This window comes from Apus apus, chromosome 10 (assembly GCF_020740795.1).
Source record: "Apus apus isolate bApuApu2 chromosome 10, bApuApu2.pri.cur, whole genome shotgun sequence".
Lineage (NCBI taxonomy): Eukaryota > Metazoa > Chordata > Aves > Apodiformes > Apodidae > Apus > Apus apus.
Window position 1 is genome coordinate 11087800 of NC_067291.1, and position 58910 is coordinate 11146709.

The following is a 58910-nucleotide window of genomic DNA, read 5'->3' on the forward strand; positions in this document are numbered from 1 at the left end:
TGGCAGGGGTCCAGATTTAGGTTTGGAGTTAAAGCTTGTTTCAAAACTTGCAGAACCATGTGTATTAAGGTTTTGTTTCCAGATGCACTCAGAAGTGAGAAAAGGGAAGGCATTAGACTAAAATTGGGAGGAAGGATTTATTTATGTTACAGTGCTCTCATGTAGAATAATGTTGTGCAGATCTTCTATGCAACTGGTATTAGATGTGCCAACTCTTATGCAAGCAGCGGGGGGGGGGAAGTTTCAGAGGCCTTTAAACTTTGGGCTTTGTTACTTTTAGTATGTTTACACATTTTAGTCTGGTGTAGCTGGTTCTCTGAGGCTGTGGAAAGCATCACAGAGACCTTGTACACATGTATAGAGCTACTAAATACTGAGAAGCTCATCTGAAAGAGTAGCTTGCATCCTGTAAAAAAAACATTTTGGCTAAAGCTGCTTCTTGGATCTATTTTGTGTATTTTTTGTGAGAACAGGCGCTGGCTGGGAATGATAGTGTGGGGTTTTGCATGCAGGCAAAACAAGTTGTAATCAGTGAAGTGCTATGGCTTCATCTCCAACAGCCTCTGTACCTGGCAGGGAATGTCTGTGAGAACAGGGATAAATTGTCAGGCTTGACTTTGTGATTATTGCCCTTCAGCCAGGAGCTGAGAAAAGCAACAGAAGCTGCTGTTCTACAAATAGAAGCTCTAAGTAACACAAAGTGTAAGACAAGGGGCACAAGCAAGTGAAGAACATTAGCCAGTTTGCCACTGACTGGCTGTGAGGAGTGGCAGTGATCTTGTGCTGAATGAATGGCAGCTGTGCAGGAGGGACAGAGAAACCGTTCTTGTTTGGAAGCACACAGTATGATTCCAATGTGTAGGCCTGGATGTGCCAGGGAACTGACGTGCTGCTTTTCTAATGCACACCCTACAGAATGCCTTCTTCCCTTCTGCTTCTCTGTTGCATGGAGACAGTGGAACAGCTTTGTGGTATCTTCCCATTTAACACCTTAACACCTTTTCCCTATTCTTTATAGCCTTTCAAAGTTGTCTGTGTATCAGCTGTGCAGTTTTACCTGTGTGGAAACTTTGTGCCAAGGGGGGGTGAGTTGATCCTGAGAAGGAAATTATCTGACAGATGGTTTGGATCTGTTGGCTGCTTGATGCATATGAGTTGGCATCAGTGATTTTGTCTGTGTATGTTTGTAGCAGGGCACTGACCACTAATCTTCACATGACTTTTTTTGGCTTGACCAGCATGAGTCGGTGGATTAACGGCTGTTACTACTTCATGCTCTCACCATGTCATAAATCAAAAGCCCTACAAAGTTTTAGGGGAAAACATTTTAAAGCTTTGCTAGGTCGGGGGCTGCAGTTAGCTGGTCAGAAACAAGGGGCTGGCAGCCCTGCTCTGCTTGTCCTTCAGCTGAAAGGATCCTCTGTCTCCCTGTATCTCTGTTACACCCTGATTTCAATCTAGGACTTTGATAGTTTGACTTATTTTTGTTTCTTAATATATGTATTTTTTAACGTGGAATTCCATGCTTAGGTCTGATTGAGGGCAAGCTGGAGGAGCAATGGCTTTGAAGACAGCAGGACATGTAGGGAAAAAAGATGAACAGAGCCCTGCAGGCAAAGCTGCCGTTCCGCTTTCCTTGGAGTGCCAGCAGCTACCGGGACGGGTTTTGCACCCGGTCAGATACGTGACCGGGTGAGCAGCACGGGCTGCCCCCCGGCTGCAGCGCCCGGCCCGCCTGTGCCCCCGCCCGGCCTTTGCCCCGGCCGGGCAGCCCCTGGGAGCCGAGCTCCGCCCCGCGGCCGCGCCTGCCCCCGCGCTGCTCCGCGCTCGGCTGCCGGCGCGACGGGCAGGCAAGTGTGCGCAGCGCCGCGGAGCCGGCCCGGCGGGGGGAGCGGGGAGGAGACCCGCCCTGGCGAGCGGCCCTGCCGGGAGAGAGCGGGGGTCCCGGGCCGGCGGGGCCGCGGCTCCCGAGGCGGGCGGGTCGGAGAGGGAGGCGGCCCCGGGGGAGGCCCCGGTTCCGGCGGGGCCCCGGGCTCGGTGCCGGCAGCAGCGGCCTCTTTGGGCTGCCGGGGAAGCGCCTTTGCCTTGGGGCTTTCTGCAGGACCGGGCGCCCGGTCTCGGGGGTTTCCGAGGAGAAGCGGGTGCGGGAGGGAGGGCCCCGCCCGCCCTTGGCCGCGGCTGTTGGCGGCTCCTCGCCGGGGTGCGGGCTTTCCCGAACGGCAGCACCTGCCCGGGCTGCGTCTGCCTCGGTCCTCGGGACCCGGGCGGCAGGGCCAGGAGAGCTGTGAGCCCCTTGGCCGTTCCCCTGCGGGGTGTGAGGCGCCAGGGCCCTGCAGCGGGGCGGGGAGCTGCCGGCTGCACCTCTTGTTTGAACTGCTGATCTGCCGCCGCAGGGCAGTTGCAATGGTCTTTGCTCTTGCTAGTTAGACATTTCTAACTTCGTTTGTTCTGACTCCCTGCAGCAGATTGTTGTTAAGATGGCTCAGTTAAGTCAGTCTTGGGAGCAAAGCTTACGATAGATACTTCGGAGAGGAAAAAAATGTAGTTTTCCAAAATGTCTCTGCATGAAGTGCCATGCTTCGGTTAAGTGTTTGTTCTAGGCTCTAGTTGTGTGTCTCAAGGCTTATTTACTGGATAGGAACCTGTAGACCTGGCAAGAGGATGTTTGTAACACAGTATCCTGTGTGTGTCCCTTGGGTCTGAGGATGTACCTGTTCTGTGGACTTACACAGGTAATACTGCAAAATTAATTGTGACAAAGTGCCTTCCATATCAGACCAGCTAGTGACCTAATAAGTGCATTGGAGAAGAAACTTAATTTTGGTGTATTGCAATTAATCACTTTGCTTGTGTCAGAGAGGATAATTATTCCTTAGCATTAAAAAAATGAAGCCTTGTTAAATTGGTCCAGACATTCTGTAAACCAGCAGGCCACAGTGCCTGTTCTGTGTGTTTAATGAAACTCAAAGCAAAACCCTGTGTTTGTGAACTTCCAGAAACAGATGTTCCGCCTTGAATAGTGTCACAAAGTTGTAAAACTTACTCTTTGCAATTCATCTCTCTCTGACTTGGAGAAAGCAGGACACATCTCCACCAGGCAACTTCTGTTTTTAGGGCTAGAGCAACTTCCTCCCCTTGCTTGAGCAGTCTGTCCACATTTGCACAAGACAGCTGATAAACAGCCTTCTAAAGTGGAACTAACTTATTCTATAATTGTTTTATTTTGAATGGGGAGGAGGGGATGGAAAGATCATTTCTGCATTTTGAAGACTTCCTGTAAAACAAAATTGTTAACATTGTTTTTACAATGGAAAGCTCTGAGGTTTTCCCTGTCTGTCCCAAATTCATTGTACTGCAGGAGTTAATAAAGAATTTGGGGTACACAGAGATGAAGAATGTTAAGATGGAGAAGGTGCATGAAGGTGCAAAAGGAATTGCTCAACTACATCTAGCTTAGTGGAGAATTTTTGAAGCTGATCTTGCAAGGTTTTCTTTATGATATCTGAGGCTGGTAGTTTAGTTTTCAGACTCTTCTCTGTACCTTAAATGAGTTCTACCCTTTTTAAGTGAAAAAGCTGGAATTCTTGCCTGATGACTCAAGGAATTAAACAAAGGGGACCAGGTATAGAACAAAGGAAAGTCTTGTCATAAGTTGCTTTTCAGGTTATAATGCTTACTCATTCTTTATTGGCAGCATGGCAATAAGGAACTGAATTATGTACTTTTTTTATCAGTGAAAAGCCGAAAACATTCAGTGTGTGCAAACAATGGATTTAGAACAGGAAAAGCTCCTGTTCACTCTAACAGAGGGAGGGAAACATGAATTAACCTTGACTGTCTTCTGGATAACACAATTGCATCTCCAGTGCTGTGGTGCTGACCTTCATGTCCAGCTACTTTGCTGATGTGAAAGCTAAGAGGTGACCATGGATAGAGAACTAAGTATCTTGGGTATAGCCAGAGATGCCAGGTCTAGGAATATGTAAACTCTTGTCTCATTGAACTTTGTTTTTTCTGTCAAGCTTAGGGCTCATGACTTCTCCTGCAAGGACAGACTGATACACATGCCCTTGTTCAAAGCACCATAGAACTTGGCATGCTTACCCTAATGGCTTGCAGCAGTGAGGAGGGATGTCTGATGTGTGCAAATGCTGGTGCTCTTAAGACATTAAAATACACATGGCACTCAGCATGTTCACACAACTACCTTGTTCAATATTTCATTGATCTACAACACCTAGCAAATTCTCATTCCTTCTTGCTGCACCCATCTCTTCAGGTTGGTAATACTAGAACTGGAGTTACAGCATATGCACCACCTGTGCTATAGGATAAGATGCACTTTCCTGCCACAATAACCAGAAAATGATCTTACTTTGTTAGAATTCATTTGTTTGTATGAAATTTCAATTTCCTGGCAGAAGTTGTGTTGTTTTTTTTTCCCCCAAATTGATTACCATCCATTTCCAAGTTAGTGGTTAGCTGCAAGAAAGTTTTAGTATTATGATTCTTGCCTTGAAGACTCATCAAGGCATATCAATAAGGAAAAATTCTACCTTCTGTTACAGTTACTGGTGCCTTTCCTTATCTTGTAGCCTCCTACTTACTGAAAGATGTCAGCAATTGGAGTAGTGTCCTCCTGTTCCTGTCTCTGTCCTGGTGTATGGCTGCTGAAAGGAGGGATGCAGAAGATGAGCTCCTTCAGCTTCCATACGGCAGCCAGGTGTGCTGCCAAGGATTATTATGAAGTACTTGTGTTGGGTGGAGGCACTGGTGGAATCACGATGAGTGCTCGGATGAAGAGGAAGGTGGGGGCAGGAAATGTGGCTGTTGTTGAGCCAAGTAAGGTAAGTCTTCCTTGACTGTAAAGCAGTGAAAATAAAAAGCATTTTACACTTGTGACCAGATGGGTCTGATTCTCATGCCTTCCTGACCCCACATGTTTTTAACTGTGGAGAGGAAGCCAACTAACTATCTTGTAGAAGGCTTTCCATGAAATTTGTTGCTCCATTATGGAGACACTTGCATCCCTCCAGCTTTGTCATGCAAAACTCCTGGCTATTTATACAGCTTCTTTTGTTAAGAATAATACAATATTAAGAACACATTTTTTCCTACTTGGAGTGATGTGTCTTCATCTTAAAGTCCCTTTAAACAGTTCTTAAACATCCACTTAACATTTATTTCAGACTCATTACTATCAGCCCCTGTGGACCCTGGTGGGTGGTGGTGCAAAGCAGCTGGCAGCATCTGCGCGTCCAACGGGAAGTGTGATGCCTAAAGGTGTTGAGTGGATCCAATCTCGAGTCACAGCATTGGATCCAGATAGGAACTGTGTCTGCCTGGAGAATGATACCAAGGTATTCTTAGTCTCTTATTCTATGTTATAAGTTGTCTGTTCATCTCCTGCAGATCCCCTTGGAAGTGCCTGTTGAGCAAGACCTTCCTGCAGTATCTAGGAGGCCAGGAAATTCCAGTTAGTCTTACGAGAAGTACTTGATTCTAAAACCTGTTTCTAATAAAATTTGTTGTAGATAACTAGGTTAGAATACTATCAACTTAAAATACCGTGTTTTTCCCTTTCTATAGGGAACTGAACACAAAAGATAGAATAATTTGCTCCAAACTCTTGGGTTTGTGTACAGCAAAGGCTGTGTGTCTAACCCATAGTGTAGTTAGCATTTTAACTATAAATTATTCTTAGTTTAACATTCATATTACTAATGCTTCCTACACCTTCCTCCATTATGACTCTGTTGCTGTCAGATAACTTGCATTTGCTTTGAGGTAATGTTTTTTTGTCTAAAATACTGTTGTTTTTTTTCCCTTACATAACAGGTATCTTACAAGTATCTGATAATTGCCCTTGGGATTAGTCTGCATTATGAAAAGGTACTTGTTTTACAGTAATAATATTTTTGCTAGTTTTAATGGCATCATGTACCCTTATGATTCCCTAAAGAAAATGGCTTTTTCAATACACATTTTTTTACTGCAAGATATTGAACACTAATATGAAGAAAAGAGCCAGAAGACAGCCTAGTGACTTTAGTCCTTCTACAGATCTCTATGTAATAACCTAAATTACCCTTGGAGAGGTTTTTTTAAAACACCTTTGTTGCACCTCTATGGGAATATCAGCAGATAGGGCAGCAAGTTAAATCTAGAACTTAAAGGCAACCTGTAATAATGAGATAATAAGGTATTCTGACTATAGTCCAAAATTTCTTCAGTGTAAACAGAAGTGAAGAAAACAAAGCAGTCAGTAAAATCTGTCCTACAGAATTAATTTCACCCACCTTCACCTTTCTTACAGGATACATTTCTAAAAGTACCAGCTGAGCCACCACACTTGTGTTTAAATGGGCTCTGTGTCTTTCCCATCTCTTAGGCTTCCTGTCCACTTTTTACAGTGGCACTCAGAGGAAAATGTTAGTACCATTGCATGGCACAAGAATGACCATATATAGGAGGGGGAGAATACAAAGGAAAGATGTTTGAGTGACTTGACTGTTGTGGTTTTAACCTGACCTGAATATGATGTAGTACCTGGTAACATGTTTAAGTCTCTCCTTGAAAAGCTCCCAAGGCATGCAGAAAGCAAGAGCAAGTTCTGGTAAACTACAAACTACAACTACTGGTAAACTACAGTCACACCAAAGACATTCTGGTGATTAGGTCAATGGAATGAGGAGTTGCACTGTGTTCAGTGACCCCCCTCAGGCTTCATGTGTATCTCTTCGCTACAACCAGTGAAAACTAAATGCAGTATTCAGCAGCAGAAGCCATGTAATACAGTTAATATTACTCTGTTGTGAATAAAATTCATAGCAGCAGATTTATATGGCTTTAAACCAAAAGTGGCCATTTTAAAAAGAGGGATGTTTTCTCTTATTTGTCTTCACCAACAGCATACTTCCTGATGGAGACTGTAGCATTCCAAAATCACTGCAGTGCATGTGACATGGCTCTGGCTACTTACAGAATTTCTGTAATCCATTATTTTGAAACGGGGACAACTCCCTTCCTTACAAGCAGGCGCTCAGGAGTAGGGAAATATTGGAGGCAGTTGAGTTAAAACAAAATAACACTGTGAAATACAGAAATCTGCAACTGACTACTGAAAAGTTGCATTTAGCTTATACATTTTCAGATGCCTTTTATTTTTTTCCCCTCCCCACATGATTTTTACTTACAATGACGTGGCAGTGACTTCATATATACTTACAGTGAATGTCATGCACCAGTCTACAAAAAGCTGGGTCTGGGTTTGCGCTGAATAGTCATGCTTACAGATGTTGCAGACCAGAGTCATTTCAGTAAATGTTACATCTACTAAATCATCTACTAAATTCTAGTGGAAATATCTGTTTGATTGCTAGGCTTATTTTCAAAAATGCCAACTAGCAAGTATATATGGGCTTTTCTCAAGTCTGCATTTCATACTTGATGATGAAGACAAAATTTTTGCCATCTGTACTTTAAATCTTGATTTTATTTTCTTAGATCAAAGGCTTGCCTGAAGGTTTTCATCACCCTAAAATAGGTTCCAATTATTCAGTTCATACGGTAGAGAAAACATGGAAAGCTTTGCAAGATTTCAAGGAAGGAAATGCTATCTTCACTTTTCCAAATACTCCAGTGAAGTGTGCAGGGGCTCCTCAGAAGATCATGTATTTATCAGAGGCCTACTGGAGGAAAGTAAGTATTTTACTCTTTCTGCCAGTGCTTGTTCCCTCAATTGGAAGGAAGGCTTGTTCTAAGGGGTTCATAATATCTTTCAAACAAGTTAAAAACATGAGAGAATGTGACTCAGAATTATTAAAGTGACTGAGTTGCTTTTTCTATTATTAATGTATAATAAATGAAGCTAACTCAAATCATACATAAATATTTAGCATATATTTAATACTGGAGAAACTTACAGAATTTAGAATCCATGAGGAAAGAACTGCTTACCCTGCTTCTGGTGAGCTAGAGGTAGAACTGTTCTCAGCTTACTTTGTAACTTCAGGTGGTGCACTGAAGTCACACTGGCTGGAATTAAGTAATTCTTCTACTTTAAGTACTTAAAACCTGTTGCCATTTGTCTTTCTGCTAGTCTGAAAAGTGGCTGTCCTTGCTCCTTGTGGTGCACCATCTCGACATCAGGAGGAGTCTTAGCCAGGCTGTTAGAGCAAGTGGAAACAAAAGACATCTTCAAGTGGAAGTGTCAGGCTTCATACGTCTTTGTTTCATGAGCTGTCTACTGGGCAAGTAACTGAGTAATATATAGAACTGAAGGTTTCAGAAAGGTTTATAATGCCAAGCTGCTTCAGGTGCTTAACCTCTACACAGCAGTTCCTCAGTGAATAGCAGCCACCTCTTCTCACTAGCAATTTGTTTGGGGTGTCTTTAGTACCTTGCTCAGAAAGGGTGAATATTATCTTGTCTAGCTTCAAGCACGGTGTGAAATAGCTGTATCTCGAGGGTTCTAATGTTAATAGTTGTTAATAAATTGAACTGCATTAATAGTTCTGTCAGCTCTTCAGTAGTGCAGCATAGTTCTTTTGTCTCTGCTAGCTTGTCAGTTTCTTAACAGAAAAGGCTAATTTGATCTCTTTGTGCAGACAGGAAAACGTTCCAAAGCAAACATAATGTTCAACACTTCACTTGGTGCCATTTTTGGTGTTAAGAAGTATGCTGATGCATTGCTTGAAATAATAAAGGAGAGGAATATTGCTGTTAACTATAAGAGCAACCTCGTAGAAGTTCGAGCGGACAAGCAGGAAGCTGTGTTTGAAAACTTGGACAAACCTGGAGTGACTGAAGTTCATCAGGTTAGGAGCTTTCAGACCTCTAGTTTGGTCCTATTTCTTTTCCCTGTATACTGTAATTGAACTGCCACACTATAATAACATAATGTCTACTTCATTGCATGCTTCTCTTTTCTCCTGAGAGTACCACCTTTAACTGTAGCAGATTAAAAAGTTTGAAGCCACGGTGGGGAGAAGAAAAAAACATTTCATAAACTGTGCCTGGAGTCCTGTGTGCCTTGTTAGTGCAACTTGGGAATGTCTGGGATGCGTACAGAGGAAGGCAAATTGCTATTATGCCAGTTTCCTATTTTTCCTAATAAGGCTGATGTCAGTAAAAGGAAGCACTTCAAATCTGAGAGCAAATTTTCATTCTATATACTTGTGGGTTTTTTTAATAAAAAGAAACAACAAACCAAGAAAATTCCTCTCTACCTGGCACTTATTGCCTTTTATAAGCACAGGGATTATTTGCTGTGGTAAACTAGCCATTGAGTACCTTTTCTGTCTCTCTAGTATGAAATGCTTCATGTCACACCTCCAATGGGGCCACCTGATGTACTCATCAACAGTCCTGTCGCAGATGAAATTGGCTGGGTGGATGTCGATAAGGAAACTCTGCAACATAAAAAGTATCCTAATGTATTTGGTATTGGAGACTGCACCAACCTTCCAACATCAAAAACGGCTGCAGCTGTAGGTAAAGTTGCATGTTTGTGTGTGTAATGAAAAGTGTAGGAGTTTCTTATTCCTGAGGTCTTGACTTCAATTATTTCCAGCTCTCAAGAAGACCTAAGTCTCCTGGGCCAGCTAATTAGCTACAGACCATGCTGATGCCATTAACTCGCAGTTCTCTTGTAGAGGATGCCTCACAGATGCACTAATTCTATTTTCAGTGATTGTGGGACAGCATAAAATGAGTGTACTACTCTTGCATTCTGTCATCATTCAGTAACAAAACTTTGTGCTCTATCTTAGCAGCTCATGCACACGTGTCAGCTAACTGATAAGTCACTATTGAAGAGTCACATGTTCTGTGCTTGTAGCCACAGGGTCCACTGTAAAACCAGTACACATATGGTCTCACAACTAAAGAACGCCAAGAAGGTTGGGAAAAATAAAGGCTATACATTATGTTCTTGGTGTAACTTAAATAATTATATAGTCAAGAATTCCAGCAAATGAGTCTAGAATACTTCCCTTACAGCACTGAAAATGAAACAAAAAGGAAAAAATGAAACAAAAGAGTATGCCAGAATCTTGGTGTTTGGGAAGGCTGAGGAAGTGTGACTTAGCATAGGAGAATGGGCATAGGCTAAAAACATATAGCCCAAGTTGTATTAAGCTGTAACATGTTGGAAACAGTGAGGCCAAAGCCTTATTCAAATAATTTTTTTTCATATCCAGGACAGTAAATTTCCCAAACTGATTTGACATGTAAAGTCCATTACAGCTGACTTGTCCAACAAAATGCCTGGTTACTAGTGTTTGCTTTAGTAGTGACAATTGCTGCCTGAAACCAAGCCTTAATACACTATTTTTTTCTTTCTTACATAGCTGCCCAGTCTGGAGTGCTTGATACAACTATTTCCCTGGTAATGAAGAACCAGTTGCCAACTAAAAAGGTACTTACAGTTTTTGTCTTAGGGATAAGTTACATTGTTTACTCAGTTGTTATGCAGGAAGTCCTGCAAGCCGCTGAACCCTGTGAACCGGAAGGCAGGAAGGGCTTTGCAGCAGCAGCTGGGGTGCTAAATGGCTAAATACTGCATGTCATCATTGTAGTTGCACAATTTGTATTCTTGGTGCTGCTGTTAAAAATATTATCTATTTAATTCCCTGACTTCTGAGCTCAAAGAAGTGTAAAGGCTGATTAGTCTGGGTTCTTCACTGATGCAGGTGACTTACTTGACTGTTGACTGGTATAATCCCTACTCCAAGAAAAACCTTGCACACTTGACACATTTGTACAATGTTAAACTTGCCTCCCCCGTACAGAACATGATCTTTTAAGGAGTTAAATGGAAATTTTTGTACTGCAGATGTTAAGCCTGTAGCTATGTTCAGATTTCTCTTTGAGACTTGGCTTTCATTTTACCTATGGCTTCTGAATTAATATTCCTTAGGGTACTAACCTGATTATCATCATCCATACTCCTGCAAAGCTCTGGAAATTCTTGCATCTAGACTCAAGATCCTGTTTATATATTGTCTGTAAAAGCCAGCACCAGCTCTCATCCTGATGTACTGGTCAGCTATTTTGCTGGTTACAATAATAACCAACAATTAATGACACAAAGCCCTATTGTTCTAGGTTAGGCCTAATTTAAGCAAAGTTGTTAAGCAAAGCATGGCTTTGTATCATGGTTATAATTGGCTCAGCAGCCTTGCACACTTACTGGTATTAACACTGTGAATGCAGAAACCCCCGAGTACCTTATTTTGAAAGATGTTAACTATATGGCTCAGCATTTAGACTTTGCTCAGGTTTTTGAAAAGAGGTGTTCTTCATTGCAGTATGATGGATATACTTCCTGCCCGCTTGTCACAGGCTACAACAAGGTGATTCTAGCAGAATTTGACTATGATGCTCAGCCTTTGGAGACCTTTCCCATTGACCAGAGCAAGGAGAGGGTAACCATGTACCACATGAAAGCTGATATGATGCCTGTTCTCTATTGGAATGCACTGCTTAAGTAAGTATTTAAATTCTGAGCAGGCACAGCTGCTGCATTCATTCAGGAGAAAGCAAAGTACAGATATTTGTTCTGACTTAGGTCCTTGCTAGAATAGAAGCAATCACAGTGCATGACCAAAACCTCAGTGGAGAATTCTGGGCACTTTGCTACTAATATGGGTTTGTTCAAATAGAACAGGGTTGAATTGCACAAAGGGCACCCTCTGCCCAATTGGAAACCTTGCTGAAACAAAGATGATTTTTCAAAACAAACCCCTAATTAACAAGTATGAGATCTTGTGGGAGTAAAAGAAAACATTTCCTCCCCCCAAACCCTACTTTGATGTATGTACTATGTATGTACTATGATAGTACATACATGTAACTTGATGAAACCACTTTCTGCATTTCTAGGGGATACTGGGGAGGACCAGCTCCTATCAGGAAGCTAATGCACCTGGGCTTGAAGTAAGTGCTGGTTTTGTGTTGATCAAACCTTTTTGAAGAAAAGGGACTGGTGTCATAAAGGATCATTACAGATTTTCCCTTTTGGACTACCTAATAGACTGTTTTTTGTTTTGTTTTTTTTTTTACTTTTTAAAAATCAAGCTTTTGTCCTAAATTCACTTTCCCCATACTAAGGATTAAGCCCTGGTATGCTCTTTCATGGCTCTTCTATGTACACCAAGGCCTTATATTTATTTCTGTATATGCACAGGAGACTGAACTTGCCTTAAGCTGCAGAACAGTACTGAAATCTAGAACAACTGGGTTTTTTTAAGCTGTTGTATGTAGAGGGTTTTCTCCCTGACTCTAAACTGAATTGTTTGTATCTGAGATCAATGTGTGCACTGCATTTAACAAAATAATTCAATGCTCGTGAAATGGCCTGAAAACCTCCTCTTGTTCTCTTGAAGAGCAAAATAAATCTTAAATTTATTGATCAAGAAGCATACTTGCTGCCTGGATAGATGGATTATAGCAATTAATGCAGGTTATTGAAATGAAGTAACTCCAAGCAGTATGTGTGTGTATATGTGCATACATTCCCCAAGGATAGCTGTGCTACTTCCACATCAGTTCCATTAGAATGTTTTACTCTCCCAAGTTCAGAACACAGTGAAAAGAATTCCCAGTACACTAGAGACTGGGAGAAGACTGGCAACATCTGAGACTACATACTAGGCTGAAGCACAAATTAAGATGACAGACACAGGGGAAGTGCTTTTTAATTATGACCATATATGACTCAGTTTCAAGGGAAGATGGAACAGAGTTAAATTTAAGAGTTTGAAAGTCTTCACAGAAGCTGGAACTTTAGTGGCAGTCAGGTAGACAGTGGAGCAAACAGGAATCATCTTCACTCACAAGAATCAGCAGCAGCAGCTTATTTCTAAACAGAAAGATACACATGAACATGTGTTAAGTTAGAGCTTCATGCTTTTTCAATACAGCACTTGAAAGGGTTGCCTTTGCGTTGCAATTAGAAGCATGAAACATGTACCTGCATGTTAAGTAATTCTTCAATCTTATTCTGGATCTGTCCATACACATCATTAAACAGCTCTTCCTTTGATTTTGTTCCATTCAAGTGCACTTAAAATAAAATAAGAGAGCTATAGCTGAACGTTTCTGTAAGCCTGCCAGATCACAATTTAAAGAGCATGTACTTGACTGGCATCAGAGAAATATACTCCATCCACCTGCTTCAGCTCCTCTCATGTATCTGACCAGGATGTATATCCCAGGTTTGAAAAGCACTCTCATAAAGCAATCTTTCAAAAGTGCTTTTGTCATTAAAGACTTACCCACATCAACTCCAAGATCTTCCATTATCTTCCTGTGCTTTACATACATAGGCCAAACATGGCCATCAAACAATCCAGGTGGATCCGGTACAGTGTAATTCCTTGAACTGTAAATTAAGACACTGTTATTCAAGACTAGTCTTTATTACAGTTCATTCAGCTTCTCCACACACTAACCTGAGCCTTTTTCCTCCAATGTAGTTCCTGAGCTTACCAAAAGTCAGTATTTAGCATAAGTTGCAAGCATAAAGATACCCAAGAGTTGGAATTTCATGTGTGGGTCCAGAGATGCAAAAAAGATATCTTAGACAAGGTTTACAATGTTCTCTTAAAGCTTTAGCAGAAGTTTGGGTAAAAAACTGTCTGCTGATTGCTCTGAAACGTAACATCAAGTTTAAGACATCTAATTTTCCTTAGGAACAGTACGTGTATAACAGTACAGCTAAATATGGAACCCCTGGGTAGTTTGAGACCTGGGAACCGTATCACGGAAAAAACAGGAAGGGGGAAAACCTACAGGAAGATCTGTGCAGAAACTGAGCACTAGTCTTGCATACACAGCAGCTTGGTAGGAATTTGGGCTCCTCTGGTGAAGGAAGCTACAGTCTCCTAACATAGCAGCTATGTTAGTGTTTATCTTTTTGTATCTAAGAGCTTCAGAGAAACACTGTCTTAAACAGAGTAAGATGTTATTGGAAAAGCAAGGGAGGTTGGAAAGATAAACTTACCTTCTTCTTCTTTTACACTCTTCATATGGAATGGAAAGAAAGTACCGATGGTGGAATACATCAATCAGTGGCCTGAAAGAGATACATGTTTGGTTACAGCCAGACTTGTTTGATTAGTAGCAAGAAAAGGAAAGGTAAAAATACATCCATCTCCTATGCCTTGAGCTATCCTCAGACTTGTGACACCTAAGCTCAGCATCCCCAGTCAATACCAGCTGCTACCTCTTGGTTTGTGACAGGTCTTTTTATTCCCGTGGAGGCAAGCCTGGCACGTAAACTCAGATAAAAATTAAAATATATGGAAGCACATTTGATTACCTGTAGGTGTAAAGCAGGAAGCCTTCAACAATAAGAATGTGGATTGTTTCATCTTCTCCCTCCTTATCTTGTAAGATCTGGGCATCCAGTGTGTTGTTGATCCCATGAGAGCGTTCAAACTTGACTGGGTTTTTTATCCAGGCATTTATGGTACTCATCATAGCTTCCATATCTAATGCAGTAATCACTAAGACAAAACAGGCAGCTATCATTAAGCAGTAATGAAGTATCATCTAGTAATAGAAGCAGCAGAGAAACTGCACAAAGGATCAAAATACTCAAAGGTTTTGAGTTACACTTTGAGAACACTGTAGTAGAGCCTTACCATCGTACTGTTTGAACCCATCTTCAACTTCTATTTCATCTTGGGGCTGAAACAGTAGTAAAAAAACAAACTGTTTGGTCAGAATAGCTACTGGGAAACTTGAAAGCTACAAAGAAGAATCTTAACCCTCCCACCAGGTTTCTCTGCATGCAGATAAAAAGCAGTAGTAGCGAGGCTAAGATAAAGGAGCCTGCTCCTCTATCATCCCCGCAACACAACCGCGCCATACGGCGAGCCAAGAGAACGGAAAGCCATCGGAAGGTATTACACCGCACAGCCCCTCCGGGAAGCGCTGCCGCGGAGCCGAGGCAGACGGAGCCGGGAGCCGGGAGGGGCGGGCAGGGCGGAAGCAGGGGGGGGTCACCCCTCGCCTCCCCCGGCCTGCAGGGGGCGGCCGGGCCGGCCTCACCTTGAAGAAGTCATCCTGGTGCACCACGCTGCAGTTGGGCAGGGCCTGCATCAGCCTGCGGGTGAGGGTGGTCTTGCCTCCGTTGGTGACCCTGCGGCGACACCGCGCGCCCGTCGGGACCAGCGCGGGGCACGCGCGCCGCCCCCCCCTCCCCGCGCCGCTGCGGCACGAGGGGCCGGGGGGGGCAGCGTGTCCCGGCCCCGCATCCCGCCCGGGACCCCGCCCCGCAGCTCTCACCCGCCGATGCCGATGATGATGTTCATGGTGTCTCCCGCAGCCGCCCGGCCCGGCTCCTACAGCCTGTTCCTGGGGGGGGGGGGGGGTCGGGGACCCGGTGTCGCCGGTACCGGCCGCCTACGTGCCTGAGCCGGGACCCGGGGGAAAGGGGAAGACAGGGGCTGGAGAAAGAGGAGAAGGTAGAGAGGGGAGAGGCCCAACGTCAACTGCTGGGTAACGCCATGGTCGGAGAGGAGGGAGCAGCAGCAGAGCTGGTCCGCGCTGCACCAGAGCGCTCCGCAAAGGGAGGCGGGCCCGCGCTGCAGAGCGCTTCCCCTGGCGCCCCTGCGCGCCCATTGGGCAGCGCCGCCTCCAACGCAGCCAATGGGGAGCGGGCGCCGCGGGCGCCGGGCGGCTATTGGTCAGAGCGCGCTCGCTCGCGCCCGATAGGGTGGCAGCGCGGCCGCTCATTGGTCGCTGCGCGGGGGGCGGGCGGTGCGCCAAGGGCCCTGGCGGCCGCGCTGCGCCCGCGCGTTCCCCTCAGGCCTGGCGGGCTCAGACCCGCGGGCGGCACCAGCACCGCACCCGCACAGCACCGCACCCGCACCCGCGAGGGGCGCCCAGGGGGGCGTGAGGCCGAGCCCCGCGCCCTGAGGACGCAGCAGGTGTCGGTTCTGCTGCCTCGTTCGTGCCCGGGAACCGTTACCCCGGCGCTGGCGGCAGAAACCGCCCCCCGGGACGTGCTCTTAGCGCGCTGAGACACTTGTTGGCCGCGGATTCCCCACCCGCGAGGCCTCAGGGGGCTCTTGGCGCCCCGCTCCGGATCCAGGCCCGGTGCTGGGTAGCGAGGAGCTGCGGCTGCCCGGGGGGCACGGCGGGGCGGTGGCGCGAGCGGCGCGGCCGAGCTGCGGGGCTGCGAGGAGCTGCGGGAGGCGGGTCGCTCTGCCGCGGTGACCCCCGCGCTGCCCGCGGGAACGCGCCGGGCTCAGCCAGCGGCTGCCGGCAAGGTCACGGTCTAGGTCTGTCCTTGGGCCGTGGAATTGGAAGGTTTTGACAGGAATATAGACATTCGACTGGGAAACTTAGTGCGGAGGGTTTGTCTCCTTAACCCGCAGGTCTCCGCAGAAGGGCGGTTCCCTGCTCCGGTCGCCCGAGGAGCTCCCGTTTCTTCGGCAGTTGCATTTGTCCCTTGTCTGCCCGTGCTGGGGCTCTGCAGGAAACGGCGGGACTGGAGACTGCAGCGCCTGAGGGACTGCACCTCTTCTTGTCAAGGTGTTTCCCTTTTATGAAGACATACATTTAGAGTCACAACCTTTTTCCTTTTTTTTTTTTTTTTTTCCCCTGCATTAATACGAATTTATTCTTAGTAACATTAAATTCCATAATTTGCAAGCTAGTGTGGTGTGTTACCAACCATTCAGCTGCTCATCTTGAGAGCTTTACTGATTTTTCTTCTGATAAGACTCCAGGCAAATCTCAGTAGATTTCTTGTGCGATTATTTTTACCTTCCAAACAACACATCGTTTGGTCTCTCTTCTTTGAAAGGGATGAGCAGTTAGTTAAAAATGCATTTTTTTTCATTTTATGTTTAATCTTGGTTCTGTTTTGCAATAGAGGATCTGGGTTTTTTGTTATTTCTTTTAAAATCTGTGTGCCTACTTACTTTTTCAACAGGGAATTTTCGAATCTCCTCAGACTACACTGAAATTCCTTAGATTAATAATGCCAGCACAACCATTCTCTGCTTTCTGTGAAGCTTCAGGATGAGAGAAGGCCACTGTATAATCCAACTGTTTTTATGTAGTTTGAGGGGTACATCTCACACAGGATGCTTTCCCCAGGCAGTTTAGATCACTCTGCAGCAGGATTTCAGCTATTTGGCTCCAAGGTTCTTCCAAAGTCTTAGTCTTTGTTGGTTGTTTTGTGGTTTTTTTTTACTTTTCATCTTTCACCAAGCAAGATGCACTCTTCAAGTTTGGGGCTCCACACTAGTTTTTGATCTAGAAATACAAGGTCCACTGTTTTCCACCACACCTTGCCATTCATACATGTAAACGTTGAACTGTTTCAGGGTTTTAATGTGATGTAAATAGCAAATGAGCAAAGTAAGGTCATGAACAAATTAGAAGCAAAGCGATTTTTAGAAAGGCAATTAGGCTGAAATATGCTTCTCCCACCTCAGTTCAGCACGACAGGGCTGGAATGAAAATTACAATAACTGGACTCAGAAGTTGACACAATGGAATACCTTGGTCAGGGCAGGGTGATGGTCGCCTGTGTCAGATGTGTGACAATATGTGGTAGCTTTATGCTGATTTCACTGAGGGCTCAGAGTCCAGGATTTGTCATGGTCAGCCCTTGAGTCTCAATGTCAATTGTGAAGAAACAGAATGGTGGATATAATTGATCCAAGATTACAGTGCACCTCACATGTCTATGGAAAGGGAGAATTCTTGTGGATTGATTCAGGTGAGCATTTTGCACCCCCTGTAGAACTGATACCTTGTAAATAAAATAATACTTTTAATACCTTTAAAAACGTGGCAGTGATAGAAAAAAATCAGATGTTACGTTATGTAAATATATCTAAGCATTCAATAAAGCTCTCGGGCACTTTAAGGCTGCAACTGCAGGAGGGCTGTGCATCCTGCCCATCACAGGGGACAGCTGTGATAGCCATTGCCCTGGCCCTTTGTCTCCCTCTGCTCCATGAGGCTGCTGCTATGGTGAAAAATAGAGAGAAAGAACAACAGGATATTGTCCAATTCTGGTCTTTGTGCCAACAGTGACAAAATGTTGTTTTCTGCTCGGTTTTGGGGATTCTTATTGGCTTTTACTCGTCTTGGGTGAGCCTGAACACATCTAAGATGTTTTTAAAATTCTTCCAGTTAGTGTGGAAACCTTGAGTCTCTGGGAGGAAGGAGGTGTCCCATGCCCCGCTGCAGACATCCCTGTCCTGGAGGATGATACTCTGACTCATGCAAAGGAAAAGAAGAGGTCTGCTGTAAAACACAACAGGAAGATGTCCAGCGCTGCTGTGTGCCAGAGGACACCTGCAGAGCTGCCGCAGGGGTGGAAGTGAGCCACAGGCTGTATGGAGAGCTGGGAACGCCGCGCGGCTGCACAGATCTGACGCCAAACTAGGGCGCTATTTTTGGTTTCCGTTCTGCTTTTCAGACACCTGTAGGTAAGTGTGAGAAGCACCACAACCTTCTGCAGCACTTCCCAGGGTGAAGGATCCATCGCAGGGACTGGGATTGCTGGGAAGCATTCTTGCTTTGCCATCAGGATCAATTACAACCCAGGAATATGAGCTGTAAATGTGCTGGAGTTGCCAAGACAGGAGCTGGCTGCGTGCCAGTGCTTGAATGAGGACGTACCATCCTGTCAGGGCCCCGTGGGAGCAGCAGGAAACACCCAGGAATGCACGAAGCCCCACGGAGGTAGATGGCCAGATGCTGGGGGGTATGGTGGGAAGAGAGTGGGTGTTCAACCGTTATTCTGGAATGGGGATGTTCCTCTAATTTGATGCTTCTCTCAGTCCGCCTCCTTTCAAAATATTCAGTGACGTATTTTCAAAATACATACAGTGACACACTTCATGATTTTTAAGAAAATCTTAGCTTTGATACGGTCTCTTTAATATTAAATAAAGCCCAAAGATATGCAACTAACATGAAGTGTAGGCGAAAGCTGCAGCTTCTGTGTGTTCTTATGGTTGTGTCCCTTCTTTGCTGCACCCGAACAAGGCATCAGTGGTGATAAAGACTGTTGTGCAAGGGTGAGGTGAAAAATTATTGAGCCAGATGGTGAGTTGTATTAAAACCACCCAGGATTAAATGGAATAATACATGACACGTTCTGTAATCATACCTAAAGCTGAGGCTAACATAGTGAATGCTTTGAAAGATAAATGGCAGAAACTAAAACTGCTAAAAGTGTAAGAAATGATGAAATATAAGAAAACCACAAATGTGAAAGAAATACGTGTTAAATATGTGATTATGGGACTACATTAAAAAAAACGTTTGTGAAGGGGGAAGCTTGTGCTGTTTGGTTGTGAAGACTCCAGTGGGGGTTGAGAAAGACTGAATTGATGAAGCTGTAATTTCTCTTAGGCTGTAAGCTTCAAAAAAACACCTTCTTCATAAATAATCATGTTATAATCTTGTTTAAATGATCTGGGGTATGGAAAAGTAGATATGAAAGGCTACTCTGTAGCCCTGGGTGTGGTTTGAAGGAAGATACTTAATTTTAAAAAGTCAGTAACCACTAAAAAGTTGTTTCTTTGTCACAGCTTCAGAGCATTTCAAGTCAGTGAGTTACCTAGTGGTGTCTCCAGTTCAGGGGTGCTGCGTTTATAATAGTTTTATACATTCTGGGAAGCTCTGGGTTCTGTCTGAATGGTTTCTGTTTCTGATATACAAGCTCTTTTTCTCTTTTATGGGCTTTTTGGAGTTGCAGAATACTCTCTACTGGGAGCTTTTCTGTGTCTAGGAAGGGAACTGTATCAGATGGAAGAAGGAAACTTTCTTTTGAACCTGGTTGTAGATGTTAAGCATTCAATCTGTTCTGCTTCAAAGCTTTTTTTCTTTTCTTTCCTTTTTTTTTTTCCCCAAAATACTGAGTAGTTGATGAGCACTGGCCAGCTCTGCCAATGCACCCAGACTTAATTCTAGCATTGCTTTTATGACATTTCTGGAAAGAAACCAGAACTTACCCTACGGTCTGTCTGGGAGTAAATGTGCAGAGTTTTTAACCCTGATTTCTGACATCAAGATCCTGACCTTAAATTGATGCTATTCGTCTGTCCAGGTATGTTTAAGAGTCTTGGTTTAGTCCTCTGGAATGTCTGTTGCTCAATAACTGTTACAAGACTTTGGTATGTTTTAGTATAACCTTAAAAAACAATCCCTTTGCAGGTGTGCTTCTCACATGCTTTCTGTACTCTTTACCAGTGAATCTGCACAAGCGATTCCTTCCTAAACTGACTTCAGGAACTGCATCTTGGTCCTCGTGCTCCTTTAACTCCCAGAGAAATAATTACACTTAACAAGACCTTATTACCTACTGGAAAAGATAATGACTGAATTCCTGGTTTGTTTTAATTGGTGCAATGGTGAACAGCCCCAGACGGTAGGTGGATGCACAACTGCCATCCCGTATCAGACTTGAAATTTTGTCTTTCAGTTATGTGGAGAACACTTTTTCATGTTGTTCTAATTGTTTTGGGTTAAGTAATGCAGAAACTAAAAATGGACCTGTTGAATTATGTTTAAACTATGTGTGCTTTGCCAGAAGCATTGGCCAAATGACTGTTGGCATTTCTCAGGCCCTGACTTTGCAACAGTTTTTTCTTAAATTCAGTTAACAGTAATACAAGTGACTCAGTGCAAACAGTCTGAAACTTCAGCCCAGCTTTAATGGATTGTCCTTAAGGGAGACTACTAGCTTTTTTTTGTTTTTTTTTTTAAACTCAGCTGCTTATTTCCCTCTGAAAGCTGCTCATGTTTTCTGAAGAGAGACCCTAAGATACCTTCTTTCTTACAGAAGAGGCGTCGGAGACTGGACCGGGATATGATTGGAGAACCAATGAACTTTGTACACACTGCACATGTTGGGGCAGGGGAGATGAGCAGTGACTTTTCATCAGTAAGTTTCTACCTCTTGGATAAGCAGAAATCTCCACTCAGTAGCCTGTAGAGCAGGTAGCTAAGTACTAGATAATTGTAAGAGCGAAAAAAATCTGACTTTTTTTATTTTTCATCAATAGAATAGCATAGGAACACAACTGTCCTTTAGTTTGTAAACATAAGATCCTGTGGATGTGAAAGTATCTTTACATTTAATAAGAACCTTTTAGATAAGGATTCACTTCATACTAGGTCCAGATAACACATCACACTTAAGTAAAAGCTGTGCCAGGGCAAGGGATGTAAAAATAAGTGGATTTTGGACAGCAAGACACATCTCGTGCACTGAGTTAAAAGAGTATTTAACAGTCTAGGATTCAGTTGTTATTTCTCCCTATAACACTGTAAACATATGGCTCGCCTGCCTCTTCAAATTGATGCTTTGAATAATTGTTCTTTCAACCTCACTTTACAGGATGTATGTTGTAATAAACCTTTTTTCTAGGCTGTATCGATTCAGGACCACATGAAATCTAAAGGTGGCTACACAAATGGCACTTCTGCAACTGTGGAGATCTAGAAAACTGAGAGAAGGCTGAAATCTGCTCTGTCTTATGAGGACCCCCTGGACTGTGTGTTCATTTTCTCTAAAACTTCTTTATCATGGAAAATAGTACTTGAATTATAAATAGGTCAGTGCAAGCTTTAGTGTTCTTAGCACAGTAGCTTCTGAAGCAGGTTTTGTAAATTATTCCTAAAGTGGTTTGTCCTGATAGTGTTGTAGTAGCAACTGTAATTTGTCACTCTGCATGACTTCCTAGCTGTGTCCCAAAAATCTCACAAAGCAGGGTGTGGATGTAGCATGATATAGGAAGTCATTATGAATTGCCTGGGGATTTGGTCTCTTTTTCTTCTCAGGAAATGCCGAGGTTGATTTCATTGGAAGATACCACATGTTTGCACTTCTTACATGGGCTAAACTGAATTACTAAGTAGGATCTTGTAGCCTATTGTAGAACTTTGAACCTATTTTTTAGTTGGCTTACAACCTAATGCATAATTCTGCTGAGCTGTACTTTAGTATTTTTTTAATGTCTCTTATTGGTGAACAAAATCTCATGTACATAGTTAGCTGAGTCTGCAAAATCCAGCAAAACTTCTGCCTTGCTCTGATAATGCTTTCGTAGCTAAACCTGGAGGATCTGCAAATGAGGCTTTGAAAAGCAGACACTTCTCTCAGTAACTGGGCTGCCTCCCTTCCACACGTGCATTAGTGTGACTGACTACAGCAGATCTAACAATATATACCAGTTCACTTCAAGTGTGCTACAATATGCTCACAATAGTGTGTTAATTTTGCATGACTGCTATTGAATTTCAAACTAAACATATTTAGGTCACTCTGTTACCTATCTGTAACAGTAACTACATAAGACTTCAAGGCTTATCTCACTCGTCTTTCTGGCTCCTTAATTTTAAGACTAGTTTTCTTAGATCAACTGAATTTTTTCTTGCATATGGTTTAAAGAAAATGTATTACTTGAGTGATACAGCCATATGAAGGACAGAAATGTGAAGAATCTTATGAAAACTTGCAGGACACTGTTTCCATTTAATATTCTCCTGTAGAGTTCCAGCACTTCATAAACATTTAAATAAATAGCCATAAATATTTAGCTATACCCAAACTACAGTTTATTACTTAGTTCTTACTCATCTTTTTATTAAGTGATAGGACAGAGCTGCTGAAGTAGAGCTAGGTTTTTCTTTCACCCAGTCACTGACAGCTGTTCCCCAGCTCAAAATTCTGAATGACTACCAGTGCAGAAACAGGAATCTGTTTGCTGTCATGGGGTTAACTAGATACAAGCATTTAAATCCCTGCCATATCAGCACCAGTTATGTTGGAAGTCAATGGAACTCTCTCCTTGCTCGCAGCATAAGATCAGTTACGATTTTTTTTTGCATTTAAAAAATATCTAGCTGGCAAATATTTTAATTTGAATGATTCTGTTTGTGGCTTGTGATACTTCTTAAATCTAGACTGTTCACTTTGCTGAGTTGTTAAGCTGCCTTTTCAGAGGATACTTAAAGCATGAAAGGTAGCTCTGTGTTTCTGTGTGCATTTAAAAAAAAAACCTCCCCCCAACCCTTATTTCATCTTTAGGGGCCAAAGAGGAAGACAGAATGTTATTTTCTCTACCAGTTAACAGCTGATCATAACATTCTGCAACCACATAAGAGAAATCTAATATCCATTTCTTGGTAGATTCTTATTCTTGAATTAGAATGCTCGCCAAATTTTAATATATTTTAAAATTAGCATGAGTTAGCTGTGCATCTATCTTTTTTAAGTATTCAATTTTTTTGGTCTTCTAACTTCAGATTTATTCCAACAGCCTGGTTAAGATCCAGCATTCAAAGAAGCTAAGTCCTGTATACTATTGAGGAAGTACAAGTGGCCAATTTGTTTAAAGAACAGATTCTATTAAATTGATTATTAAATTTATTTCATGCATTCATTGGTCCATATCTGCCCAGAAAAAAATGTTAGGGAAGCTGTCAAGAAGAAAATTAGTTGCATTTTGTTAACAGTGTAAGAAAACAAATTGAACAGGGAGTTACTATTTCCTGAAGACCCATTCAGTATGTTTAAGATTAGTGGTGTATGGTTAACTAGAGAGAAAGGAATTGGTGATCATGTCAGTTATTGTCTCTAAAAATAAATCAGCAGACCCTTATGTATAGAAAAATCCTATTTTTTCATTATCTAAACCAAATAGCACTACCTGGTGTAAAACTAACCTATTCTCATCAGACTATATTGTGTTATATAGGACCATATTAGAGTCTCACATGATTAAAAGGAAATTTTTTTTATATTGCTTTAAGAGTGCCATTACTTTTAAAATCTAAAGAAATAAAAGCATATATGAGGACTTAGGTATTTTTTGTTGTATATTTAGACACCTTATCTAGCTGTAATCTGTGATGTATCAGTGTAAGCTTATCTCAATTATAATAAATCTGCTGAACTATTCACTTACACTCTTTTCATATTGTGGAAAATCCTGATATTTTTTTCTGCACTGAAAACTTACTGGTTGAGTGGGTGGATCAGCATGGCTTCAACTTCTATTGCACAAAACAAATTTCTCCACTAGAGAGCACAATTTTACATCAAGCCTTTTCTGTCTGCTCTGTGCAAGCTAGTACTCCATTGTGGGTTTTTTTGGCTTGTTGGTTGATTTTTGAGCTTGACTGGAATAAAATACAGCAAATAAGACCAAAGGATCAAACTTTTTCACCTGCATTGTGGGCTGTGAAGACTTAACAACACCACAGTGTGGCAATGAAACATTGCTGCTCTGACTTGATGGCACTGGATGGTTTCTTTCTGTAGTTGGAAGTGAAATAACTTGCAAGTGGAGCAGGGTGAAGTATGTAGTTGAGCAGAGTCTCAATACTGTGCCTGTTTGCTTACTTTAAAAAAGAAAAGTCAGGGTGGAGTAACTGTTATTTTAAATACTGTTTTATCCCTTGGTGTTCCTGTTGGGCTTTACTGACTATCCCATAATGTTGCATAAACCTGCAGACAATCTATAGAAAAGGTATTTGGCTTTTTCACAACCTAGTATGCCTTTTTACCTGCTGCAGAGCAGCTTTACAACAACTATGGGATGTCATGCTGTGTTCTGAGTTAGCCCATAGGTGATAATTTGCAACCCAGGCAGGCAGTGCTATTGCTTTGTATGGCCTTGCTGTATTGGGCTATCTGGAGCTTCTGTAGCTTTCACTCTGGATAGACAAAAAATGTTTAAGAGATTAATAAATACTCTTACTGTGCAAGGAAGAAGCAGCACAATTTGTCGATGCTAAATTCCATGGATATAAGTTTCTGAAATTCTCTATATGCTACTAAATATAGTAACAGGAAAAAAACACCCACAAATCTATCAGGGAAGATGATCATGTGGCTGCTCTTGATTGTGTTTGGACTTACTATGCTATCAGTACTGTGATGATGTCATAAAAACTCAACAGCTGAAGATAAGAATGATTTTGTCTGTCTTTCATAATCACTGTGGAGCTAGATAAGATGAACTACAGAAGAAAGCTGTGCTGTGTTACAGTGGTGTCAAAAAGATTGGTTCCTTTCAATTCTAGGATCTGTAAAATGAGTGAATCATACAGTAAGGGTTAATGTCAAAGGTGGGGAGTCCTGAAATTAAAAAAAAAATATCTGATTCATTAGATTGCAGATTGGCTTCAGGGCAGAAAAAAAAGACTAATGATAAATAAAATGATTTAAAAACAAAACAAAAGTCTGCTTTGAATTAATCTTTCTTCTTTCTTTAAAAAAAGTGGATAATTGCATTTTTATCTGCTTGCAATTGTAGTAGCACTCTTACTGTGTACCTTTCTGTCTTAATGCAGGGGCTGGATCAACAGAGTTCAGACCCAAAGTAGCAGTTAATTCTTGAAATTCAAAATTGTAGATGCTGACCTCTACAGCTGAAGTACTGTGTGCCTAAGGAGATGTTTTAAGTGGTTGGTGCTTGTGCTTCTGCAGACAAACTGCCCTTTCTTCACACACAGGGATGGCACACAGGCCCAGGTTACTTACTGCAGAAGTTTTCCTGTTGATATTCATGTGGTTACAGTGCATACGTAAAAGGTTTCTCATCCTCTACAGAATAGGTCCTGTCTAGGAACTGGCCTGTTGGACAGTTTTTTCCTCAACAAAGCTTGAGCTGTAGAGCAGCTCTGAGCCAGTTTTGTGCTTTGCTACATGAAAACATGAGGTCTTGTTATTGCTTAATTCTTCATACTCCAGGGAAGGTGGTCTGAGAGGCTAAGGGGTTGATTGGGAGCTACAGAAAAATGAGATATACAGGCCAGGCAGGTCATGAAGCCATGGAGAGGCAATGTGGTATGTGTTTATGAGGAAAGAGCAGGGAGCAGAACATGTGCATGTTAATATTTATCATCTGCAATGCACAGCTTTGTTGATATCAATTGGAAAGTACTTGTAATGTGTGTATAATTGGTATATTGAGGAAACTGGGCACTTAAATGTATGACTAAGCTGGGACTTTGAGACACAGATTGCCAGTGTAACTCTAATGAATGGTAGTATCCTCTTCCTGCAGTGGCTTACAAAGCTGTTTTCAGAAAGTATGGAGCCACTCAGAAAGCTAGCTTGGGTTTCAGCAGTTGCAGGCTGATGCCACGTACATGTTTTGAAAATGAGAGGGATTTTTTTTTGTCTGTGATGAATGGGAGGTTATAGATGTTCTAAATGCTGAGGCCTCCTGCACCCATGGAACAGAGAACAAGAAAAACTGAGAGTTAATACAAAATAGCAGTGTTAAAAGAGTCTGCCTTTGCTCCACCATGCTGCCAAAACTAAAGGGAAATTAACTAGTTCCATCTGATCCAGGTGTTGGGAGAGTATGGATGGGTTGGAGCTGAAAGGTCATGAAGACTTCCTTGTGCCTGAGGAGGTTTGAGTGATGTTCTCTTGGACTCTGCAGGCTGAGATACCAGGAGGTCACCATGGCTATATCAGATTTCCATATTACCTTTTCTCCCCATACGATTTAGTGAAAGGAAACAGGAAGATGTGGCACTTCAGGACATGCTCTCCTGGGCATGGTTGGACTCTTTGATCTTGGAGGTATTTTCCAACCACGAGGATTCTGTGATTCTATGAAAGAAAACAGTGGCAGGGAAATTACTAGTATGTGTTCTTGTGCCAGAAAAGCTCACAACTTGAGGTGCCTGATACTGAGCTGCTGTCTTTACCTGGGAATTTATAGGTAATAAAAAACTGTGCCCTTTCAGGGAGAGTGTGGTGTTGCAAGGCACCCCTGGCATGGTGTGTGTTGGCCTGGGCATCGCCACAGCCCAGCCCCGCCGGCTCGGCGGGCGGTGCAGCAGGGCAGCTGAACACCTCCAGGATGTCATTGCTCCTGCATCCTGATTCCATGCATCCAGAATCCTCAACTGTTACCTAAAAATGTAGTTCAAATAGGAGGAAGTTTCTCTTAACCTAGTTTTAATCTGTTTTAGAAGAGAGTAGTAACAGATGGACTAGAACAACAACTTTGAGGTGTCTGTTGAGAACTCTACAGTAAATTACTCATTAAATCAAAGCCATAAAGCTGTACTGAAACTACTTTATAAAGTGAACCTCTCTATTTTTTTTTTTTTTTGTTATTGTAACAATGCAAATAGGAAGGATATTCTCTTTATAACAAATTTTAAGTTTCCTCCCATATTTGAATCCAAAGAGAATAAAATCAAGTTTATTATTATTAAGGGCCCACCCTAATTTAGGGGCGGAAAAAATGTTGAATTATGTCTTTTACTGTTTTAATATATATTCTTAATATATATGTATATATTTAGACCTTCATCTTAAGTAACATGGAAGGAAATAATCCATTCTTTTAGAATGTTTAAACTAGAAAAAGTGTTTGGTTACAAGATTATTATTATTTTTTAATAATAGTGTATTTACATGCATCTGATCTTGCTGGTACATAAGAAAGACACGTACATTTAACATAATTTTCCTGAGCTGAGTCTAAAGGTTTATGAAGACACTACTGATAACCAGTCATTAGTCTTTTCACAGTGAGCTGTCTGAAATTAAGGGGTCCTAGATCAGACAAAACAATGGCACTTACTTTGGACAGAAATTGATATTTTTTTAAGAATTAATCTAATACATGCAAGTTTGCAAGTCCAGTCTCAGCATGTGCTGAAGCAGCATATTAATGGTGAAAGTAATACACCTTTTAAAGCAGTTACCCATGTTTACCTTGTGGTCTCTACCACCAGGAAATACTAACACCCAACTCAATACCTTTGAGGGTGTGATACAAGCTTGAAAATATAATTCAAAAGTAAAGTTTACAGTCCTTCATTAAGGCATGCAAATGTGGCCTTGCTGCACAAGTGTGTATAAGGAAGGCTTTCACTAGTTTATTTCAACCACTTTAACCATCACCTTTGAAAATGCATTTGAATTGGTTATTCTCTCTGCTGCATTATACCCAGTGAACTAGGGTATCTCTTGCTTGCACAGGTTGACATTTACTGGTATTCAGATAAGGCTCTTAGTACATGGGGAAAAGTTGCTAGACATCTTCCTATTAATAAATAATCCTAAAATACCAGTCTTTCTATGTTCTGGATCATTTTCTTGCCAGGAGATAGAGGTCCCATCAGGCTGTTGTAAATGTTCTTATCTTTGCCCTGTGTGTGTATCTCGCAGAGATGGCAGGTTTCACAAACCATGTTTCCTGTGTCACTTTCATCATGAGGTTTCATTGTGTTATCTTGCCAATTTGTTCCAGGCTCCAGCTAAAAAGCTGTGAAAATATGAAGTACTGAAAGAGACAGTTTAAAGGATGGGTTAACATTTTATTTAGTTAAGTCACTTATTTTTCTTGTCACCTGCTTTATTTCCCCCTCTTACTCTACCACCCACTAAATTTTTCAGAAATATATGTACATTCAGTATTTGGGTCAGTGTTCTCTCTTCATTCTTAGAAGATAGTACAACATAGTCAAAATTCCTTCATCTCTTTCAAGTTTGTGTATTGATGAAGGAACCCAAGATCCTCTCTTTACTAATTTCTGTATGACATAATTGTTTAGCAAGCAGAGTCTTGTCCTTTTTACAGTCTTAGTCCTTAAAAATTACGCAATGTTTTCTCTTAAATACCTAATGATCATAGTGACCCTTCCAAATCTGCCTATCTAAAAAGGCAACCATTTTCTGTTTATGGTATTTTATGCACAATTAACAGAATTAGACAGTAATTCAAAGATAAGATAATGGAAATTTAATTGTATAAGGAGATACATGGAAAGGAACAGAGAAAGGCAAATTGGTTGGAATAAGTTTACTCAAAGTAGAGAGGCTGAAAAATACAAAAAAAAAAAACAAAAAAAAACAGAAGTAGCATAATGCAATGGGAGAGTTAAAACAGCCTTGGAATGGAAAGTGTTTTGGGTGTCTTTCCTGGTGAGTCAAAGATCTTTCAGGCTTTGAAGTAATTCTTCAGCCTCTGAACATCCCTATAACCTAGTTTTCTTCTGCCTGAGATTGGAAATATATATGAATAAAAATATTTTTTTTCTCATAGTGCTGAAATTTGAGACTAGATAAGCTGTTTTTAACTTTAGTTACACACTAAAGCTAATGGTAAAAATTAGGGACTACTTAAATTGCCAATATATATTACCTGAAAAGTTTTTATTGATGTCTTCCATGTGAGCTGCCCATGTCTGAGCTAACATTAGGGGAGATCAAACCAAATTTACACTTTTGGGGACAGCGTTTTATTTAAAGGAAACTATACTAGTATTTCTCTTTGACTTTTTTTTTTTTTTTTTTTTTTTTCCCTTCCCAGCTGCAGACAGAATAAAAGCTGCTGTTCTTTCCTGGGGAATGCAAGGGGAGAGGGGAAGTGTTCGATAGAGCAGGACACCCCATGGAATCTGATCCTGGGAGCAGCTATGCACTTGCAATTAAAATTAAACACCTCTCCCATGCTCGAAATACACTAATGTACATGCCCTTAGCTCTTTACAGACCACAGAATTGATAGATTTATTGAAGTAATCTGTATTAATCTGTCATCCAGATCTTGTTAGATTAAGAGGAGATAGTAGTTGGCATTAAGTGTTGTGGTTACTCTGACAACAGCACCAAAATAGAAACACACAGATGGACTAGCTTTTTTTTTTTTTTAATACCAATTCTGCACGGAATATGAATTATTACCTGGTCATGATGTGCCGTTATCTTTCACTGTTTAAGCACATTAAATATTTAGACACACTTGCAAAACTGCAAGATGCATAAGCCTGTTCAGTTGCTGAGTCAAAGATCAATTGCAGGTTGCCAGGGGGAGGGGGGAACCTTTCCTGTTATCATGAGAATATTTGTATAGATCAAAACCCTACTTATTTTCAGGTATGTAAAAGTTACTCAGATTTTTACACCAGTGCTTTAAAACCTCTGGTGAAAGGGGTTGCACAACTTCCTGAGCTGTTAAATCTCAGAGCTATTACAGTCTATTGCCTTCCTGCAAATCATTGCTGGCTGGCAATCTGGAGCATCACAGACCTTTTAACGCTTCCAAAGCCAGGGAGACGCCTCTGGAATGTTTGTTTGTTTTCCAGTTGAGAACAATACCATTCCCTCAGCCTTCTGTTACAAGTCACGTTTCACCGCTGCTCTCAAGACTCGCTGCCCCGGCCGTGGCTCCGTGGGTGCGTCTGAGCCCCGAGAGAGACGGAGCGAGCTGCAACCCTCGGATTTCTTTGTCCCGGGAAACGCGGGGCAAACGCCAGCCTTCCCATCGGCAATGGCCGTGAAAAGTTTCAAATAGCAATCGAGTGCCTACAACCCGCACAGCCTGGAGCCGAGAAGCGGCAAACCCGACCCGCCCACAGCTGCGGGCCGCCCCGCACAGCCCGGCTGAGGAACGAGGCGAAGCGGGGCGCGCATGAAGCAGCCCCCCCCGCAGCCCCCGGGCCGCCGCCGAGCGCCCGGTACCGCCCCCCGGGAGCACCGCCCCGCTCCGCTCCCGGGCGTCCCCGCGGCGGCCGAGGGGAACGCGGGGCCCGGGGGTTGCGGAGGCCCCGGGGGTGCGGAGCGGCCGCCGCCCCCACCGGCCGCGGCGGACGGAAGAGGAAGTGGCGCCGCTCCGGGAGCCGGCGGGGAAAGGCTCCGTGGCGGGCGTGCGGAGCCCGAGCCCAGCCGAGGCGCTTCCCCGAGCGGCTGAGGAAGATGAGGGCCGCCGCGCTGCTGTGGGCCGCGCTGTGGGGCCTGCTGCTCCCGCCGGTAAGGGGCCGCGGTGTCCTGGCCGCAGGAGGTAGCGGGGCCCAGCTCCCGGGCCGCCCTGGGCCTCCCCCGGGCGGGTGGCGGGGGGACCTGCCGGGCCGCTCGTGCTCCCTCTCCCCTGCCGGCCGCGGGGCTCCCGCTGCCCGGTTATCCCCCGGGATCCGTTCCCTGGAGGAGCCCGACCGGAGCCTGACCGCCCCAGCACGGCCCGCGGAGCTCTTGGCTTCTCCGAGCGGGCTGTTGCGTGTCCCGGCCTCCGAGCACCGCAGGGGCAGCGGCCTGGCTCCGGGCTGTGTCCCGGGGCAGCTCCAGGCCTGCCTGGGGCAAGGGCCCCCGCCTTGGAGGGTTTCGGTAACAAATCTCCCGAGTGCCTGCCTGGGTAAACACCCATGTTGTTTCCAGAGGTATTTAAATGAGGCAGCTGGGGAAGCTCGAGGTGTGTGTCCCCGCCCCGGCTTTTGGCTGGCTCGATTCAAGTGCCATTTTGGTTCCCGTGTGGGAAATCTTTGCAGCTTCTCTGCGCACAGGTGTCTGTTGCTGTGGGAATCCCGCAGGTTGTCTTCTGCCTCATGGAGTAGTGAAACGGGGGAGTCAGAAACCTAATCTGCTTAAGCAGTATGAAGGGCATATCTGCATTAAATGCTGCTCCACTGAGCATGTTTTGTTGTTGAGTTACTTTTGTTTGGTTGTTTTTAACGAATTTTTTGCCTTGTTGTTTTGGTAAGGTGGGATGCAGGGTAGGAAATAGTCACTGGATGTGCTCGGTGGTGCACAGCACAGGTTGTTAGTGCTGTGAGAATGCCTTTGGGTAAAGTAGCTTTTGTGTCTCTACAAAGTGCCTGTTTGTGAGGCCCATGTCGCTGTTGTCAGTTGTGTGAGGGTTTTCTGAAGGGTGGCTTTGCCCCTCGGCCCAGTGGTTTGCTGTGTTGAGGTTGGAGCACTTGCCAGAGAAGACTGAAGCACAGAAGTCGTTGAGGACCTCAGCCTTCTCAATATCTTGTGTTGCTACCTCGCCTGTTTCCTTCAGGACCTTCTCCTTGGTTTGGTCTCTATGTCCCCTGGCTCATATAACTTCCAGTATTTTATGTGGTGGGGTGACCAGTGCACTCCAAAGCTCGACAGTAAATTGCAAAGCTTATATTCGTGCAGTGACAGGGGTGTTTTAGGAGCACTGAGTATTAGGAGACGGTATGAGACGTGTTCTCCCTATCAAAGATAAGGAATTATACAATAAAAGTTTAAAGGTGGTAAAGAAAGGAAATGTGATGAGGGAACCACCTGTCAAAAACAGGAGGACATTTGTTTGAAGGTGAGGGGCCACTGGCGATTGTCTGAACCTGAAAGATGATGGTGCCTCTTTAGTTAAGGACAGCTGCTACTCATCTACGCCACATGGGAGCATTTTTATTTGGAGCAAGTCAGCCTATGGAAACAGGTTCATATTTTCAGGAGCATTTTTGTGGACACATGCTTAGTCTTCTACTTAAGTAACAAGACTGAAAAACGTGCTCTGTAAGAAATTCTAACTTGGCATGTATTCTGAGAGTAAGATTTGTTTTGTATCGCTCAATGGCACAGCTGCCTGCAAGGTCTCGTACCCAAACTAGTAGCCTTTGCTATGAAAGGAGGATACTGAAACAATTAAAAAATAATAAAAGTGCAACAGGATTTCAGTGGGGATGTTCCAAGTGAGGTGTAGCATGTAGCATTTTTCTTCATTTTTAGCTTTTAAATGCTGTCTTTAGAGCTCAGCAACTGATATGTGAGAGTAATCGTCATGTTCTGATCCTCCCTTCCCCCACCTCGTGAGCAAGAGTTGTTTCCTGATTCATCCCCAAAGAAGGAAGGCTTGCCAAACAAAAGACACATGTAAAATAAGCAAGTAATCACTCCTTCTAGGTAGACTTACACATGTTTAGCATTAACACTTGATTTCTGGGACCTAGAAAACAGGTATTATTCCATTTCTTGAAGCAGAAAGAGCTTTTAATGAATGGAAATGTCATGGGTTTGCACCTCTTGGAAGTCTTTAAGCTAATGGCAAATTAAAAGCAATATACTTGTAGGTGAGTGTGCTTAAGAGGGAAGCTTGATAACTTCTGTGCTGATAAATTGTGGAACAATTTATTTTAGCTGGTAGCTGAGGAACGGTTGTATGTTAAACAGTTAATGTGCTCAGGCCCTTTGACACAGTTCTCCCAGCAGATGTTCGTGCACTATGGGCAATAGAATGGATTCCTCTGAAGAAGGTTTTTTGCTATTCAAACCAGGCAGACATAAACCTCTGAAACAATATAATCACATGTTCTTTTCTCTCTAGATCTCTCTTGCTGTAGAATACTGATACGTTAGCCTGAGGAGAAATGCTGCTGAAGCACTGTTAATGATTAGCATTGTACATCTGACAGATATTTGGGCTACCCTCTCTTATCAATGCCCTTTTCTGGCTCAGTGTTCTTTGAGACAAACTTGGCATTTGCAAAATACATGTTTTTTTAATCTATTGGTACTTCCCCAGCATTGAGGCCAGTTTTTCTCCCAGGAAAAAAATTGAAATAAGATAATCTGCCAGTCGTCTTAAGGTGACACTTCTTTGAGATACAAATGATGTGTATTTGTTTTCACTAGTTTGCGGCTGTAGCTACATCTAATTCTTAGTCTGTTCATTTATCCACTTAAATACCTGACCTTTAGTAGTGTACTCATGCTTGGCGGGAAGGTATATATTGCTAAAATTGTCAGAAGTTGTAAAATTCGTATGTATTAATAAATAACAGAAATCATACTAAGTGAGAGACTCTGAAAATAATCTTAAGAGACACCAGTATTCCTTAACTATACAGATTCTTCCTAGTTGTGTACTAGTCTCTGTGCTTACTATTATTTGGTAAAAAAAAAAATACAGGAATTGCCATATAATACCTTTATTAGTAGAGGAAATTCTAGAGTCTGCAAGGAGGGAAAGATTTCAGTCCACTTTTCCATGTACTGTTTTAGCTGCTTCCTGTCTAAACTTTTAGACACGGGTTTTTTAAGTATAAGGTACAGAATCTGAAATAATTTGCTTGGATTTCTCGATGTTTTTTGCTACAGTGACGTGAACTATAAACATAACAAATACATTGTGTTTGAACTGAGAAGTAGCAGTATACAGTGACTAGATTTCTGTCCTCTCAAGCTACACGTTCCTGATGGAATGCGTCATACAAAATAAATTTATTTAATTCCTTTTCTCCTAACAGTTTTTAGAAGAATATTTGTGTACTGGTATTCTGAACTTTGTTTAATGCAGAACACCCTGATTTGTTGCAGGTAACTGCAGATGAGGGGATCCTGCATGCTTCTGGAAGTGGTGAACCTCCAGTAACAAAGGATTACTGCATGATTTACAATTCTAGTTGGGTATCTCTTCCAAAGAGCCTGGACAATGCTGTAAGTAGTTTATAATGGTATTCCTTAAGCAAACTAGAATGTGGAATGAGTAACTGCTCTTCAAAATTCTGAGTTCAATAGGTGCTATATTGAATATTTACTTTTTTGGGTCATGTTCCCATCCTGTGTCATTACTGTGTGTAGTTGTGACCCCCCCTATCCCCTAGATCTCTGTGGGGAGTATTTCTGTACTTCAAAACACTTCTGAAGCTTACAAAGGCTTGGAACCAATTTTAAATATATTTACAAATTAATCTGATCTTGTTAATTTTTTATTCAGATGTTGTTATTATGTCCAAGATTTAGATTTGGGAGTAAAATTTCTATTTCTTTGTTTACAAAAATGTTGTAAACTTGTGAAAGAGATTTCTGATATTGGTTCCTCAGTTATATCTTCTGTTCAGTTGTCTTGAAAACATGGTGGAATAGGAGATTATCTGGAAGGTATCACAATCCATATTATCTGAGAGTGTTCCTTGGAGCCAAACTAGAGTGTCAGGCAGAAACAAATTTTCTTTAGGTGCTCTTCATATAAAGAGGAAATACTTGGTATTTGGAAGTGATCAGGACACTCCTCTCTCTTCCCTCCTGTCATTCATTAGCAGGTTAACTCAATGTAAAACAGAGTAAAAATAATTTGTATGTCCCGAACATCTTTGCTGTGCTACTTTGGCCACTGAGATGTCTTGACTAAAGAAAACTGACAATAATTTTAAAATAATTGGAAATATGAATTGAACTTTGAAATACGGATAGAAATATTTGTTCAAAATTATTTTGCAATAACTGGTATGTTATCAGGCTCACTGTTTTTGACCAAGTGTTGTACTTCAGAATTCTGGTTATGTTGCATCTATTGGAGCTCCTGTGGCTTGGGATGCCGGGGAATACCACAGAGGGTACACTGGCTTCCCCAGAACCACAGGCTGTGATTTTTCCTATATAACCAGTTTCTTATGTTTAAATTATAGCAACATTCCTAAGAGGTTGTATTTAGAGACACGTATATCAGCTATAAGCTGCTATAAATGTCCCTCACTGTTGCAGGCTGCAGAAACTGCTCTGATTTTATATTCCTGAATTAATGATTCCTTTCCGTTATGCCTCTTTCTGGCAAACCTCAAATTAGGGAGCATAGTAACGTAGCCTTCTAGATTAGTCTACAGTATTAAATTTCCTGCTTTCATCACATTCCTCTTCTCCCTCTTCACTTTGCAGACTTTTAGCACTCTGGAAAACCTGACTTCTACAGTACTCTGCAATTATTCTGAAGTTCCTTCTGGCTTAATGAAGGACAAAGCCGTTGTAGTGATGATAGGAAACTGCACTTTTTTGGAGAAAGCAAGAATTGCACAAAGTTCGGGTGCTAAAATGCTGTTGATTGCCAGTAAATCTAGGCTGGTAAGTTCCAACATACAGTTTTCTTGTGTAGTGAAATAGTGTCTTATCTGTTTGGTCTGATGCTGTTGTGCAGGGTTAGCTGAGAGGAGCCTCAGCAGTGGAGGACCCTGGCAATGCATGGGACTCCAGCATGGGTCACTCACTGTCCCCACAGGGTGCTGTGCTGGCACCAGTGCTCTCCCTGAGGCCAAGCTAGCTCTGTGTTTATCATCTAAAAGTATTTACAGCTGAATTGTATTTTTAGTCTGTTCCTGGTATCTCTAATCATGTTTCTGAATGCAAATGCTTGTCTTTATCATTCCCTAATTTTAGTGTAGTCTGAATTCCCTGTAATCTTAGGCAACATTTTTACACGCATGTGACAAAAATAACCTAGAAAAATGTAATCCAAAATTGGAGATAAAAAAAGGCATTTTGAGATATGCTTACAAATACTTCTGTTGCTTTTTTTGTTCTCTATTACAGCTGCAACATGTATATATAAATATCTGAGATTTAGGAATTAGCATGATTATCATTAAAAGTTAATCCTGTTTTAAACGCATAGAGAGTAAAAATGGTTTTGATTATAACTTGTCATACTAAAAACCCATGACATTAATGAATGCAAGTAGTATCACCTGTTTTGATTTAAGTACATCTGTCTTCATTAATCTCTTGGAAACAGTGATGATGAGGTCTCTCTTTATTTTTTATTTATTTTTTTTTTCTTCCTACAAATACACTGACATTTATAGATGTGCAGGATCCCTGAATTGTTCTGGTTGGAAAAGACCTTTAAGGTCATAGAGCCCAACCGTTAACCTAACTACAGAGTCCAGTGCTGAACATATTCCTAAGGACTGTATCTACACATCTTTTTTTTAAATTTAATTTAAAGGATAATCTGCTTTTAGGGATCTAACCTGTTTTGCAAATAGACTCGGCATGCTTACCAGTGACACTTCTCTTTTAGTCTCCTCTTTCAGATAACAAGACTGATTTTGAAGATGTGACGCTTCCAGTTGCTCTTATAAGATACAATGACATAGTAGATATGCAGCTGGTAAGTAATATAACTTCAGCATGTTATGGTTTGTATAAACCTAGTTTTTTTAACAAATAAAGAAGATGAATTTGAGGTCAGATGTGGATGTCTGCCTGATCTGAATACACATAGATACTGCTTTCAGTTTCATAGATGAGGGTATTAAGTTGTGAAAGTGCTAGTCTTCCTAATTCAGGTTAATTTGAGAGAATGATTAATAAGAAGACTAAGACTGGGTAATATAATAGCTGGAGGGAGGGTAATCTTGGAAGTCTCCTGCTAAACAAGATAAGCAGCCTTCCAGTAGACTTGTATACAATTGCAGATGCCTGACATCCTTCAAGAGCTATAGCCTGAAAGGGCTGTTCCTTTAGCATGGAATAGTCAAGCCAGTGTGTAGTGGCATCTTTCAGACAAGCAGTACCTTTTCAGGCTGGATCTTGAGGAAGGTGAGAGGGTTTTTTTTTCTCTTTGCCAGATTATGAGCTCTTTGTACAGCATGACAGCATCTGTTACAGAGTGGTTAGGTGGCAGAGTTTGAGTTTCTGCTGTTGAGTTCATGGTGAGATGCCAAGTGTGTGTCGTTAATATGTGGCAGCTGTGATATCTCTTCATAAGCAGGGGAGTTTGTTTTGTGGGTATTTGGATGTTTTTTTCCTTGACATTTAGTATTAGGATACAGAATATTGCAGAGGGTTTTAAAGAAAATAGTATCTTTTCTTGGTGTCGCTTTTCCTGTTGTCGTTTTGCTGTTCTGTTTCTGTTTAGTGTTAAATAGCTTTGCTAGGCAGGAGTTGCACTGCACATGTTTTTCTGTGACTAGCAGAGGCTAGTGCTAATCTGTGTAGTCTTAGCTTCTGGTTTTGAATGTGTGAGTTTACTTCACCATTTCTGCTCTTAATCTTCAGAGCTGCCATGGGAGGTTGTCCTAGGTAAGTATGCAAACTGACACTGTGCCTAGATGTTTAGGACTTTGGTTGTTTACTGTCTTTTCCTACTGAAGATTGGTTCTTGCGAAGCATTGACATGACTGAAGCTTTGTGATGACTGTCCTCAGTCTGCCATAGTCTTGGTGAATATTGTGTTTTGGTTTGGGTTGTCCACTGTCTTGAAATTTGTTCCTTCAAGTAAGATAATTGCTTAGTTGAGTGGTTTTAAGATAAGCCCTACTAACATGGAAGGGAAACAGGGCAAGGTTAGATCCCTAATTTGTTCTGAATCTTCTCTGCACCACTATATTGCATAATGCTGCTTGGGGTAGTGTCATGTAGAATCACTTCTACATAGCTACAATAGTTCACCAGAGTAACTTCACCAGTATATTAGTGTGCCAGATGATGTCTTATACTGCTGTTGAATCAAATAATTCAGTTTTGTCTTATAATGAGGTTGCCTTCATAAAACTAGTGAGGAACACAGCCTAGACTACGAGTGATGATGTAGTTTTGCCCAAGTCTTCTGTTGTGTCACTGGCAGCTGTTGTTTTGAATGGTATGTGCTGCTTAGAAGCTGGCAGCCATTGTACTCTTCCTACTACAGTTTTATTTCTATTTAAACTCTTTGAGGCTTCTAACTTTCTTCTTTTGTGTAGAAGAGAGAGACAGCACCAGTCTGAGGATAGCTAGTTTGTCTAAGCATTCTTTCTGCTTTTTTCTTAGAAAGCTTAGTCTCTCTTAGCTTTCACCATTTGAGTCAGGTTTTTTATGAGTCTTGAATAGCAGAGTGCAACAAACCTGGTAAGTGAACTCTTGCAGAGTTATCTGACGATCCTAGAGCTCCCTGTGGTGGGGAGTGTAGGTGAAAAGCAGGAAATCGTGATGTGCATCTTGTTGGAAAATAAGCAATATAATTTCTTTGGTGTTCTTATGAACCAACTTGTATGTTATTTTTCAGACACTTGGAAAAGAAGTTAATGTCACTCTGTACTCGCCACCTTTGCCGGAGTTTGATTACAGCATGGTTGTCATCTTCCTAATTGCTGTGTTCACAGTGGCACTGGGAGGCTACTGGAGTGGAGTAGCAGAACTGTAAGTTTGTTAAACAGAACTTATGTTTTGTGAACTACAAATTTGGTGAAAGCTGTCACTGTGATTAGTGAGAAATTATGTTCTTTTAGGTTGGTAGTTAAAAAATTAGAAGTAGGTGAATTAGCTGCTTTGCCATGAAATACTTGAGCATAGCAACCTTTGAAAAATCACCATAGGTCTTTCAGGAACCTTGAGTAGTAGATTGTAAAAGTCCCTGAGAGATTGTGCAGCTTTTGGGAGGAGGAATGTGTTAACATTTTGACAAATGACCAAATACTTTATAACTAGCATCATAATACTCCAATATCCATGGTAGAAAGTAGGTATTTTAATGACAATTTAAAAGTCTGGCGATCCAAGAGGTACATACATAGTTGTATACAATGTCTGCATTGGCAGGGACCTGTACAGCTGCTTCATCCCAGTGGCTGGGCAGCACCCTCTGGCATGTCTCTGCACCAGGCTTCTGTCACAAGGAGCACTGAGAATTGTGATTTGGTTGTGTCTGGGTGGCTCCAGATAGTTAAAGTCCAACCAGGCTAATCTGCTTCGGCTTTGTGTGTTATCTGGTAGAGCAACAGAGCCAGGGGCAAGAGCAGCTCTAGGACTAGGCAGGGGCAAGGAGGCAGCAGCAGCTCCTGTGCAGGGAAGGGAGGGAGTGGAAGTGTAGAATGTGGCAAATGCAGGGAAATAAGGGGTAGTAGGGGCTTTTGCACTGTGCTTGAGGGGTGTGCAGCTTTTTTTAGTCAAGTGAAGCACACTGGATGCACAGAGCTGTTTTTAGTCTGGGGTTAAATTGGATATAGTTGGCCTTTCAGAGCTTGGTGTTATTCTGCAGTGTTTCTTGGATGTCTGTACACTGAATGGGCTTCCCGTTCTAGTGCTGTGCTCCCTAGAACAACAGGGAGTGGATTGTGTGTGGTAACAGCATCTTCCTCTCTCCCACTACTTATGCAAATCTAGTGATTTTAAAGAGATGAAAGACATAGAAGGAGAGGGATGTCTGTGTTTCTTCTTTTAAAGGTTGGCTCTGATTATGCTTCTTTTTTACCCTGCAGTGCTACGGGGTGTGGCTGCACTGAATGCTAAAATAACAAAATGTGATGCTGTCTCCCATATTGAAAAATACCTAGATGTAATTACATTAAACTTCTTAAAGTGCACTTTCATAAATCTAGGGTGAGCTTTTTTTTTTTTTTAAAAAAAGCTGCTTATTCAAAGCATGTCCTCTGAGGAGGTGATTCATCTAACAAAGTGCCTTACTCCTGTGGGTTTTCCTCTTTTGAAGGTAGCTGTTTCAGTGCTGAATTCAGCATTTTGTAGGTGGGTCGTGGGATTGGTCAGGAACATGCTATCTGATGGGCAGGTTGCACCAGTGTCTGTAATAAGGAGTAGTAGGGCTATCTGCTCAAAGAACAAACACAACAATTTGAGTCTCCTTATTTTGCATGGTGAGGTATAAATATGGAGTATGTGTGGACACAAATCTTGCTCTCAGTGAAAATCCCCAATTACACCCCCTCTCTTAAACTTAGTCTGTAATTATGAGGTGTAAGGGTAAAAGAGCTAGTATTAACTAGTTTGATTCTGCTAACATGAATGGGTTTTGCAGACACTTAACGTCTACAGTTGAGGTTTTTTATAACAGTGTGTGAAATCCATTATTTTTATTTATCAGATATTTAGCCCAAGAAATTCTGTAGTCAGAGGTGAGACACTAACAGAGTTGAGTGTATGCATCCTGAAAAGGAGTTTTAAGAGTTTTGATATGGATTACTGCTTTTCCTCACATGGATTATTGCTTTGGTTCGGGCTACTTGTTAAAGTTGGCAATCACCACACAACTGGAAAGCCTGGCATTTAAAATCTTTTCTTCGTGATCTATGTTAGGTCAGAAGTGTGTATCTCCATTAAAAAATGGAGAAAAAGTTAAACAATAAGCATACCATTTCTGTGTGTTTGTAAGTCAAATAATGGTATGAAGGATTAGACAGAATATCTTTATAACCAATAATTTTGGTCATAGTAAACCGTTTTAATAATCTTGTCATCTGAAGTAAATGTGTTTCTCGTTTTCTTAAAACAGTGAGAATTTGAAAGCAGTAGCAAGTCCTGGGGAGAGAGAAGCAAGACAGAAGAAGGAAGAAAATGTTACTTTCACCCCTGTAACAGTTATCTTGTTTGTTGTCATCTGTTGTGTCATGCTGGTCTTACTGTATTTCTTCTACAGATGGTTAGGTAAGAAACAGTGGATCATCTCATTTGACTTAATTTTCTGCATGATTTTATTAGGTGTCCAAGGCTGAAAAGCTAGACTTCTGAACTAAAATTAATGCATTTTTTAAATTGTTTTCTCCATGTAGGAGTTGATGGTTGAAAAGATGTAGTTGCTACTTAAAAAAGGAGAGAAGCTTTCTTCTGCACTTTTACAGAGTCTGCCTTGACAGTACTTATCCTGAGTAGTGTGCAGAAGAGGTGGCTGGCTAGTAAAAAAAGTGTACCGTGTACATCAACATTCTTGGGAGGCTGGCAGTGATAACATAGTAGTGTTTAGAGTGAAAGCTTTTGTTAGGTATTGCTACACTGCCATTGAGTTTGTGGTTGCAGTGCCCTAATTAAAGAACTGGCTTAAATGACATGACCATACTGGAATGAACTCAAGCATACTAGCAACAAGCTAAGTTCTTGCATTATGCAATTCCATTAAAATACAGTTTCTGAAGTGTTGGTCGATATTTTTTCTTGCTCTCAAGTCATGCAACCAAAAAATGTACGCTGCTTTAAATCACACTTTTTAGTAGAAACAATGTAACTTTAATTCTGAAAGCTTCTAAATTCACTTTTTTTTTTTTAGAATTTGTTATGAATTAACCTTCTGCTTCTGAAAAAGAAACTTCGCCATCCTGACTTTTGATTTTGGGTAGCTTTTGTTATCTTGACTAATGGCAATGCTACCTTTACTAAACTTGTCCCACTAAAAGACTGATGAACCTCTTAATGTGATCAAAAGGTTTAAGTTTAAAATGTCCCCTGTTTACTGTGAGATGTTTCAGGTGAGATTTAGGAAGAGGTGAAGAAAGAGGCCTCTTAAAGGAGGAAGGGGAATGAGTAACAAATTAGGGGGAGGAAGAAATGTGAATAGTTCAAAGAAAATACCTAATAGCTTTTTTCCTCAGAAGCCATAGTTCTGTGTGCTTTGGAGCAGACATATATGAAACTGCTTGAGGTAAAGAAGCTGTTACCATGGTATGACATGCTCTCCCATGGAAAAATCTCTAATTAAAACCAAACAACCAAAAAAACATCACTTTGATGTGTCACTACTATAGTGTGTGAATGTAAGTCCTAATGTCAGTACTTGGAGTTAAGATCAATTCAGTAACTGAAATACAGGGGAGGGAGTGTTTCCAGCAAAGCCAGTTGCAAGGCTGAGCTCTGTGGTAGTGTTCTCTGCATCTCTTGTTGTAAGTCTTCAGGCATTAATGCTGCATTGTTTCCTCAAAATCTGAGGTTCCCTAAACAGCTGGCTTCTTGCTGTTTTCAGAGGAACCTGTTATGCAAAGTTTCTTGTTTTGCTTGTTGTGGGTTTGACAGATCATAATGGTGCCCTGTCTTGGTGACAGCTATAAAATCCACCTTTCTTGCCTGTTTGTTTGTGGGGATTTTTGTTTTTGTTGTTTTCTAAGTAATCTCCTTATATATATATATCAGAGTTGTTTTCTAGCCAGACCTTCACTACCAAAAAACCCCCAACCTTAAGTAGCGAACAGCTGGTTTTATTGTCCATATTTCAGGGTGCTTAACATAGGTCAGAATACACAGTATACTATGAATTTGAACATGTAATTTAGATTTTTTTCCTTACCAGGTGTTTCCTAACTACATAGAAATTTTTGGAAGGGATAGTGTTTAGTATCTTACAGTGCCACCTAAATCATTAGTCAGATCTTTTATGCATAAGCAGGCAAAGGGATGAAAGGGAGAATTTGAAGTGAGGAGTATTACCAGAAGCTGAGAAAGCTGGTGGTTGTAAAATAGCACTTTGGTTTTAGCCATAACCAAATAAAAGTTTTTGAAAGCAGTAACGGTTTACATACTTCTTCTTAAAGAAAACAAATGAAAAGTAATTACAAATAGTTTTAATTTTTTTTAATTAAAAAACTTAAGTCTTTGCTTGATGAGAACTCTTACCATGGCAGAGACACTCAGAATTCAGCACTTCCTGTAACCAGCTGACTGTAGCCTCCAATGAGTGTATTGAGCTGTGCTATAACTATTAGCAGTTTATATCAAATACATGTTATTGTGTTTGATTCCTGCTTGTTATTCTTTTTATTGTATTTTGTCACTGATTCCCATCTTCCACTCTTTTTATTTAGTGTATGTTATAATATCAGTCTTCTGCTTGGCATCTGCAACGAGTCTGTACAACTGTCTTGCAGCATTAATAGGACAAATACCATTTGGGCGGTGCAGGTATTGTACAGTTTTCAATATTAGAAATGTAAGGTTTCTTTTGGGTGTTTTCTGGTTGCTACTCAAGGTAGTGTGAAGACAGTAGAACAGTTTGACAAGTTTTAACTCCTTGTGAAGGCAACACAGTGCTGGAGTCATTCATGTTACAAGTTAGTAGTTACAGTCTTAAGTAGTGTGTTACCAGTGTCCAGAAAACCTCTTCTTACTGCTCTGAGTTAAATACCCTGCAGCTGTGAGTGAATATGGGAATGTCCCCATTTTCCTCCACACAGAATCACAAAATAATTCTGCTTGGAAAAGACCTTGAAGATCATTAAGTTCGCTTTAAAAAGCCCTAATGTTTAATGCAACAAATGGTTCTTTTCCCCAAAAGAATATTGCTTATAAGCTTAGAAGCCTAAGATTATGTTTGCTTGTTACTTGGTAGAGGGTATTAGTGCCAGGTGATCCAGTCATCACTGGCCATCACAGCCCAGCTTGGCTAACCATCTGTGGGCATGTTTTTGATGCAGCCCAGAGGAGGACTGGTACTGCAGTTGCAAGAATGCCACCTGCGTCCAGATGGAACAAACTGGCAGAGGAGAAGCTCTTGGGATGAGAACACTTTGTCAGCTTAAGGACCTGTGATAGCACAGGCATGTGTGTTAGCTGTTGCAGGTGTTCCTTTTTAACTCAATTATTTTATTTTAGGATTACGTGTGGCAACAAAAACATTGAAGTCAGGCTTATTTTTCTTGCTGCGTTCTGCACAGCAGCAGCTGTTGTCTGGGCAGTGTTTCGAAATGAAGATAGGTAAGTGATGCATCCTGACTTAAAAGAATAATATGAAAAACCATCATTAATGAACTTCCCTCATATAACATCCTGGAGTACAGCATCCTTCTGAACTCCAGTGCAGATTGAAAGAAAGTCATGAAAGTATTTATGAAGTTTAACAAGCATGGGAATAATAGAGAACAAAGCAATACAAATGAACTCTGTGGTAATTTGAAGTTACAAAAAATTATGAAAATGAGGAGGAACTGGCTTGATTGCTAATGATTGCCACAGAAGAAAAAAAAGGACAAAAATGGCACATTGGAACTATTCTTCCTATGGCCCGGTGGAAGCACAGGACCACAAATGCACAAAACTTGCAGTGCAGTCCTAAGCAGCATCTTGAGCTATATGTTAAGTAGTGAGCAACAATACAAGTGAACACCAAGGCCTTGTTATGGCCTCTGTTTAACTGCTTTTCTCTATAGTACACTGATGAAGAACAGTAACCTGTTTATGATCAGGGACTAGTGGAAACTGACCACCTTGAAAGTAGCATTTTTGTGGGTTTGGTAGCAGTACTTCCTAAGAACTAATTTCTTGCTTTCCAATCCATTTTGCCATCTTGCTATTTCCAGCAAAATCTTAAATGACTATTGCACTTACATTCTGCTGGTAGCTTGAATAATATGTAAAATGTGTTCTTATTTTTAGGTGGGCTTGGATATTGCAAGACATTTTGGGAGTTGCTTTCTGCCTAAACTTTATTAAAACACTGAAAATGCCCAACTTTAAGGTACTGTAACTTGCTTAACTTAAGAAAGAGTTCTAATGCCATTAAGCTAAGTTTAGCTTCAGGAAGTAGGTTTTCAGCACTCAATAAATACATATATTTTTAAAAATCCTTACCATTTAAAAATACTTATTAAAATAAAGTAATCCTCTTTCTAAATGTTACTTCAGAATAAAAACATGGGGCTTACATGGGGGAAGTTTGTCTTCCTTCTGCTTTTGTATTAGTTTTTTAATTTTTTTAGCATGATGGTACAGCACTGACACCAGAATCTAGCTATGCAGTCCTTGAAAACTTGTGATACTATCTTCTTTTTTTGCCAGTCCTGCGTGATACTTCTTGGCCTTCTCCTTCTGTATGATGTGTTTTTTGTCTTCATAACACCATTTATCACAAAGGTATGTCTGTGACTTTATCTTTAAAACAAAGATGTTATCTGGTAATTGGGGCAGTATTTTTGTCAAACAGATCAGTGTTTTCAGTACTCTTGATGCAGGAATGCTGACTTCCTTTTCTTTTTCCTCATTTAAGACAGCTGGGGCCTAGATAGTCATCTTGTGTGGGCTGTAGAGCATAATGCCTGTTTAGGTGCCACAATTTTGTTAAATTACTAAGTTTTCATCAGTCACATGGCCAAAAGTAAGCTGGCCTGAATTGTGTGGCAGTGTGATGATGAGAGGTTCAGTGTCTTCCAGTTTTCTTCCTTCTTTTTTTGCTTTTAACACCCATATGTTGCTACTTGCAATGATACTTTCTGCAGTGCTCATTTGCAGTGTAGTATGAACTGAATGCAAACATACCTTCTTTTATTTTGAAGGAGAAAGCTCATGGAAGAAAAAGCTGACACATTTTTATCTAAAATTCTAGCTACATCTAGTGGATTTGTTGTCTGTGGTTTTTTTAAGTTATTTTAGGCTGGACTACATGTTTTTAATGCAACACAGTACTTGATAATACTGTAGAATACTAGTGCATTCCTTTTAATATTCAGAATCTGTCCAATCCTGGATTGTACAATGAGGTACAAACAGGTTTTGTAAATGTCGTAGGAATGTTTTGTTATATTAAACCACTAACTTTTGAAAAATAACCTCAATTTCAGAATGGGGCAAGTATAATGGTTGAAGTTGCAGCTGGTCCTTTTGGAAACAGTGAAAAGGTATGAACAGTTGTTTCAATATGTGCAACATAAAAATACTGACACTGCGTAGCTAATTCATAGTGTGCTTTTTGGCATAACTTTCTTACAAAATATAGCCGGCTTCTGCTGTTTTCTTTTAAGTATTAAATACCTGTTGACTTGGGTTTGATCCTAGAATGATGGAAACTTGGTGGAAGTCCCTACTGAACGCTCAGCTCCCCATGAGAAAGTAAGGATTGTATTTCAGATACTGGATTTTTAAATGATTCCCTCTGAAAGACTATTCTTTTGGGGAAAACCTGACTATCCAAATTTCTCTTCAGGGCCTGGATATCATTGATCAATACACTATAGTTAGGTTAATAATCCAGACTTGTCGTTCCCATTATATGGTTAAATGTGTTAACTTTTTTTTTTGGTGTGTGCGTATTTTTTGTAAATCTGAAATTCCAGCTCACCTGTTGCCTTAAACTTTATCAAATCTCTTTGTTGGTTTCTCACTTTTACTTTAGGTTCTAACTATTTTGAAGTTCTGCATTGACAAAAAATTAATTATATTTAAAATGTTTATTAATTTAAGCAAACAAGAAAAAAAAAATCCAAACCACCTAAAGCATCCTGATTAGATTTATGTGGGCTTCTGAAATACTGTTTTACAGTTACCTGTGGTTATTAGAGTGCCTAGACTTGAATACTCTGCATCGACACTGTGTGACATGCCATTTTCACTGTTGGGTTTTGGAGACATTATTGTCCCAGGTGAGTAAAATTCCAATATTTTTGGCAGTTATAACATTATTAAATATATTTGGTTTGATTCGCAACTGACTTCTATTAGAATTTATTCTACAAAGTAATTTGCCTTGATTTGTCAGTGCAGAATACAACAAAAGCCACAATATAAGAAAGCTTAGTATGTTAGAGAACACTTAAATAGTGAAGGGTTTTTGCTTTTCTGTTGCACTGTATTGTGTTAGTGAAAGTTACACAGCAAAATCCAGTTGCCAGTATTAATTAAATCCCATTGAAATAGCACAGAAAGCAAGTAATTCTGTGACTTCACAGTATTTTTGTATCCTATACTGTCTCATTAGAGGTGAGGTAACAGAAAATATATTACCAAGTTTTTTCATCATTCTTAGAAAAGCTGAATTTTGCCTTAGTTGGAGTTTTGAGCAAATTTAAGTCAAGCACGCAGCACCTTCTCGTGACCAGCACACAGGCAAAATCACTGATTGTTAAAAGCCAGCATTAAAATCCTATTGAAGAAAAGTATTAAAACTGGGTTTTTACTCTTCTATATTAGAAAACTGAAAATAGTGCAATATATTTACCTCGTGTTAGAAACCAAAACCTTTTAATACAAAGAGGACTTGGCACATAGTTCCATTATGGTTTTGATTTTCAAGACTGACTGCAGGATTTCTTAAACTGGTTCTTGGCTTTCCAGAAATAAATAGGGAGAAGATAACACACAGCAATGGGAAGTCCTTCTATAAATTCTTTTAATGCTGCTTTGATTCGGAGGATTGGGGAGAAAAAAAATAATGGCAAAATATTTCATTAATCCTTTTATTTTTCCCTTTAAGGACTTCTGGTTGCCTATTGTCGAAGATTTGATGTTCAAACACGTTCACCTTCTGTATACTACATTTCCTGTACAATAGGTAAATAATGGAATATTTCAGCAGTGTTAATCTTCATCTTAGCTTTTTTTAAATGGCAGAACTAGATAGTTTTCTTCAGGTTCAATGTTGTCAAGAATCTCTTTACAATCTCATTTTAATGTGTCCGTCCATATTTAAGGTGGGTATTCGTTATGGCAGTCAGAGCCACCTACTGTCCTCTATATGTCAATTATACTCAAAAGGAAGATATTACTTAAAAAAAAATATTTCTGGCTTACTAAATGAGTAACTTAATTTTAAAATTCACCTGTTCTTGATTGTTTGTGTATGAATATCTTTTTATAGCTTATGCTGTTGGTATGGTGCTGACCTTCGTTGTTTTGGCATTAATGAAGATGGGACAACCTGCCCTTCTCTATCTTGTGCCATGTACACTCATTACTAGCTCACTGGTTGCTTGGAGGCGTAAGGAGATGAAGAAGTTTTGGAAAGGAAGCAGTTACCAGGTAGGCTGGATGTCTTGAGTGTTTTGTTGTTAATACCTTGGAGTATATGCTTCTCTAAGGACTTGGTAACATCACCTGCAATCCAGTTTTTTCTAATCTGTTATCTTCTGGAACTAATAAGGAAAAATAGTCCTTGTTCTTAGAAAATCCTAGTCTGGTAGTTGAAATGGCAGAACAAAGCTTAAGGGAGATGAAATAGCTGGTTCAGCACTCATGGGAAAAAGTAATTTGTTGTCTATTTTCTTTGAAACATTTTTTTTATGCTTTAACATTCCTCAGTGAGGTATGACATGAGTCACTGAATTGAGCATTCAGATTCCAATCTGCGCTAGTCCTGTATTAAGAGACAGTTCAGAAAGGTTGGTGATCAACTAGAATTTTACAAAGTTTCCACATATCACTGGTGTCCTGCATATTCAGGATAATACAGAGCATTCAGCAACAGGGTAGCGGGGTGGCTACTTAACTGTTTCTGTCGCACTGCCCTGGGCACACTGCCTTGGCTGTCTGCATTTCCCCTTTGGTTATGTCTAACAACACCCAGGAATTGCTGTCCTTTAAAATTCCATCACCTCTGCCTGTTGACATGCTCACATTTCCCCTGGTCTGACTTGCTGTAGTAGCCGAGTGTGCCAGTAGCCCTTGTGAGCTGGCGTTTCTCATAAGACAGACCAGTCTTGAGATTACTGTAAATCTTGTTTGAGCCCTGAAGTCCAATATTGTTTGAATTCAGAAACTATGGCCTGTATCTAGGCTGTGTTGAACTCGGCTCAGAAAATGGATAGTCTGTTGCAGTGGCAGGAGGGTGATGTGAAGTCAATGGTGGAAGGGAGCAACTCCTGCTTTTTCAACTTCTAGATTGCAGGTTTAAGTGGGTCAATGGAAATCAAGGTGGTAGTAATCCTTGTAAAACTGCAGGCATGCAGCTCCTATCATATTATCAGCTAACTGCTACCTTTTGTAGATATCACTAACATGCTATACCTGCTTCAGGAATGTTGGCGAGGTATGAAATTTCTTGAGAGACCTACAGCTTTAAGTAGATACCCTGCCTTTTTGTCTACAGAAAAAACACTTTTTTTCCTATGTCCAGTGAACAGAAATGTTCCTCTAGGTCAGAATAAGGTTCTTAACATGCGTTTGTATATAAATGGTGACTGTTTGCTATCCTAAAATGAACAGTATTGCATATATGAAGCCCAGGAACTCTGGGTTGAGTTTTGAGTAAGATTGGCCTAAGTAAATCTGGCAGCTCTCTTTAGTGACAAAAAATTCTTGCACTTCTCATAGCAGAGCTCATACTTGAAAGAATTATGTTGCCATAGTAGTTATTTCATGTCCTTTCAACTGGTTTCTTGAAGGATTAAAACTGCTCTGAACTTCAGCTTGTTTTGAGGTCACATGACTTCATTTCTGGCACAATTGAAAATGTTGATTTCCACCATCCCTGAGTTAAACTTGTCTAGGATTTGAACACCTCTGTAACTTTACTAACTCCTGTTTTTCTGTAACTTCCTGAAGAACTTTTTCTATATTTGTTGTGGGTTTTGTTTGTTTGTTTGTTTTTGTTTTGTTTTTTTCCAGAGGATGTTATTCAGGTTGCACTCTCAGAATGCTGCAGTGTTGATCTTTCTTTAATATTGTCCTCCTCACATAAAGCTGTATTTTGAACTGTCCTTACTGAACTTACAAACATGCTAAAAGAAAATACACACGCCTCCCCCCCCCTCAAGAATCCCCTCTGCACCTCCAAGCCCAGGATTGAAATCTCCAGCTTGCAGTTGACATTCTGAGTTGGAAAGATACAAAAAGGTGACAGAAGACTCTTTTTTGCTACAACAATGGTAATTTGGACTGGAGCAGAGCTGACCCATTGACAAGGGTGACCAGACTTCTGTAGAGGTTTGGTTTGTCCTCATGGGAACAGAGAAACCTTGCAGACTTGTTAGAGCACAGTGTCCTGAGAATAGTGGTAGAAGACTATGTCAGGTGACTAAGCTTCATGAATGCTACTATTTGTTTATACTCTATTAGTTAGCTTTTTTGAGTTTTGGAGTTTTCTGGGTTTTGTTGCATATGACTTTAATAATGGAATGAATTTTGTTTAGGTATCGGACTCCTCCAGGACGCCTTTGCTACAAGGTGTGATTATGGCCTTCTTTTAATGCAAATTTATTAATTATCTTATTATTTCTTTTTTCTCTTTTTTCCCCTCTGCATCCTCTTTCCATTCTTTTTTGCATCTATCTTTTTAATTGTTCTGAGTAGTTCAGCAGAAGAGGGTAGAAATGAAGACAAGCTATAAATTTGTTTTTATGCTTGAGTGTGGGGTTTTTTATTTCCTTAAAGGAAAACAGGAAAACTTTCTATAAGGTACCAATGGGCCCATGGTTCTTAAGCCTGAAGGCAGGTTTTGTATGCCTCTCTATAAGTTCCCAGATCCCTAAGAATGTCTTCAGATATTTAGAACTGATGTTAGTTCCTCTGCTTTTACCTATATGGAAGTCCTTCATGTGATGCAAGCTTTCAAATGTCAACTTCTTCCAGAATTTAAGCATTTAAATATAATGTTGAATTACAGTCATCAGTCTAGAGTTACATATCCATTTACAAAGTGTAGTTTGTCTGCCCTATACACTGAAGATAATTTAAGGTGGTAAACTCTGCCTGTGTCTTAAATTCTGAATTAAAAAGTGCTTTTCTCATTAGCTTCTTCTGATAAAGAGTGTCTTAACAATTTAAGTCTCATTAAAAAGCCTTAGTAATAAAGAAATTAGATACAAACCCAAGAAGAGGTTGGGAAGTGGGAAGGGTTGAGTGCAAATTAAAATCAGATGGCCAGACTGTATTTTTGTAGCTTGAAAATTCTTCTGTCCTGCTGTGTGCACTCAAGTTCTTGGATAAGGTTGAAGAAAAAAAAAATATCAGTTTTTCAGTTTCTACTTTATGCATATGCAGTCTTAAATTCTAGTTATGCTGCATGTGGCTTTTTATGGGGTAGCCTTGAGCTGTAATGATTTGCTGCACAGAATCCATTTTAACTATTCACTGAAGCACAGGGATTTCTAAAGAGAGTGATGTAAGATCATTATGCAGCAGGAAAACTATGACATAGTGGCTATCACAGAAACGTGGTGGGGTACCTCACACAACTGGAGAGCCACAGTTGATGGCTACCAGCTCTTCAGGAGAGACAGACAAGGAAGGAGAGGTGATGGGGGTGGCCCTGTATATTAGGAATTGTTACTAATGTGTAGAACTGGACTTTTCCTGTGTGATGTACTCTAGGTGACCCTGCTCCGGCAGGGGGGTTGGACTAGATGATCTTTCGAGGTCCCTTCCAACCCCTAGGATTCTATGATTCTATGATTCTATGAAATGATAACAAGGTAGAGTGTATTTGGATCAGGATTAGGGGCAAGGCCAGTAAGGCTGATATTGCTGTGGAAGTCTGCTACAGGCCTCCCAACCAGGGCAGTGAGGAGGATGAATTGTTCTATAAATACCTGGGTGAAATCTTGTGGTTGTTTGCCCTTGTTCTTGTGGGGGACTTCAGCTTCCCTGATGTCTGTTAGAACTACAACATGGCAGAGAGGGAACAGTCCCAGAGGTTCTGGGAATGTGTCAAAAGTAATTTCCTGACACAGCTGGCAAGGTGCCCTGCTAGACCTGCTCTTTGTGATCAGGGAGGGGCTGGTAGGAGATGTACGGTTGGAGGCTGCCTTGGGCACAGCAACCACAGATTGATACGAGTTCTGTATTCTTAAGAGATGCCAGGAGGGGGGGGGGCAGCAAAACTGCTGTAGATGTGGTGTTTCAGGAGATAGTTTAGTGGTTAGGGGTTGTAGGGGGGATGGTTGGACTTGATGATCTTGAAGATCATTTCCAACCGTGATGATTCTGTCTTGTCAATTTAATAGGGAAACATTTTGCAAAATGCTTACTGAAGCTATCTTCTGTGTGCCAGCTGTTAGCTGAGCTTCCCTAGGATGGAGGAAGGTAGATGGCATTACTTGATGTAACATGGTACTGTGTGGGAGTGTTTTGTTGTTGTGTTTTCCCGGAAATTGGCTTCAATCCTCATTTGAAATGATGGTTTTACTTCTGTAATTGTAGGGAGTGTTTTGTTTTGGGTGACTTTTGATGTGGTTTTTTGGTCGCAGTGCAGGAGGAAAGTTCTAGATTTACTGAAATAACTGTAATACTGTCATTAGCACAAGAGCTTGGTATTCACTGCTGGACTGTGGGTGCTATTGCTGTAACTAGTGCTATTGCTGTAACTCAGTTCTTAAGGCAGGCACTAGTCTTGCTAATACACTTAATTCTTACTATCTGAATTCTGACACATGAAGGGAGGGACGTGAAAGACCTTTTCTGGTTTTAGTCAGATTGATACTGTGGCCATGAGGCTCTCCTAAGTGTTACCTAAGTCCCAGTAACTTGTTTTTGCCTTGGAACTGTCATCTCAAATTACTGCGCAGCATGTTGGTGTGTCTGGATTGGGAAACAGCTTGTTTAAGCAAGCCTGCTTTTAGTGAGGTATTTTTGTATACCTTGCAATAAGAAGGTACAGCACAGAGGTGGGTCGTGGCTACAACAGAAGAGAGCATTTAATGGAGCCACTCTTTGCCCTATACATAGATTTGTACCACGCTAAAATGCGTATGACACAAGTGTTGGACCCTGACTTTGTTTTGCTAAGAGTTCTGCAGTAGGTGCTAGTAAGACAAAAAAGCAAACATGTCCTCATTGTATGGACATCTGCCCAGCTGAGAACCCACGTGGTGAGCAGCTGTTGTACAGAAAGACAGGGAGTCTTTTTACTACTAGGCAGGATGTGCCCCTATGGAAGAATGTACGTAGGCTTTTCTACATTTTGATGCTGAAAGCATTTTGCCCATGTCCTCATAATCTTGCCATGCTGGACATAGGAGCTCCTTGATGGGTTCTGGTTTTCAGCATTAATTTTACTACTTCCTTATCTTCTGTGTCTGGTTGTCAGCTATCAAAACTGTCCAGTCCCTGGCTTCTTGTTAATTATGCTTAATTCTGAAGCTTTCAAACTGATGGGTCTCAGTTTGTCATGCTAACAAAGGTATTACCTCTGTAATTTATTCAATGGCTTGTTCCAGGGAAGAGACTGGAGCCTTCATTGCCCTCTAGCACTACAGCAGTGGATAGGAAAACTGGCTGTTGCTTAGCCAGGAAAAATCCAGTGTTGTCTTGGGCTATTCAGGTGGCCTAATCACTTACATTAATAGTTAAGTGTAATCAGTCTATATAATAATAATCTCATTTTGATTCTCCTGTATTGCAGGCTGAGTTGGGGTTAATCAGGCTGGAGAAGAGAAGGCTCCAGGGAGACCTTATAGTGGCTTTCCAAGTACCTGAAGGGGCTACAGGAAAGCTGGGGAGGAACTTCTCACAAGGGCATGGAGTGATAGGACAAGTTTCAAACAGGAAGATGGTAGATTTAGATGAGATATTAAGTAAAAATTCCTTACTGTGAGGGTGGTGAGACACTGGAACAGGTTGCCCAGGAAAGCTGTGGATGCAACATCCACAGGCCAGGCTGGATGGGCCTTGGAACAACCTGGTTTGGTGGAAAGTTTCCGTGTCTACGGCAGTGGGTTAAGGTCCCTTCCAACCTAAACCATTCCATGATTATCTGACTTTACAATTCTATTTCCTTTATCCTTTTTAAATAAAAGGAAAACTTAATAAGACATTTTGCCAATACAGTTAGTTTTTACTAACTGTAGATGTAGCCATAGTCTTTACAGTCACAAAAAGAGAAGGCTAGTCTTTTCTATTCAAGCTATTGGTTGCTACCTGTAAATGTTAGGTATGAGCCTAGGTTCTATTTCCAGTTCTGCAAAGCTTGTCTTTGACATATTTGCATAATACCAATAGGGGTTTTTGTTTTCTGTATTTAATAACTGAGACACTTTTGACTTGTAAGTTTAATTTCTTGTAGAGGACTTGGATCCTTGGTTGGAGAATGCTTTTGTAGTGGGAAGCATTAGCTAAGAGCTACGATTATTTGCCCTGAATGCTTTTCTTATCTATAGAGGACTTCCTATCTGTATGCTGCTAAAATACACTCTAACACGTTTAATTATATTTCCTAGCTAACAAATACTTTGGACCAATGGGGAAAAGCAGTATTTCTTCACAAAGTACCTCTATCTTTTTTCTTTCTTTTCACATTAAGATGATGGAACACCTGGATTACACAGGAAATGAAGAAAGCTCAGCATCAGCCAGCGAACAGCATGGAGGACAATAACATGTAGGATCCTGATTTAAAATAGTATTAGAATTTTCTACAAATTAATTGCAGTAAAATTGGTGAAGCTTTACAATAGAGTATTTCCTACTCTGTGTAAAAGGGTTTTTTACTCCCGCACCTATATTTTTATGGAAAATATTGTTTAACATAAAAGTAATCAAAATACAAGACTTGCATTTTTACAGCCAAACCACAGCTAGTAAAACAGTGCCTTATGTCAATTTAAATAAAAGGATATTTTCTATGCAATTTTCCAAATGTGTTTCTATACAGTATATTTTTATAGAAGTTGCTTGCCCATATCAGTTTGATGTGTTAAATGTTTTCTTAATTTTTATTAAGACTAGTCAAGTTTCAGTAAAAAAAAACCCAAACAAAACAGTACCCTTCATAGGATTTTTTCCAGATTTTAAATGCAGATTGATAGTAAGGTAACTATAGCAACTAAAGAATGAAACTATAGTTCCATTTCTATGAGTAACTGAATAAACAGTGTGTATGTTAGTCTATGTACATTGTAAGCCATACAATGGATAACAAGGCAAATGTAGCTTGAGGTTGTGAGCTGCTTTCCTCTCCAACCCCCCATAGTATCACTGGTTTATGCCTTAATTGTGAAAATTGTTAAGATTAGATGCAAGTCTTTGGACTGTATACCTCACCAATCATTTCCAGAAAAATAAAAGGGGGGAGGTATTTACACAGTGGTCCTGGAAATGTAAGTGCAGTTCCTGGAATAGTTGGCAAAAATGATGGTGTGCAAGGTAAGGGGGTTTAAGAAGTGCTATTTGAGGGGGGTGTGGGTTGAAATGTTAATTCTGCTTGGTTCTTTGATTCTTCTCCTACCCATTGAGACAAGGTCTATATTTGTTGTCTTCATTTAGCCATGGATCAGTTCAAAGGGATGGGGAGGACTTGACTTTTTCAGCTTTTGCATCTACACCATACTTTTTTTGAGAACTACTTTCAAAATTATTTTAAAGTTGATAGGCAAAACAACAGGTTTGAATAGTGCTAGTAGTGCCTGTATTAGTTAAGGCCAGTGTATGTGTTTAACTTGTTTAATCTTAATTTGTTTTAGCTTTTAAAGACTTGCAGAAGGAGAATTCATTAGTTTGCATCCAGTAGAGTTTGACACTTTTTCTTTTTTCAGGAGACTGCAAATTGAGGGGGATTAGACATAGAAAATTTATATAGCTGTGATGCCAACACTTTACACCAAAGAAAATTGGAGAAGGCAGCAGCAGGAAACCACTGAGTTCACTTAGTGCTAATATCAGGTAGTTGCTAAAACATTTTTCCTATTCTTTAAATGGATATAATTTCTATAGTCAGTACAAGTTCAGGAACCCTGGAGAAAACAACCAAATAGGTATAAGCTGGGCAATGGCAATGCAGGCTTCTCTGCTTCAGTGTTTGTCTGAAGGTCACCTCTAGACATTTATAGTTAGTTGGGGGCATGTGGGCTCAGGAAAATTTACCCAGATTAAATCTAGTTTAGCTAGATTTACTTTAGAAGGATGCTAATTAAGACAATTTTAAATCTATATTGGCAGTTAACAAAGGCTTACTGCCAATTTGCTACTTTACATAACGTATACTGAGTTTGTTCACAAGAGTCAGGAGCAGACAAACTTACAGCCTGAGGATCAGTTGTTGCCATTCACAGACTGAACGTGGTGCCAATTGATATGGGTAAGATAACTACCTTGTTTGCAGCTTCCCTAAGAAAACAGAAATTGCAGTTTTCATAAGTGAGTAGTTACCGCTCTTGACCTTCTTGACCTAAGCTTGAACTGACAGCCTCAGAATACAATGAACTTGTGCACTATCTTCAATTTTTGATTGGCACTTAGTAATAAATCACAGTGTACCTCAGTGTTGCAATAGCAGCCTGAAAGCTTGTCTTCTGATGTGTTATCATGCTCCTTGGCAAGCCCAGTATCTGCCAAAGCTGAATGGTTATGAAGAAGTTCTGAAAATTCCTGAAAGAGATAAAGAAATCTTCAGTCAAAGTCATGCACTACTCAGAGCCCTCAGAGGCTTCACAAATCTATGTAATATGACCCCTTTTCCTTCTGCATGGAGGATTTATTACATTTTCAGCTATAAACAATAATGGAATTAATATAAATAAAGAAGACCTTTGGCAACATAAGTGTACTCAGCAGCTGGCTGTAGAAACTGTCTTATTCTGTGCCTAATTACGCTCCGTGTCTGATCCTGCCTGAGGTTTTATACACATGTGCTGCAGTTTAATGGGATGTAAACTAACTTTTTTCTTTCAAACACTTAGGTGCTTTGTTTACAAAAAATTGAGAATGGAGTTTAAATTTTTACGTAAATAATAGGTTAGCATTGACTACTGAAATAAGGTTTTTCATAAATTGAATATTGAGTAAGTTCAGTAGAACTGATTGCAAGACTTTTAGCAATTTTTAATGTTTTTAGTATTAAATTTGATTGGGCTAAACACTATGTTAAAAGCCTGTCTAGTAATACTTTAATATAAAAATCTTACTACCTTTTCATTGTATGTTTACTGACAACAGCCCCCTGCCTTATGACTCTTAAGTTATCATTTTGAGAATGTTATTAATAAATGTTACTTTGGAAAAAAATAATAGTTGAGTAATTGCTTTGTTCTGATTCTTTTCTTACTGTGAACACTCACGGCAAAACAGTTCACACTTCATCATATCAGGTAAATAAATTCATTATACACCCTCATAAACATGTAGATACAGTTTCTATCCATCCTGCCTGATGTATCAAAATTGAGATCCTGTTTGTAAATATCTATGTTGTGGTTTTGGTGGTTGCTTTTTTCTTTCTTTTTTTTTTTTTTCCAGGGGCAGAGGGGGGAACTGAAGTCTGTGAAATTGAGCTACATCAATTTTACTGGTCTAACTCAGCAAATACTTATTGCACAGCTGTTAATCATGGAGCTCCTGAAAATATACCCAACAAACAGTGAGTTAGGAGTTTACATGTCAACTTCTAGATTGTAACAAGCTAGCATTGTGTTCAGCCTAGGAAGCAGTGCTGTAGAAGCATTGTTCAACTGGGCATACTTAGCCTTAGCCATGAAGGGCAAGAAGAAGCCAAGCTTCAGTCTAGAAGACCCAGCCTAGGTTGGAGATGTTGGCAGGGGAAAAAATATAAAGCACTGAGCCTGAATACACTTTCTTTGTGATCCTTGAGACATCCCTTGAACTGTGTGATAGTGGTTTTGTATTTAACATGTTTTTAAGTATTTTAGGCTGCTTCTGCTCATACAGTGGAGGTTCCAGTAGCATAGAGTCACAGTAATTGAGTACTTAAATGGGAGAAAACTCTCCAAAATGCTCTTGGAATTTATTTATTTTAAAAAGTAGAGAAGTTGGGAAGGACAGTGGCAATTGGCAGACTTGTTTTTCACTGTCAATTCCCCATGCATTCTGTTGTTAAGCCTGATACATTTGACACTTTAGCAAAGCTGCAAATCTCAGAGGCTTCAAAATAGGAAGCAGGAGAGGCAATTTCTTCTAAGGAGGAGGGTACCATTGTTCATTAATAAGTGCTTGCCTGTTTAGATCCATCCAGACATCAGGAAGAGCTTTTCACTGGGAACATGGTCAAACACTGGAGCAGGTTGTCCAGAGAGGTTGTGGAGTCTCCATCCTTGGAGAGACTCAAAATACAAGTGGATAAAATACAAGCCTGGCAGCCTGCTCTGAGCAGGGGTTTGGACTGGGTAACCTATAGAGGAGCATTGCAACTCTATGGTTCTGGTTATTGAGGCATTTTTCTGCTAATTTTCCAGCTTGAATAATCTGCAGTATTTTTTCTTCATAGAAAAACTCAACTTTTATCAGTGCAACATGGGTTTGATTTTCACTTGGAATAATTTACTTATACTAAATGGTTAGATTTAAGCATATTTAGAAGTTGTCTTTGGATTTGTAATGCTTTCAGAAGCTAAAGGACTTCTCAAGTAACCTGTATAGCACATTTTACTGTGTGAATGATTTATCTTTTTAGTTTTTGAGGAAAGAAAGAGGAGAGCAATTCAGACTGTTATCCCTTTTCTCAGAAGTGGGTGATCAAAGTTCAAGGTTTTATGTTCTTGAGAGAGGCTGATGATGGAGGCTCAGGTATCTCTGGAATCCCTATTATTTATAAAGAATGTGCAAGATCCTGTTTCCCTGAACACTGAGGGCATCAAATAGCTGAGAATAGGATTTTTGCTTGCAGCTCAAAGACCTTTTAACTAAGTAAGTGTTCAGATCAAAGAGCTTCCTTTCAGCTTTTTTACAGGAGTGTGCTCACAGGTATTCTGCTGTCTGGTTTTCTGTTCCCTCTCCTTGTCTGTACTTTCCTCCTTTCTTTCCTCCTATTTGGGGCAATACCACTATGTTTTGAACTGTCTTTGCACATTATTTTGTCTTGGACAATAATAAGTGCCACTGTTGCAGTATGGAGACCAGTGTTTATGAAGTTTAATCTCTTGAACTCACATAAATGCAGCAGTCATACCCACCACCTCAATCCACCAGTAACAGTAATTTAAGACAATAGCTTATATTCTGTGCTTTCTTGTTTGTGTTATGGTCCCACTGACTTTCTGGGGTTGCATTAATATTAGTGCAACAACCCCAGGTTAGATTTGAA

The 58910-nt window shown here is 40.8% G+C and overlaps 4 protein-coding genes across 12 annotated transcripts; 3 read left to right on the forward strand and 1 right to left on the reverse strand.

Annotated features, from left to right (window-relative positions):
* Window positions 1-1784: 1784 nt before the first annotated feature.
* SQOR (sulfide quinone oxidoreductase) lies at window positions 1785-12422 on the forward strand. Of its 3 annotated transcripts, none has more exons than XM_051628239.1 (10): window positions 1785-1850; window positions 4596-4847; window positions 5190-5360; window positions 5839-5892; window positions 7507-7701; window positions 8610-8819; window positions 9312-9495; window positions 10353-10420; window positions 11313-11491; window positions 11887-12422. In XM_051628239.1, the coding sequence occupies exons 2-10, from the start codon at window positions 4614-4616 to the stop codon at window positions 11942-11944; spliced, it is 1353 nt and encodes a 450-aa protein (XP_051484199.1). In that variant the 5' UTR covers window positions 1785-1850; window positions 4596-4613; the 3' UTR covers window positions 11945-12422. The 3 variants fall into 3 exon arrangements, with proteins under 3 accessions (XP_051484199.1, XP_051484201.1, XP_051484198.1); XM_051628238.1 differs by lacking the exon at window positions 1785-1850 and adding an exon at window positions 2428-2732; XM_051628241.1 differs by lacking the exons at window positions 1785-1850; window positions 11887-12422 and adding an exon at window positions 2417-2732 and having other exon boundaries at window positions 9312-9491; window positions 11313-11408.
* Window positions 12423-12685: 263 nt separating this feature from the next.
* LOC127388576 (nicotinamide riboside kinase 2-like) lies at window positions 12686-15603 on the reverse strand. The gene is made up of 8 exons (XM_051628242.1): window positions 15298-15603; window positions 15061-15151; window positions 14652-14697; window positions 14327-14513; window positions 14009-14080; window positions 13281-13387; window positions 12977-13068; window positions 12686-12865 (listed from the first exon to the last, which is right to left on the reverse strand). Exons 1-8 carry the CDS (start codon window positions 15321-15323, stop codon window positions 12860-12862), a joined length of 627 nt encoding a protein of 208 aa, XP_051484202.1. The 5' UTR covers window positions 15324-15603; the 3' UTR covers window positions 12686-12859.
* A 253-nt stretch (window positions 15604-15856) lies between these two features.
* On the forward strand, window positions 15857-23956 carry LOC127388496 (CDC42 small effector protein 2-B-like). Of its 4 annotated transcripts, XM_051628042.1 has the most exons (6): window positions 15857-16548; window positions 17460-17746; window positions 18170-18720; window positions 20236-20413; window positions 20828-20929; window positions 21416-23956. In XM_051628042.1, exons 4-6 carry the CDS (start codon window positions 20360-20362, stop codon window positions 21488-21490), a joined length of 231 nt encoding a protein of 76 aa, XP_051484002.1. In that variant the 5' UTR covers window positions 15857-16548; window positions 17460-17746; window positions 18170-18720; window positions 20236-20359; the 3' UTR covers window positions 21491-23956. The 4 variants fall into 4 exon arrangements, with proteins under 4 accessions (XP_051484002.1, XP_051483999.1, XP_051484001.1 ...); XM_051628039.1 differs by lacking the exon at window positions 17460-17746 and having other exon boundaries at window positions 18166-18720; XM_051628041.1 differs by lacking the exon at window positions 17460-17746.
* A 6474-nt stretch (window positions 23957-30430) lies between these two features.
* Window positions 30431-54506, forward strand: SPPL2A (signal peptide peptidase like 2A). 4 transcript variants are annotated; one of them, XM_051628035.1, is made up of 17 exons: window positions 30431-30778; window positions 34091-34210; window positions 35429-35611; window positions 36567-36656; window positions 38532-38665; window positions 40752-40903; window positions 43045-43141; window positions 43832-43933; window positions 44612-44693; window positions 45014-45088; window positions 45793-45849; window positions 46007-46060; window positions 46491-46590; window positions 47421-47498; window positions 47805-47965; window positions 50074-50107; window positions 54180-54506. In XM_051628035.1, the coding sequence occupies exons 1-17, from the start codon at window positions 30725-30727 to the stop codon at window positions 54209-54211; spliced, it is 1605 nt and encodes a 534-aa protein (XP_051483995.1). In that variant the 5' UTR covers window positions 30431-30724; the 3' UTR covers window positions 54212-54506. The 4 variants fall into 4 exon arrangements, with proteins under 4 accessions (XP_051483995.1, XP_051483994.1, XP_051483998.1 ...); XM_051628034.1 differs by lacking the exon at window positions 50074-50107 and having other exon boundaries at window positions 30480-30778; XM_051628038.1 differs by lacking the exon at window positions 46007-46060 and having other exon boundaries at window positions 30480-30778.
* Window positions 54507-58910: the final 4404 nt, after the last annotated feature.

Bases quoted from the DNA above. Each gene is read 5' to 3' on its own strand.
- SQOR (XM_051628239.1), top strand. From the start codon at position 4,614: ATGTCAGCAATTGGAGTAGTGTCCTCCTGTTCCTGTCTCTGTCCTGGT. The intron at 8,820-9,311 runs GTTAGGAGCTTT...CTGTCTCTCTAG, and splicing joins GAGTGACTGAAGTTCATCAG to TATGAAATGCTTCATGTCAC. The intron at 11,492-11,886 runs GTAAGTATTTAA...CTGCATTTCTAG, and splicing joins TATTGGAATGCACTGCTTAA to GGGATACTGGGGAGGACCAG.
- LOC127388496 (XM_051628042.1), top strand. From the start codon at position 20,360: ATGACTGAATTCCTGGTTTGTTTTAATTGGTGCAATGGTGAACAGCCC. The intron at 20,414-20,827 runs GTAGGTGGATGC...TCTTTCTTACAG, and splicing joins ATGGTGAACAGCCCCAGACG to AAGAGGCGTCGGAGACTGGA. The intron at 20,930-21,415 runs GTAAGTTTCTAC...CCTTTTTTCTAG, and splicing joins TGAGCAGTGACTTTTCATCA to GCTGTATCGATTCAGGACCA.
- LOC127388576 (XM_051628242.1), bottom strand. From the start codon at position 15,323: ATGAACATCATCATCGGCATCGGCGG. The intron at 15,152-15,297 runs GTGAGAGCTGCG...GTGTCGCCGCAG, and splicing joins ATCATCATCGGCATCGGCGG to GGTCACCAACGGAGGCAAGA. The intron at 14,514-14,651 runs GTAAGGCTCTAC...GTTTTGTCTTAG, and splicing joins TGGGTTCAAACAGTACGATG to TGATTACTGCATTAGATATG.
- SPPL2A (XM_051628034.1), top strand. From the start codon at position 30,725: ATGAGGGCCGCCGCGCTGCTGTGGGCCGCGCTGTGGGGCCTGCTGCTC. The intron at 34,211-35,428 runs GTAAGTAGTTTA...TTCACTTTGCAG, and splicing joins CAAAGAGCCTGGACAATGCT to ACTTTTAGCACTCTGGAAAA. The intron at 46,591-47,420 runs GTGAGTAAAATT...TTTCCCTTTAAG, and splicing joins TGGAGACATTATTGTCCCAG to GACTTCTGGTTGCCTATTGT.